Source organism: Crocodylus siamensis, chromosome 1 (genome assembly GCF_052110815.1).
Source record: "Crocodylus siamensis isolate JL-2025a chromosome 1, ASM5211081v1, whole genome shotgun sequence".
NCBI classification, from domain to species: Eukaryota; Metazoa; Chordata; order Crocodylia; family Crocodylidae; genus Crocodylus; species Crocodylus siamensis.
The window spans coordinates 254,077,691-254,149,779 of NC_143395.1; the positions used below are offsets into that span (position 1 = coordinate 254,077,691).

General features: G+C 42.4%; 1 protein-coding gene and 1 long non-coding RNA gene across 2 annotated transcripts; one reads left to right on the forward strand and one right to left on the reverse strand.

Annotated features, from left to right (window-relative positions):
- Positions 1-2,123: 2,123 nt before the first annotated feature.
- CLDN14 (claudin 14) lies at positions 2,124-2,834 on the reverse strand. The gene has a single exon (XM_090031631.1). It carries the CDS (start codon positions 2,832-2,834, stop codon positions 2,124-2,126), a length of 711 nt encoding a protein of 236 aa, XP_089887757.1.
- Positions 2,835-24,345: 21,511 nt separating this feature from the next.
- On the forward strand, positions 24,346-43,196 carry LOC149874365 (uncharacterized). The gene is made up of 3 exons (XR_016439930.1): positions 24,346-24,427; positions 30,301-30,368; positions 43,083-43,196. It is a non-coding gene; the product is annotated as an uncharacterized LOC149874365 (long non-coding RNA).
- Positions 43,197-72,089: the final 28,893 nt, after the last annotated feature.

A 72,089-nucleotide genomic window follows, 5' to 3' on the forward strand; every position in this document is an offset into this window, starting at 1 on the left:
CCATTATTTTATTGACATCAGGGCACTTCCAGATTTTTGCCAAGAGTTTCTAAACTGTTTTTACTACTGACACATTCATTTAGTTGGGAATTTGTTCAGTAAGAATACTACTACATTAGTTATCCCACTGCACAAACATCTTGGCAAGTAGAAATATTTATCAGTATGTAGCAAGCATACTATATAGTGATACAAGCCTGTTTCCTGGGCTTGGACTTAAGTTCTAGCATTTATGACTATCCAAAACCTTTGTTCAAGTTTGATATTGTACCACGTACTGTAGAATCAGTCCACTGAATTCTATATAAACGAGCACATTTTTTAGGCTACCTCTCATCTTAAATGACCATCCCTAAAAATACCCTAATGAACTAGGGCCTATTCTGTTCCACCTTTATTAAGAAAAACAATTGTGTAAAACAACCAGGTTTTGCTCATTTCCTGAGTGTCAGAGTTCCTCACTAAGATAGCTTTGCGGTCAGTTTTATCAATCAAATGTCTGACATTGCCCCAAACCCTACTTTTGTGGCTCCCGACAAAATTGTGTAAAAACTTAATTTTGGTTAAAAACATAATAATGAGGATAATAAATTGCATCAGTGCCAAAAGCTTCCATGTCATGTTTCAAGCCAAGTGTGAATAAAAATGGATGGGTGATCATCCTCTAGCAGAAAAGGTTCATAGTGAAAACAATGGAAATGTCAACAGAATTTGAGCTTTGCTGGTGCTGCCAGGTGACGTTGTAATTACATACAGGCTTTTTGCCAAACAAAGTGAACTAAACTTAGTTGACTTAGTCGTTGTTGGAAGTATTTTTTTTATTTTTTTATCGTTCAGTGGAGTTATCAGAAATCTGCTGTTTTTATTATTAGTGATGGTTTTATACCAAGATCCTCATGTTGTATTGGTTTTAATACAGCTAGGGCAGATATTTGTATTGTTTGAATATCTTGTGGAATAGCTGCATTCTACATGGATTTTTAAACTAAGGTTCTTTCAAACACTGGCTTCTCTTTTGACTTTGCTCAACAGTCAATGCTGCAATCCATGGTTTTAAAATTGTTTATAATTTCTTATATCTTCGAAATGAGTTTGATACACACCTTTCTGTCAAGAAAGATTCCTATTGACTTCAGTGAACTTTTGATCAGGTTCCAAGTATAATAAAACACCAGAGCTGCTTCTAATAAATTATACTTTTGATTATTCTGAATTTTCTAGGACAAGACAATAGAAGTAATTATTCTTCTCAGTGTAATAAATAGGATTATACTGTAGCAGAAAACTAGCCATCAGTCAGAACTTACTGGAAAATGGAACTCCCATGGTAAATCCTGATATTTTTCCCCATTCTGAATTGGAACAAAAAGTCACAATTTCTATTTTTTAAATGGTTCTGAAACGGGAATGTTTCATTTTCATAATGTCTCATTATTTTGTTTCCGTAATATCCTAATGTTTTCCTTTGTAAGGTAGAAGTATTTTTTAGATAAGGTTAATAGTCTAACACAATATAAAATAGTAAATACAAGATATTAAGTATAATAGATGCCTTTAATATTATTAAAATTAGTAGTTCACTACAATATACAAGTTCAAAAAACTGAAACAAAGGGATAAAGTCAAAATGAAACATTTTACCTTATCAAAATGAAATATTTTAACATTGCTTAAATGGAAGTGAGAAAGAAGAAAAAGAAGCAATTAATTGAAATTAACATGTTCCCATATTCAATTGAGATAGAATGGAATATCAAAAAATCTGCCCAGCTGTACTGTTAACCCCTTAATATTTGTGGAAATTTAAACGTAACTAAAAATGTTGCTTTTAATCAGATTTCTGGCCACATCCCAAACTGAAGTACTTTGACTTCACATAAGCAGATGTTTGCAGTCTTTGGAATATTACAAAATCCACCCCCGCCCCCTCCCACTCCCCCAACCATTCACTCCCCATTTGGAAGCAAACTATTTTATGTTCACATTCTTTCTTTGCATAAAAATAGAGCAATGGTAAACATTGCAACAAAACTCTCATAAATTAAATGTAGTCTTTTGTTTTGTTTTATGACATGCAGACAAATGATAAAGCAGCTCTGACCCACAAGCACGTCTTGGGGAACTCACACAAAGTCATTTAATCTGTAGCCACTATGTGAAGCTGATGTCAGGGAAGAAGCATGGTTTCCCTTGTAGGCAGTTGGTGGTCTATATAAGGGAACACCCCCTGTGGCACCTCGTGGTTGTGGCTGATAAGGGATGTTGTTCTCATTGTCTTGGCATGATGTACAAAGTAGAGCTCCACCAAGTATAGTCAAAGATGCAGAGACAAAGCCAAGGTAAAGAGCTTGCCCTATTTTATACTTCATTCCATGTGGAAGCATGGGGTTGTAGAAATCTGTGACTACATCATTGGTTGTCCAAGAAATGGATACCAAGCATATAAGACCAGCCAGTATAAAAAAGATTCCTCCACAGACTGCAATAGAGTTTTTGACAGAGGCCTCTTTGGCACACCGAGTGCACTTCATGCCAACAACAGACACCACACATCCCAGTGTGGAAAGAACACAAGAAACCACCATCATGGCACGGGCAGCTTGGAGGTCACGAGGTAGTGCAAGCTGAGATCGGTGGACCTGACACTGATAAATGCCAGTGCTATGCCAGATGCACTCCATCCACAGCCCCTTCATATATGCAACTGCCGTTATCATATTGGTGCCCACATGTGCTCTTCTCCACCAGTGAAGCAATATAGTAGCAATTAATGTTCCCATTAGACCAAACAGACTGAGGAAGAAGCCAAGTAACTGAACAGCCATGCTTGCCATGTTAATGTTTGTCCTGATTATTCCCTTTTAATATTGTACCTCCGCTTGAATTGTTTCTGAAAACATAGGCTGTTCTTGAGAGATATGCAGCCGTTTTACTTTGACACCTCCTGGTCTCCTAATAAAAGGTAATTGAGGGAAAAGAAGTTAAATATTATCCAAATGCATTATTGCTCTAACCAGTAAGGTGCATTCCAAGTACCGTTAGTGTAATAATTAGCATAGTTATTGCAGTTAAGGCTATTCTGTGGAAGTAGTGGGAAACTAAGCTTACCTCCTCACTTACATAAACAGGCTTCTCTAACCCACTGGGAAGAAAACTTAAAACAATTTATGAAATTGAAAAAGTATTTTAAATTTAAATATTCTTCTTCCCAATAGACTCCTCAGAAAAGCATGACTTCCTTTTTAAAGTAGAAAATTAGCAAGTGTTAACACTTGGAATGAATGAGATTTATAAAGTATGCATGTGAAAGCTACTTTACATGATGAAAACATTCCCAAAAGGTCATTGCAGGACTACAAAAACAATGAGTGTATTTGCTCAAACTAGGGAACAGGGAGAGTGATTTAAAACCTGTGGAAGAGGATAACAAGTATTGGATTAAAGTTACTTTCCCGCACTTGCCAGTATTTCTTGAGGTTGTATTTTAATAAAGCAACTCAAAGGGGAATCATTTTCATTAGCCTCTGTGGAGACAGAGTTTATGACTTTAAGTTGTGGGGTAGATGACAGCATGTGAAACCAGATGTGCATCCCACAGCTTCTGAGAAGTGACACCTTTACAGTTTCAGAAGACATAAATTCTAACTTAAGAACCTATGCAAGAAATAGAAGCTCTTCTTCTGTGTATATTTTAGTAATGTGCACTAATGGCTGCCTTGCAAGGTTTGCTACAGGTAACATATTATGTGTTTGGACAGAAAATAAATTAATACATAAAATGACTTGCATCAAAATCCAGTAAGGAAACCAGAAATAAATTTAGATTCCAATCCTGCAAAGCTTTATCCTTATGCTGAATTTGTACATGAAAGTAAGTATTTGCAGAATTGGGCCTTAACAGGTAAAGCATGCATTCAAAGCAAGAATCTAGAATAAAGTGACCAACAAGAGTAGTCAATGAAAGACATAATGCAAAAGGCCAAAAAGCAGTGCTGATGTACACTTGCAATCTTATTCATTAAACAGGATTGCTTGGATTGTGGAGCAGTGCTGAATTTTCTTCTTTACACATTCCCATAACATGTGACCAGACAACAAGAATCCAAAGCAATTTACAATCTTCATTCAACATTATGCAGAAAGGAGATTTAAAAAAAGGTGAGGAATTGCTGGGGATGGGTAAATAATGGTGGTTACAACAATGAAGATTGTGAAATGAACTCCTAATTACGTGCTAATTTTTTAAGTCTTCAGGTTCAGACAGAAGTGACAATTTTCACTTGATAAAAGCACTCTACAGCCATAACCAAACACAAATGTGCAGTTGCAGAATGTTTTAAAAGGGCCCAATACTGCAATGGTCTGAAAGGCATTCCAAAGCGAAGCACCTTCATTAAACTTCTGTCTATGCATGCTGGAGCCCTGCATCTGATGTGGTTTTTAGAATAGGAAGTGGGGGAAGAGAGCAGGGGGAGCTTGTTCTGGGGATTGCCCAGCTGGCATTGGTAGGTGTGGCAGGTGGATTGGAGGTTAAAGGCTCCAATCTACTCACCCCCACCCACACTCCAGCCTGGCTAGGAAACCCCAGAATGGATCTCCCTCCCCTGCCTTCATCCCCTCCCATCCTGAGACACAATAGGAGCTAAGAGAGGAGGGGCAGAGCTAAGGGAAGAGACTGCAGAGTCTTTCTCCCTTGATCAACTCCAAATTAGACCCCAATCCCTCATCCTCCCAACACAATAGCTAATGTCTGTTGGGTCAGAAGGATCAATTTAACTCATGGCACTCTCTATGAAGTGCCATGAGTTAGATCTGGGAGCCGCACTTCTGTCTGTGCTTTTAGTGTTTGTATTGATTACATCAATGGAAAGCTAGCTGACTGGTAGGGTTAGCAAAATTTCGACAAGTGTTTTGTTTTGAAGCTGTTTCGACGCATTTTGAGCTTCAAAACAGCTTCAAAATGAAATGAGGGCACTCGAAACATTTCAACAGTTTCAAAACATTTCAAGTTTCAAAGCAGCCCAGTGGTGGGAGGTTGGGGAGAGCCAGGGCTGCGCTCTGAGTGGTTCTGCCAGCCTCACGGAGCTCAGCTCGGCAGCAGGAGGTGTTGGAAGAGCCAGTGGCAGAGCCACTCTGAGCACAGTCCTGGCACCAAGCACAGCCCTGGCCAGTTGCTCCCACCCATTCCCACTGCCAGGCTCAGCTCCATGCAGCCGTGAAGCCTCCCACTACCAAGCTGTGCTCACCAGGGCTGCACTCCAAGCGGCTGTGCCACTGGCTCTCTCTCTGCCTCCTACCGCTGGGCTGAGCTCCATGGGGCTGGCAGAGCCACTTGGTGTGCAGCCCAGTGGCAGGAGGTGGGGAGAGCCAGGGCTGCACTGCAAGCGGCTCCGCCAACCCCACATGCCTTCCCAGCATTGCCAGGCTCCTCCTCGAGGTGCAGGCCCCCAGATCTGTGCACGGGATGACAGGAGGCTGCTGCTGCTGCCTGGGGCCAGCAGCAGCACCAGTCTTCCTGGCGCTGGGCGCAGGCTGTGCCCAGCACCAGTCCCAGGCCGCAGCAGCAGCTTCCTGTCATCCTGAGCACAAATCTGGGGCCCACACCTATGGAAGGAGTCCAGCACAGCCCCACAGCCCTCTTAGGGTTGTAGGCCTGCAGATCTGCGCACGGGATGACAGGAAGTTGCCACTGCTGGCAAGTGAGGAGATTTGCTTTTTGCAGTTTGGGATGCAGTTTCCCAGAAACCCCTGACCCTATCTCCTTGAAACCTGACAGGCTTCATACCCTCAGAAGGGGCTACCATCCCAGCAATTTTCATCCAAATCAGGCAAGAAATGACAGTTATAGGCATTTTCATGATTCCTCATTATAGCCTATGGGCGAAACGTCAAAACCTGTCAAAACAGCAAAACAGTTTTGACCAAATGAAATGAAACAGAACAGCGCCTCAAAAAGAAGCAAAATGATGAAATGAAACACTGTCCCTTCGAAACAGCGAAACAGAAGTCCAAATGACGTGGTGCTGTTCCACACAGCTCTGCTGACTAGTCTAGCCACATCAATGGTGAGTGATGTGGCAGCTATGAAGGGGCAAGGAGAATGCACGAGGCGAGTATTTTTGTGGGTGGTATCTTTTATTAGACTAACTGTATAGTTAGGAGGGACGTAGCTGAGTTTTTTTAGGTACCATTCCTCAGCTGTCCTCCTCAGCAGACGTCTGAAAAAGTACAGTGGTAATAATGTTGCCTTGGTAACTGAATAAATATGCAGAAACCAATGATCAGTTTTGTTTTACTTGGATTTAGGAAGAGATTTTGCTGTTTTTTACTTCTCTAAATGTTTATATGACCTTCTGACTCTTCTGTGACTATTTCTTAAGTGATGGAAAGCTATCTTATGTTGTTGCTGAGTAACCTCTGAGCTACATGTAGCAATAAAAAAATTGGCATTTGCTACCAGAAACTCCCCTCCTCATTAGTTCTCTTATCTATTGCTGTATTGTGTGGAGGGACTGTACCCCAGGTTCCTTCCTTTCTGTCGCCATTGCTATAATGTATTGTGATCCTAAAGGATAGAACCTAAAGCAAAGTTCAGCATGTAGCAAGTCTCAGGAGCAAAACAAAATGAAAATCTACAGTAACACAGAACTTTACATTTGTGTTACCCCAGATTGTTCAGCTCAGAAGAACTCCCAGAATGCCCTTTTCATCTGTGTATTTGATCTGGTTTGATTTTGGTTTGTACTCTGCAATAAATGTGATGAAAATAAAAGAGTTTGCCTCATTTCATTCCAATGTGACTTTTCTCTGGTGCATAACAATATCTAAGCACTTTATATACTAAGGAATTTATCCTCACAACTACTGTTCTTACCATTTTAGATGAGGAGCTGGGGTACTGAGAGAGCAATCGGCTTCCCACAGTCATTCAGAAAGTCCATGGTACAGCTGAAAACAGCACTGCCCTCCATTTTCTTAGACTAGGGCCATCATGGCTGGTCATCTTTGCAATCTCAGTTTTATGGATGGGGAAGTCTTTATCTTGACCTATTTGGATTTTCTTAATTTTCTTACCTGTTTCTTTCCTATAGGTAGGGAAATAGAGTGACTGGTTATGATCAATCTCATCAGTCAGTCCACACATATCTCTGTATCACACGATATATGAAAGTCTGCTGTAAGTTACTTCTGGATGTCTGCAGAAACGCTTTCAAGGTCAGGCGTTAGGTTCTGAGGTTAGTCCCAAAGAGAATAGAGTATAAAAGCTAAATGTGATTTACACCATTAGTTACAGGAAATGGACTTCCAGTTTAATGCAGGTCAAAATACTCTTCAGCTTGGCAGCAGCTATTTTTAGTAATCATTGTGGTGTTATTTTTAAACTTGAGCTATTAAAGGCTTTCTAATTTAGGAAACTGGTGTTAATTAGTCCCACTCACTCAACCTCATGTTTTCCATATTCCTTTCTTAGTTGGTGCCAGCTACCATTGGTGCTAAGTAATGCTCCACTACTGTAGAACAACCTTGCAATTGCACCTTAAAAATAACTGTAAATTAACACCGTTATCCCAAAGAACATCAATAGCCTTGTTAAAATACCTTGACTTAGAGCTTTATTCCTGATAGCTGCTCCTATGAACATGTCCAGGCCGGTGCAAACAGTAGGAGTGGATGAATGAATACTTCAGGAAATGGCTTGCAGCTATAGCCAGGGTAAATGTTAGAGCCCAGACAGAGTCATCTTTTCTACTCTTATCATATTTCTCATTGTCTTTCAAAAACACAAATGAGATATAGACTTAGTAGACCAGAGACACAACTGAAATCATACAGGCCGCTCATTTTAGTTGGCACTGCTGTTTTGTATTGTTTCACTGGGTGATATGGTTCCAAATCACCAAAAAAGGCCCTGTGCTATGGCTCTTAATGCATTTTAAATCCCTTTATTCCTTCCTTTCTCTGTGCATCCTTATCTATCTCTGATTTCATTTTGATCCATCAAATTCCTCTGAACAGCACTCCTGCTTAGTCTTCACAGCTCTGCTTCTCTGCAAAACAAAGGATTATAAAGTAATGTGAAAATCTGTGAAAAGCAACTGTGAACAACTTTACGTTTTCTTGCTGTGCCAACTCATGCCGGCTTTATTTTATGAGTGAGAAAGGTTGGAAAGCCAAATTTTCCGTATAAACTTTTATGTTGTTGAATTCCTGTGTTTGTAAAAGAACAGCTATATAAAACCAGCGCTCCCTACAGACAGGATAGTTCTTTGGCTTTGCTCTCCTCTGAGCCCTACCACAGCTATATTAATTTGGACCTGTCTCCAAATTAACCTCCAGATAATGTAGAAAACAATGTTACTAGTCTACTTACTAACAGAAGCTGAAACAACAAATGCATGTTTCAGTAATGTCTCTCTCATTGTTCCTCATTTTACTGTTTCTCTACCCATATCAATCGCATCCTAGCCATACCAATCTCATTATTTTATTTCTGTTCCTTTTACAACGGCTTTCTACAGACCTATAAAATGCCTGTTTCTTATGATAACTGTAGTTGCAGTGATTTCCGAGTCGTCTTCCTTTTCTTCAGCTGCTTACGATCAACTTTTGCCAATGCATTTTAATCCATTTATTCTGTCCTTTCCCTAAAAATCCTTTGCTATCTCCAATTTTATTTTAATCCATCAAATTCCTCTCAGTGGCTCTTTAAAATGCACACAATCTGAGAGTCTGAGTCCTAACCTGGGGAAAGTGTTTGTTGTTATGCCTGTCCAGTTGAAGGTGTGATGTATGATGCTTGCTGTTCCCATGTTGCAGAGTGTGTTTGGTTTTCCCCATGCTTCTGGGCTGTGCTGGTTGTCACATGCAGCCAGGAAGGAATTTTTTTCCTTTCCTGTTGCTATAGCTATCAGGAAGGTTTTTTGCCTTCCTTAAAAGAATGGGATGTTGGATATTTGCTCACTTGCAAAGTGCAATTATGTAATAGGGGTGACTATAGTTTTAGGAATAGGTTAGACAAGGACTTCAATAGGATGATCCTGCCTCAAGCCATGGGTTGGATCAGATGACCTCTGGGGGTCCCTTCCATTCCTACTTTTCTATGATTCTTATTCTAATAAATAAATCCATGTTCAAATCTAGCACTTGCAAAAGTAAAATGCTGAAAATTCTCATTGGCATAAAGACATAGTGCAAGCAAACAGAGTGCAAGTAGCATGCAGGTCAGTCAAAACCAATCCTACTCTACAACAATAACTTGTTTAATTCTGGCTTCTTTGAGCAATGCTGCTCCAGTTTTATGGTGGATTTTTTTATTGGTGCAAATCTCATTAGTTTCTAGGGTTAAGACCATGAAATTACTGCTTTTTATTTCTCCCTTCCTTGTATTGGAATGTGAACTCAGGATGTCACAGGTGTACTACCCATTGATCTATACATGATATGTCTACATGGTACAATGCAGCACTGTGCAAAGACAGCCCAAACCAGAGGCAGTATAATTGTATTAATACAAAGCTACACCCACACTTATAAGCCCTGCTTCTCAGCAGAGCTAACTTTGCACTGGATCTCTTTATTTCTTGTGTGTCACTATGAATCAATTTATTGTCCTCTTCACTGAAATCCAGCAAAGGCTAAGTATACAACATGTCTCCCCCTTTTTCCTTTGTGCTGTATATATATGCATGGTAAATAATTAATTGTTTATGTGATATGTAATGAAAACTGCTTTTGACTGCTGTGTCACCCCTTTTCTAGTTGTTCAATGGAGATCAAAGGTAATGCAAGTCAGGACTGGGATTTTGCACAGTCCTCTGTTATCTTCTTTTGTAGCTTGTAGCTCCCGAAGGAAAAGGAATTTTCCTCTGGTGTTGTGTTTTGGGGAATCTTTCTATGTATAATTTATGAATTCTAGTTGATTTAATTAAATTTCTGTATCATTTAATGCACCACTGTATGTGGAAACCACTATCTTCATTCAAACGCTGCATGCTATTCTTCCAGACCAGAGGAAATGGATGGTCGGTATCCCTTGATGATTTGCACATTCAAAAGAGAGCACCTTTGGACAGTGGTGAAAGCTAAGAGAATGAATTTTCTTTCATTTCTCTGTAGGAGACTGCAGTTTGAAGTAGTGGAATTTCCTGAAAAGGAAAACAGAGAGATGAGATGTTCGCATTGGATTTTAAAAAACTCAAAGCTTGAAAGACTTTAGGGGGAAACTTGGAAGAAGGATTCAGAAGAGAAGAGGCACAAGCTTTTTTAAGAGAGAAAGGATGTCTTTGACAGTGGGACCAGCCAAAATCAAAAGAAGCTGGCTAGAGTACAGCAAGACAGAAAGCAGACTCCTATTACTTGGAAGGGAGACCTTGCCTGAAGGAGTGCCTTGCCAACAAGAGGACCAGGAATCCTGCAAAAACACTGATCCAGTTTTACTAAACTACTGAGGAGTCTCTGGGAATTGCAGCCAGTTACAAAGCCTCAGCAGTTGGACCATGAAGGGATCAACTCCTAAAAAGGAGTTTTAGATAGAGGGTTTGCACTCTGAGAACGTGCCTAGAAACCCAGCGCCCGGGACAGCGCGTGGAAGTCTCAGGAAGCTTAAAAGTACACGAGGGCTCCAACAGCAGCTTGGTGAGTGCCCAGCCAAAGGCGCTAGAGCAGCTGAGTGACAAATGGACTGGAGAAGGGTGGTTACTGTGCCTTCTGCAGCCTGTCAGAGCTGCTGCATTCATCGGCTGGGAGGACCCTACCTTGCATCTTGTACAGATAGTTGCCCAGTTGCAAAGTGCAAACAGGAGGGTGTAAATCTCTACCATATTGACTTCTTGTTAACATTTCACCTCCACTTTATACTTTGTATATATGTAAATAGCTGCACAAGTTGTCAAATGGTGTATAATCAGGCCCATAGTGATGACTCTCGGAGGCCCTAGTTCAGCGAGAGGTAAATGCATGACTAAATCCCACAAAACATCAGTGAGAAACTACTCAGGTACTTGAAGTTAGGCAGCTGCGTAAGAACTGGCTGACACAGGGTTTTAGAGCCTAAGCATACAAAGTTTTTGTTGGCCACAGGTGTGAGAGACCAAGATTTTACACTTTGATTCCCTGTGTTTCAGCATGTCACAATTCCCCTTGATTCTTTTTTACAATATTTTGGGAGAAAAGGGAAAAGATTAGAAATTTACTTTCTTTTCTGTAAGAACAATTTACTGTGCGTGTATGTGTCTGAGCGGGAAATCACGGCTTATGGGGCACAGAGCAAAAACTGAACCTTTAAAAAGAAGAGATTAGGAAATCAATATGTATGTGGAAGGTCTGTCTTAGAGCCAGCCTTAGGGAAAATGGCCACCTGGGCCCCTGGGGCAGGGGAAGTTAGCAAAAGCTGGAGGAGGGAAGGGGAGCCTGGAGAGACTAGAGAACTGCTGCTGCAACTGGACCGAGGGAGGGAGCCATGGCAGGTAGAGCCCAGGGGCTGCAATTTAACCCTTCACAAGCTACTAGTTAAGCAGTCCTTCTCTAGTCCTTATATTGCCCCAGTATTGTTTCAGACATGTGTAGGAACCTTGTCAAAAATAATGGCCTGTTTTTCGTGAATTTGTCCTTTCGTGCATTGGTTTCAACCTCAAATATTCTTAGCTGTCACTTCTTTTGTTGCAATAGACTGGTTCTATATTATCTATAAACCACACTCTGCAAGTTTGACATGAAGGGCTCTTTGAAGTGCTGTTGGAGGGGTTTCATGCCCTTCCGCCACAAAAATATCTGCATTTAACATTTTTTCCAGAGGCATGTAATGGGAGACCTAGGCCTCACACTGGGGGTGCTTTGGCACTGCTGGTTGTACTGTGGGCCCAAAGCTCTGCAAGTAGACTCTTTTGCAGAGCAGGCCGGAGCCCAAAAAGCAGACTCTTCTGCATAGTGGGCAGAAGCCTGAGCATGGACTGTTATTTGCACTGGAGACAGCAAACCCTGTGAGCAGCATATAATCCTGCATGGCAAGCAAAAACTCTTGAGTGAGGACTGTTATTAATGTTGCGGGCAGCCGCCCCAAGACTGGATTACTAGTATCTGGATAGAAGCCCTGAGAAAGGACTCTTGTTGCAAAGTAAGCCAGAGGCCCCAAGAGGCTGCAGCTGGAGGACTCAGCCTTAGTGAAGCTGCAGCTGGAGTACTGCATCCAGTTTTGGGCCCCCCACTTCAGGAGGGATGTGGATAAGCTTGAGAGAGTCCAGAGGAGAGCCATGCATATGAGCAAAGGCCAAGAGAGCAAGCCTTATGAGGAGAGGCGGAAGGACATGGTACTCTTCAGCTGAGAGAAGAGAAGGCTCAGAGGGAACTTGGTGGCTGCCCATAAGTATATGAAGGGGGTACATCAGGACCTGGGAGAACAGCTGTTCACCAGAACTCCCCAAGGAATAACAAGGTCTAACAGCCACAAACTTCTAGAAGGCTAATTCAGACTCGATATAAGGAAAAACTTCTTTATGGTCTGAGTGTCCAAGGTCTGGTGGTGCAGGCACCTACTCTGGACTCATTCAAAAGGCATTTGGATGTTTATCTTGCTGGGATCATTCAATCCCTGCAGACTTTCTGCCAATGGCAGGGGGCTGGACTCAGTGATCTCACTAGGTCCCTTCCAGCCCCTAATGTTTATGAGAAGAGCATTAAGTTGTCTTGTGAAGTGGGAAGGTGAGGCACTATAATCAATGTTTTCTGGCCTGAGCTGAGGACGCATACCAATTACAACCAGCAAAGACATGAGGCTTCTGGACAGTCAGAGAGGTGGACAGGTGGTGGTGACCCCAAGGTGGCAGGTTGAGCCCCAGGGGACCAACTGCACAAGTGTCAGCATTCAGATGTTTTCTTTCCTTTGTCTTGCTACAACCCAGTTAAGAGCAATGATTGATAAACCTAGACAGATACATAGCAAAAAAAAATTGTGTCCTGAATTGCAAATAGAATGCGTTATTTTGGATATTGCCATATGGAGGCAGTGAAAGGGTGCACAAAAGACTACATTTTCAAAACTAGTTGCTTAGCCAATATTTTTCCAAAGTGACTACATAATTTGAGTGTCTGCTCAAGTTGGGACACAGTAAAGTGTTAGCTTTTTTCTATCTATTAACATCTACCCTCTGACACTTTTAAGGTTCCAGTATTCTTTATTTGGATACCCCAAAATTGAGAAAGTATTCGAGGTTTGTAAATCGAGGCCCTAACTATCCCCCATGAGGTGTACATACAGAAAGTATGATCTTGCACCAAACAGATTATGGCCTGTTTTTGCAGCTGCTTGGGTGACAGGTGCACAAATACTGCTTTACTCAGATAAACTGTAGATGTTGAACACTCAGCTTTTGGGGTACCTATACACATGCCGGATGTCTGCTCTGAAGCATGCTAATTAGCACGCTCCAGCAACCTTCGCATCATGTATATTCAGCATCCCTGCACTTGAAAATGGTGATGGGGACACATTAACTAAAGCTTAGTCAAACAAGCTTTAGTTAAAGTGCCCCTGCTGCCATTTTGAAGCATGAGACACTGGATACACATGATGCTGCAGATGTATTAATTAGACAGTACCCCCCCCCCCCCACCTCATATAAAGATGCCCTTGGTGACTGTGGTCCAGAATTAAATATCAATGGCATCCATAATGTAGTATAGTAACCTGAATAAGTAGAATATGAAATGCAGTACTTACAGCATTTAATTTATGAGTTGTGTTTCTTCTCCTAGTTTACATTAATACTATACTAATGGCTTTAAAAAACATAATAAATAGATACCAAACAGCGTTTAACTCACTGAAATTAACTGATTAAGTTTAAAAGGTCTTTGTACATATGGCAATATCAGATCAAGAATGGTATGGCTACATGAACAAGTTCCTACAAGTTAAGGCAGGGCATGATCTCACAGCATGTCATCTACTCTTCAGTAACTGTCCACGTGCACTCTCTTGCCCGTCAGTAAGTCTTTGAGGTAGTTTACCTCTCAAAGAAAGTGCACCAAGATACTTTGCATTTACCACAGAGTAAGAATATGCACACATCAGGTAGCCAGTGTGGAGTATGTGTAAGTTCCTACCCTTTCTTACCTCAGAGTAATTTGCTAACATAGCCTAAGTGTCACACTCTGGATATAACCTGGTTTAGATTGGGTAGTTGCAACTTTAAGTTGGTGCTCTTGTGTATGCAGTATTATATAGTCTTTAATTACATGATCACATAGTGTTTTTATAGGACCCCTGTCCCATTCAACGTACAAGATAAATGGTGCTTGTGGAATGAAGCAAAGCGGTGTGCAAAAACCCTGCCTCATTCATTACAGAAGCTGAAAGCTTGTGATGAATGAACCAGGGAACTAAAGGAAAAGAAAGACTGGTCTCTTGGTTAAGGTAGTTGAATGCAGCTCTGAAGAATTAGATTCCAGCCCTGTCTTTGTCAGAGTTCCTATGTGATGTTGGAAAAGTCGTACAAGCTCAAATTTTCACATGCAGCTAGTAGACTGATCTTCAATGGGTATCTGGGTGCCCAATTTGACACACCTGGGAAATAACGTGCAGAAATTTCAGGTGGTCACAGCCCTGGGTGGATGTAGGACTGATTGAAAAGCAGAGTGTAGATGGTGAGATGCATCATCACATATAAAACAACACATATTTTTTCCAGTTAAAAATAAACTGAAAGCTTTACTAATATGCTAGGGGCCTAGGGCCGTATTTTTCAGTTTAAGATTCAAGCAAAAACAAATATAACTTAATTGGAATGAGTTAAAATTAATTTGCAGGGCCATGTAATAGGAGCTTCATTACCAGGGGCAGCTAACAGGCAGCAGAACTGCAGAACAAAGAATAGCTTAATGGCTGGAACATCAAGACCATTACAAAGAAAAAAGGGTCATTAACACCTGTGGATTGAAGAGTTTAGAAGGGATCAGGCAAATTATAATGAGCCATGACATCAATTGACTCCCTCAGTGGTTCCTGACTAGAAATGCTGCTGTCATTGCCAGGCAGTTTGGGTGGAGCAGGAATCAAAGGGGTGTGCAAGTGGACCAGTGCACCCACCTCCCCCACACCTTGGATCCACCTCTGGTCACAATTATAGCTAAGGTAAATGGGAGCTGTGCTGTGAATGTATATACCATTATAAACTCTATTACGTACTCTGAAAAGAAACAGACCCTAGGCTTTGCAAAATGGACACCCAACATTTGTTGACATTTTGAAAATGTTGGTCTTAGCCTCTTGTGCCTCAGTTCTTGACTTTAACAGTAACATCCTCTGAACACAGCTTTCTTGGTTTAGCATATTAAACTAATACACAGCATATTAAACTAATACACAAGGCATACTCTATGATCTCCCTCAAATTCCTGAGTGAAGCTAGTTTGGTCTCTTCTCTGCTGTGACAAGCCATAGTTGGTCTAGGGCTGCCATTGTGCCTGGCTGTTGTGCAGGGAGGTTGAGCATCATCAGCAGGGATCCTGGTTTTCTCTGATAAAAAAAAAAATCCCCAGTTTTGGGGTTAAAAAAAGTGACCCAAAATCCACATTTTTCCATGATCAAAATGAAACAGCACTCCACACACAGACAGACAGACAGTATTATCCAGCACCCATGGGGTATGGGGGGTACTGGATAACCAAATATGCCACTTACCTGAGAGGCATCTTTGCCTGATCTGGCAAAGACATCCCTCCTGCCATGTCCAGTGCGTCCACATCTCAGATTAACCGTGCCACCCCTCCCCTGGTGTCAGTGTGCGGGGGGGCAGTGAGGGGAGGTTCCATGCAGGCTGCTTTCTCCGAGGCTGTAGCCCAAAGTGGGATTCAGCAAAACCGCAAGTCCCACTTCCAGTGTCGCTTTTGCTGCGTCAATTGGCATCAACCTGCATGTCAGTTAATAGACCCGGCCAGTTAACGAAGTGCCAGATAACACGGCTTTATATATATAATTTTTATATATATATATATATATATATCTCGGAAATCCATCATGTTTATTGTTCTTGGTTAGTGTTACCTTTTAGATGCAGACACTTTCAAAAACTTTCCTGTAAGATGCGCTTCATTACTTTGTTAGACAAGGTTCTTTGGGTGAATCTGATATATATATATATATATGGGAGGGGAGATATATATGGGTGTGTGTGTATGTATTTATTAGTTGTGTTTCAGTTTAATAATTGAAAAATGTGGATTCTGGGTTAGTTTTTTTAATCCCAAAATTGGGGATTTTTTTTATCAGAAAAAACCAGGATCCCTGATCATCAAGTTGTTTGAGTGTTAAATCCATTGAATGTAATGACAGTTACATAAAAATAAGAAAGAAGCAATGTAATAAGAGATCATTTTGATATTCCCTGGCCATGGTGAAATAGTCCCTATCACTTAAACTTAGGGCTGCTGTAGATACAAATATGCATCCAAAGAAGGAGAAGTAGGAATTTAAAACAAGCAGTTATTTGGTCCATGTTATAGTGTGGATGTGTATTCCAGTAAGATAGTAGCTGAACCCTACATAAGAATGCTTACATCCAAACTTGCACTGAACTGACTAGATCCCTTTCAGGGTGAGTTCATTAAAAGGACTGCAGCATTGGGCTGTGTCTACCATGCCAAGGGGTCATACTGGGGAGCTGCTTATGTTGGGGTGAGGCTAACTGGGTGACTAGCCTGCCTAATGCACTGTGCAGACCATGCTTAAGGGTAATGGACAGACAAGGTTCTTTGGGTAAATCCAATATCTTTTATTAGACCAACTCAAATAATTGGAAAAATTCTTCTTTGCAAGCTTTTGGGTACAATTATCCTTTGTCAGGCAGAGGAAATGCCTGCAGATGGTCTGTGCTCTTCTTGGATGGAGTAGTAAAGCAGCCAGAGGTCAGTAAGTATGCAAGAAAGCCAGTCAGTTAAAATGGGTAATGGAGGCATTTTAGCTAGAATGATACAGGCTCCTGAACCTTGTTCTCTCCTGATGTAAATCAATGTACTTCCACTTAACGAATAAAAAGAGTGACATCAGTTTACACCAGCTGAGGGTCTGGCTCCCATGTACTTGGAGCAGATGGTAAAGTCCTTTCCCCCATTTGAATGGGTGCAGTGAATCGCTGTCGCTTCCAAGCTGTTTCATTCTCAAACACAGACAGTTGTGCTTGAATATCGCCTCACTTTGCAGGAGCATTCCTTCCAGATTATTTTTGAGTGATTTTGTCAGTTTTATTCTTAAATGGCCAAAGCAATGGATTTCTTTACACTTCCTATAAGAGACATTCTGCAGTCTGATACATTTTTCAGGTAAGGAACACAACCTGTGAGCCAAGCTAAATGGCCAGAATCTTTCTCTTAGCTATATTTCCCTAAATCAACCTAAACAATGCACCTGTTTAATATTTATGCACTTCCAGTGCTTGCAGATGATTATCCAGTATGTCTGTCCAGCAGACATTTATCGGAAATCCATCATGTTTATTGTTCTTGGTTAGTGTTACCTTTTAGATGCAGACACTTTCAAAAACTTTCCTGTAAGATGTGCTTCATTACTTTGTTAGACAAGGTTCTTTGGGTGAATCTGATATCTTTTATTAGACCAACTTAAATAGCTGGAAAACAATTATTAAGCAAGCTTTCAGGTTCAAATACCCTTTTTCAGGCTAAGGAAGTTTCAGCAGTTGGTGTGTGCTCTTCCTGGATGGAATGAAAAGTAAAGAAGCCGGAGGCTGGGCTGGCATGCATGCAAGACAGGTAGTTAGTGAAAATGTAGATTGAGGAGTCAATGGGTGAGAGACAGGCTGGGGGTGGGGTGGGGAGAGAGAGAAGGGGGATGAATAGTGGAGAGATACCTGGGGAGTCAGATGTCAGGCAGGTTATAGTGTATCATAAATCCAATGTCTATATTTAGTTAATGATTTTTAGTATCCAGGAGGCTGATAAAGTGGAGTTCATAGGCTCGTCTCTGGGAAGTGTTTCGTAAGTTCCCTCTGAGGATCAGGACTGAGAGATTGGAGAGAGAGTGGTTTTCTTGTGAGAAATGTGCCCCCACAGGTAACTGGGTATTCTTGTCTTTGATAGATTTCCGGTGTGTGTTCATTCTGGTGCACAGTTGTTGTTTGCACACAACGTATTTTCCTACGTATTATCCATCCATCTGGTGCACTGGATGAGATGTATAACGTTTCTGGAGGTGCAGGTGTAAGATCCAGGAATGGTGATGGCTCTGTTGTGGGGTGTAGTAATTGTGGGGTGGTGGAGATGTGTTGGCAAGTTTTGCATTTCTTGTCATGGCATGGTCTGGATCCTTTTGGTGCATTCTGGGCTTGAGGAAGTTTGCTTCTGGTGATGAGGTTAGCGAGGTTTGATGCTTGTTTGAAGGCTAGGATGGGTGGCTCTGGGAAGATCTTTTTAAGAGCAGGGTCTCTTTCTAGTATGGGTTGCAATTGTTTGAGGATTTTCTGTCCAGGTTCAAGGGAGGGGTGATGTGTCATAACCAGCGGTGTGCAATTTGTGGAGGGTTTTCTTCTGTACTGCAGCAGTTCTTCCCGTGGTATCCACGTGGCTCTTTCAAATGTGCAATCTCTCTCTCTGGAGGAGTGTCCTTATTGAGTGAAAGCCTTTTTAAGATTGGTGAGGTGGTGATCCTGGGTGTTCTCTTCAGTGCAAATTCAGTGGTATCTGAGGGCTTGGCTGTATATCACAGCTTTTTGGGTGCGTTTAGGGTGATTGCTGGTTCTATGCAGGTATGTATGTTGGTCTGTGGGTTTCTTGTATAACGTGGTCTGTATTTTATCATTCTGGATACTGATCATCATGTCTAAGAAGGAGATGTTGGTGCTGGAGTATTCTAGAGAAGGTTGGATGGAGGGATGGTGATTGTTGAATTTCTGATGGAACTCAATCAGAGATTGTAGGTTTTCAGTCCAAATGATGATGTCATCAATATATCTTAAGTATAATAAGGGTTTGATGGTGCAGTTCTTGAGGAAGTCTTCTTCCAGGTGGCTCATAAAAAGGTTGGCATACTGTGGGGCCATTTTGGTGCCCATAGCTGTTCCCATCAGCTGAAGGAAGCGTTGATTATTAAAAGTGAAATTGTTGTGTGTGAGGATGAAGTGTGTAAGGTCAGTAATATCTTTGGGTCTGTATTCTGAGTTGTCATCTTGTTCCTGGAGATATGTAAGGCAGGCTTGGATGCTGTCATGGTGTGGGATGTTGGTATATAGGCTGGTAATGTCCATGGTGACTAGGAGGGTGTTGCTGGGAAGGTGGTCTATGTTTTTAAGTTTCCGTAAAAAGTCTGTAGTGTCTTGTACAAAACTTGCTCTGTGGGTGACGAGCAGTTTTAGGATTGATTCAACGAAACCTGATACTTCCTCAGTTAGGGTCCCATGGTTGGATAAGATAGGTCGCCAGGGTTCCCTTGTTTGTGGATTTTGGGGCGCATGTAAAAAGTTCCTGAGTTTGGTAGTGGGGGGATTAAGGTCTGCAGTTTTTCTTGTAGTTTTGATGAAAATGATTTGATGGTATTGTTGAGTGTCTTGGTGAAAAGAGAAGTAGGATCTTCTTGTAGTTCTTTGTAGTAGGTGGTGTCAGAGAGCTGTCTGTTGGCTTCCTTTATGTAGTCTTCACGTTTTAGGATGACTATGGCTCCTCCTTTATCTACTGGTTTTATTACTATTTGGTGGTTAGATCTTAGGGATTCTATGGCCTTTTTCTCTGGTAGAGAGAGGTTGTTATGGTGACATGTGTTGCTGATTATTTCATTGTTCATTTTTTCCCTGAAGCAGTCAATGTAGTGGTCAAGGTTAGGATTTTGTCCACTGTGAGGTGTCCAATTTGATGTTTTGCGGGGGGAGGGGGTTGGCATTGATCTTTTCTTGAATGTTGTCAAAGGATGAGTTGTTGTTGAGAGTGGGTTCAGTTTGGTCCTGGAAATATTCCTTGAGGTGGAGGCGCCGGAAGAATTCTTCTAGCTCTCCACATTGAAGTATTATATTAGGGTATTTGTTAAGCATTTAAATGAAAATTATTGGACAGACATTGTATGGTGTTACACATCTGTATCCTCTTTGCTCTTCTGTACCTTTCTGGTACCTACGTGATTGTTCCACTAATGTCCCTAAAACCCAATCTTAAATCTGTTAGCAAGACTGCGTGAAAGGATATTTGTACTCAAAGAAACTTTGAGAGACCTGGAGTATAGAACATATGGTTCTATGCAACCTGGGGTAACATATGAACTGTAAAAGAATAAGGAACATGGTAAGAGAATACAAAAGCTATCAACTTTTATATTTACTGTTCTTTTCTTATAGGCCTGATCTGAAGCCTCCTGAAATCAATGGAAAATCTCCCAGTGTCTTCAATGCACACTGATTTTATCAGGCCTTATGTTGCTCAAGCCATGGGTAACTTTAGATAAAATACCGACACTCTAAATCTAATCTAAAAAGCTTAGCAGTATTGAATTCGAAGTGTCGTCATTCCTTTGACCTGAGCATGCATGGTACTTTTCACTAGCATACATAGGTCTTATTTATTTTGACAGCTATATCTCTGGTTCAGTATTAAATTCTCCCCACATCCTTGACACTTTCATTTATCTTTCAGTATAAAGATCAAATAAATAACATCATCAGCCACAAACTCATTTGTCTTTCTTATAACTCTCCCAGAGCACTGTAATTATTTAACTACTTAAAACTTTCACACTCTTACAACTCTCATAAAATAGTTATTTAATTCTTGATAGCTTCTCCCCAGCTGTGATGATTTAATCTAGCTTGGGTTTTTCAAAAGTCAGCCAGGAAAATCCCACTGAGCAATACAGCTCATTTATAAGGATCAGCATTTCTACAATACCAAGTCTGCACTGCACTCTACATCTGTCTTATCTAAACACTACCATCACACCGTATTTAGGTTTTCACGGTAAGTGAAACCATGACATGTAGATTTGAGAAAGCTGTACATCTGGCCTGAAAACATCACTCTGTATTTTAAACATTTTGCAGAACAGCTCTGTATTATTAATTCAGGTAGAGGCCATTTGTTTTCGAGGTTTAGCTGGCTTGCCACCAAAGGAAGCACTGTGGTTTCTTTACCACAGAAGTTCTTATTTCTCAAAAACTTGAGAGCACATTCACTAACCAAATAAAAATACAAGCTTTCATAAACACCATCCAAGGCTTTTGATAATTTCAGTTTTATTATATAATGTGCAAGTCACTTCTTTGCACAGGGATGAATTTCACCCATAAATGATAATACAGTTAAAAAAACACAACCCAAAAACAAAACAATACTGCAATATTAATATTGCATAATCAAGCCCTTTGAATTCAAAAGCTATGGAGTTCCAATAATTATGAGGTCTTATATAGATATTAAATATCATATATATTTTATGTTACATGTTAATGATCAACAAGAATACTTTAAAACATTTAACAACAAAAACAGGAATAGAAAATACTCCTACTACATATGGTTACCATTGCTGAGCTAATGTTGAAGAATCATTCACTTTTTAATTTCCTGACTTTTATGAGTGCTTGATTTTGCAACCTTAACATTGTTTTAGAATGAGCATTAGGTGAAATTTTCTAAAGAATCTAATTGAACTTGGTGCTTTTCAAAATGTCCTTTTGCCTGGTGGTGTTAGCCTGAAAGTCTCAGGCAGGAGCAAAGCCATAAGGCCCCTGTTGCAATCAAGTGTGTTTCTATACTCTGGTGCCCTGACTTTTCTGTTGTCACAGGGCATTCATTCTAAGGTGCAGGTGTACATCTGTTATGCATTATGGCCCTGATCCAGGAAAGCACTTGACATCAATGGGACACCTCATGTGCTTAAAGTGAAGCACTTGCTTAAGTGCTTTCCCGGATTGGGGAATATCTTTAGAGATATTTAATCTTAAAAGGAAATAGGATTTATTCTCCCATTGTTGCATATGGGATTTAAACAGGTGATTAATTAAAACTAATAGCTGCTAGTGTGCAAATCCCCTGCCCATGAATGGGAAACGAGACCTCTTTGTCTACAAGGAGTTATAAAGTGGCATGAGAAGAGTGAGAAGCTGTGTCCTGTCAAGGAAGAATACAGATCTCTCTAAACTGTTTGTAGCAAGCCTGGTGCGTAACTCTTGTTACTGGGTCCACAACTAGCTATTTTGCAGGAGGTGAGAAGACAATGACTAGGTTATTAGCTAACCTTCTTAGGTAAAATTACCTGTGTGGAGGGGTAATGCAAGTCCTATGCAACAGTTAAGCCCCATAAACAGCAGTTAGTGATGCCAAAGCTTTATGGTAGCTCTCTAAACTGAACTTGGTTTGAAATGAACGTGAAATCTGAAATTGAGTGTGTGAGCCATCCAGTGCCCTCAGTTCACGCTCGTAGATATGATAAGCGCCAGTAAGGAGTGACCTTTCATAAAGTTCAATGTAGTTACTTTTCAGAGCCAGGCTTCCCGTTCTCTTCAGAATCATGACAGTCATGGCAAAAAGCTATAGAGTACTTTATGCCTGCATATTCAAAACTGGGTTTGTTTGTTAAAGGTAAATGATATGCAACCCCTCTCTCAAGGCAAATGTGTTAACTGCAGTATACCACTTATATGAACATAACTGAGACACTTGCTATGGAAAGCTAATAACACTTTAAGGGTTTTTGCATTAAATAAAGGGAAAGCATTTGTGCTATAAAGAGCACAAGCCCTTGTAAAAGCAAAGGTCTTCCAAAGGGCTTAGTATAGTACGTGAGAAAATTATTCACACTGTTACTAGCTCAGCCTTCAAAATATATATACAATGACAGGGGTATTTATTTAATTTGGAAAGTATTGGGTGACACAGGTTCGTTTCCTTTGAATGTGTCTCCCCAAACCATATGCCAATGTCTTTTCATGAGCTGATGAATGTATCCAGTTGAGGTGCTGAAAGGAACAGGAGACACTTTTACCGTGTTCCACAGAATGGGAAATATGGTTTCATACGTTTATTTTTCATTCATTTAAGTGCAGTCCGGTTGACTGCCGCAGATGCCTTTGTAAATATCTGCAAAGGAGGAACCTTTCGGGAACTACAGGCTACTGATATACTGTGCCCAGCAGCCAGAGCCAATAGCAATATACCCAGTGTTCTGTATCCCTGTTTTCATTTCTTTCTTGTTCCATTTTTTTTCAAGTAGGGAGGTAAGAAGTGCCAATGCTCAGTTTGAGTGCATTACAGCTTTACAGAGCGTGTACAGCTTTACAGAGAGCGTATGCCCTGCCTGAAGCTGTCTGACACCTAAAAGGAAACGCATAATACTTATTTTTTTTGCCTCTGGCATCATGACCCCTTTCCTCTTTTCCCCAAAGAGTCCCTTTCTCTCTTGCCGTGCTTGGTGAAGCAGCCGTGCGAATTCGTAAGTGACTTTCTGTTTGTTCTCGGTGAAAGAACAATCAAAACAAACTGCTGCGTGGAAAACTTTTCATGTCCTAGTTGCTGTTGGCCTGACTAATGAGAAGCCTGAGGCATTGGCAGCTCCTTAAAGTGGGAACAGTAAAAGCACTTGATGCCCATAAGATGGAACATGAAGGTCAGCTGGAATGAGGAATATTTTGTTTCATTTTGCCAACTGGGAAATTTGAATATTTTTAATTTCTTCCTTTATTTTTTAATGATGCATTTAAAAATAACAAATCAAGAAGCTGTTTCTTAGCAGTATGCTCAAGGGGAAAATGTATTTTCTTGTGATAAAAGCAAGCAGGGAATTACCGGTATTTAGCTCTCACAGCAGTGATCTTCCTTACCACTGGCTATTGGGTGACTCACTTGGACTTGACCATTGTTACATTTGGTTCCTCGGTATTAATGATAAGTTGGCAGTCGGCTTTTTTATACTGAAATCAGATCTTTCAAGAACTTTCCTGCTGCTCATTACATGGGCGGAAAAAGCCACATGTTGGTTTTACCCCAGTTTTGCTGAATGGGGCTAAAGCCGGGATTGCCACAGCAATTATAACCCACTGGTGCTTCCCTGATGCAGTGGTTCACAACTGATGAAAGCTCCAGACCTACTGGCTCCAAGGAGTTACTTTTACTGTATCAACTTTTCACATATAATAAAAAAGTAGAGCAACATGAGAAACTGAACTTATCTTTGCACCCACAGGTTTCAGAGAGCGAAAGACTTCTAAACCAAGTGATGTGATTAGGAGAAATAAGGAAATGAAATCACTTAATGGGAATGTGTAGCCCATAGAAGGAATCAATAAATGGTTCCCAGGAGTTATCAAGGGCTGTTTAATGTTTTTGGATCTAAACTGTCTAATCCCCTACTCTTTCAGTTTTATTTGTCCTCTATTCTATCACACTGCTGGAATATCACACATCCTGTGAAGATCACAACAGCTGCGCAGTCCCAGGATTCAAGGTACAGTAAAAGGATCAAGTTTTCTGTATGTTATGTATCAGATTCTCCATGAGAATTCTCCTGCTCTCCAGGACTAGCTTACATCCTTATTAAGGACATGGATAGCAGTCTGTTTTCACAAAGTCGAAAATTATCTTCCTTTTTCTGGGGATTAATCTGAGCTATGGAATACTCATCCTATGGAAATGGTCAGTAGGAGTTGTTCCTCTGGATGTTGATTGATAAAACAGGGCAGTGCATCTTGAGGCATGACTGGTGAATCAATAAAAAAAGAAAGTTACGGTAAAAGATTGGGACACAGTAAAAGATGACAGACCTAATCCTGCTCTCAGTTACTTCTGCTTTAACTGTACTGTAACTGACGGCAAAAATTATCCCTAGATGTTTTACCACTTGCTGCTTGCAGATTTTTTTTTAACAGACAAATTGGACAAACAACTGATGTTGAAACTCTTAAACGCTTTAGCATCTGATTCAGCACTCACTGAAGTCAGTGAGAGCTTTTCCCCTCAGCTGGATCAGGCCTTTAGTTTTGAACAAGGCAAAACGTTATTCGCTCATCACCATTCATATTAGTAGCCCATTAAAAGACATACTAGCTAAGGCTGAATTTTGTAGTTCTCAACTGGTAAAAAGCAAGAGCTCTTGTTTCAGTAAGAATTACTAAACTTGGTCCAGAGTTTAACTGTAATTTAAGTACATTTTAAATAACAGAATTTTTTGCTCTTTCTCCAACAATTTCTTCCTCTTGACACTTTGGTGTTTTCCTGCAATAGCAGACCCAGGCAAGAGGGTGCAATCACTATAGTTATTTATCATAATGCAGCTAAACCCCAACATCAGTTTATGAGCAAAAGCCCTGCTCAGTTTCACAAAGGTTTTGTCAGACTAAGGCTGGAGGGAAAACTGAGAAAGGTCTTCAGGACCTGCAGTCAGAACTCTTGGTGGAGGCGATATCTTTTATTAGACCAACGAGGTAGTTGTCAAAAAAAGTTCTTTATTTGCAAGCTTTTGGCCTCATGCACCTTTCCTCAGGCAAAGGAGAATGCAAAGATTGTAAAATTGCTCCAAGGTAAAAAATGAAACGTCATATTGCACAGAAGAATTGAAGGATGTTATAAGTTCCCCTGGATGGAAAGGTTCATTTTATGCAAATGAGGCTCAAATAAAAGTTGGAGCAGTCTATTTACCTCAAAGTTGGCAAACCATCTTCAGGACCTGCCACATTCTTACTATCATTACGTGGGTAAGTTATAGCATAGACAAAGGTTTGCCAGACACTAAACAAAACTGCTTTGGTCCAGTTTTTATCAGTCTAAATCTTGATTTTAGAGCAATAATCCTTTGTTTAGTCTTTCCAATACAGCCCTGATATTTTTTGAGATGTGATCAAACCCTAGATCTGAATACATTATGCCTTTGGGGAAGTTTAGATCTAGGCTTGGTTCCAGATTCATATTTTGCAACTCGAGTCCATGCCTGCATGCATTACAGCCTCTTTGCAATAATTAATATAATTATTGGACTATAAAACATATCCTTACAAACCATGTCCTGATGAACATGGTTGTGGCTACTATGGCAATTCAAAACCAGACAGTGCAGTCATGAATGAGTTTTGACAGAGTTGGATTAGGGGTTGAACTAGAAGACCTCCTGAGGTCCTTTCCAACCCTAATGTTCTATGATTTTTCTATGATAGGGTGCTAACATATATGTTTAATGAATTTGGATAGGGGCAATTTCTACTTTTCTTCCATGCATGCTGCATTTTTCATCTGAGGGTACTGAAGGCACTGGCTAATATCATAGCACAGCCACTGGCAAGAATATTTGAGCACTCGTGGTGCACAGGACAGGTCCCGGAGCACTGGAAAAGGGCCAATGTAGTCCCTATTTTCAAGAAGGGGAGGAAAGAGGATCCAGGCAACTATAGACCAGTCAGTCTCACCTCCATCCTTGGCAAAGTCTTTGAAAAGATTATTAAGGCTCAAATATGTGAGAGCCCAGCAGGAAAAATTATACCGAGGGGAAACCAGCGCGGGTTCATATCAGGTAGATCATGCCTGAGTAATCTAGTTTCTTTTTATGACCAGGTTACAAAACACCTCGACGCAGGAGTAGGGGTTGACATTGTTTACTTAGACTTCAGGAAGGCCTTCGATACGGTATCCCACCCCATACTGGTAAACAAGAAACTGTGACTTGGATGATTACACAGTCCGGTGGGTGGCAAATTGGCTAGAGGGTAGTACCCAGAGAGTAGTGGTGGATGGGTTGGTATCGACTTGGAAGGGCGTGGGTAGTGGGGTCCCGCAGGGCTCGGTCCTTGGACTGATACTCTTCAATGTCTTCATCAGTGACTTGGATGAGGGAGTGAAGTGTAATCTGTCCAGGTTTGCGGATGATACAAAACTGTGGGGAGAAGCTGACACACCAAAGGGCAGGGAACAACTACAGGCAGACCTGGACAGGTTGGACAAATGGGCAGAAAACAATAGAATGCCATTTAACAAGGAGAAATGCAAAGTGCTGCACCTAGGGAGGAACAATGTCCAGCACACCTACTGCCTAGGAAATGGCCAGCTCGGCAGCACAGAATTGGAAAGGGATCTTGGAGTCCTACTGGACTCCAAGATGAACATGAGTCGTCAGCAGATGCATGACAAACAGAACCAAGGAGGCGATACTTCCCCTCTATCGGGTGCTGGTCAGACCACAGTTGGAGTACTGCATCCAGTTTTGGGCACCACACTTCAAGAGGGATGTGGATAACCTGCAGAGGGTCCAGAGAAGGGCCACTCGTATGGTTATGGGCTTGCAGACCAAGGCCTACGAGGAGAGACTGGGGCACCTGGACCTCTTCAGCCTCTGCAAGAGAAGGTTGAGAAGTGACCTTGTGGCTGCCCATAAATTCATCATGGGGGTGCAGAAGGGAATTGGTGGGGCTCTACTCACCAAGGTGCCCCTGGGGGTCACAAGAAATCATGGCCATAAGCTAGCAGAGAGCATATTTAGATTGGACATTAGGAGGAACTTCTTCACAGTTAGAGTGGCCAAAATCTAGAATGGGTTCCCAAGGGAGGTGGTGCTCTCCCCTACCCTGGGGGTCTTCAAAAGAAGGCTGGATAGGCATCTGGCTGGAGTCATCTGAACTCAGCACTCTTTTCTGTCTATGCAGGGGGTCGGACTGAATGATCTATTGAGGTCCCTTCCAACCCTAACATCTATGAATCTATGAAATGGAAGTGAATGATTTTACATGAGCTGAGAATCTGGCCCAATAATTTAATAAACAAATTTTCATGAAATAAATGTATATTTCATTTTCAATTGTTTTTTTATTAGATATAAAAAACACATAGCAAGGAACTACTGGTGGCTAATCCTACAGTAAAAAGTCAGTGAAGCCAAAATATGCCACTTCTTTGCAGAATAAAAATTACTCCCTGATATTAGTCACCTAGTCACTTGCCTACCCACCAGTGTCTGTGGGTCTTCAAATGTGCTTTTAGCTCTTGGTAATTTTTGCATGAACCAGATATCATAAGGCCAAATTCTGCCACTCCTGCTCATGTTGGGTGCATCCCCACAAGTGCACATGTGCGGTTTGCAGCACCTCAAAGCTGTTTGAGGTGCTGCAAACTGCACGTGGTGCATGTGCACCCATGCACTGCTCTGCTAATCTGCACCAGGAGATCCTGGTGTCAAGAAAAATTGCCACTTAAAAAAAAGAAGCACAGAGCATGTGGCAGCAGCGTGCGCCGCCAGAAATTGGAGCCTGGCCAAGCAGAGCCATGCTCTCACTTCTGACCAGGCTCCAAATGGCCAGCTTGGCACTGCTGCTGCCCCAGGACCCCAGGTAAGGTTGCTGGGTCCAGCACAGGTGCTGGCCCCAGACTCCCTTACCCTACCTGGGTCCCTTTGCCACATGCCAGAATGCTAATGCAGGGGCATGCCCAGGGACAAATAGGACCTATTTGTCCCATGGGAAACATGTGCCCCTGCACATGCATGCTCCTGTTGCATAGTACTTTATTCCATAATAACATCACTTACCATAGTGGGGCTATTGGGTGTGTCTACTTGATATCACTGTAGTGATGAGCTACAGTGGGCATGAACCATGATGCTGCCACTACTGCACCGTAGCTCATTGCTACTGCACAGTAGGGTTGGAAACAACCCATGTGGTGCTGGAACTGAGCAGTACTAGCAGTTACTGCACAGTTGGGTGGACGTGTAGATGCACCTACTGTGAAGTAAAGAACTAATCCTACAGTGACAGAATCTGATCCTAAGTTTGTTGGCCTCTGAATCAATTTCAGATAGTTGACACAATAGCTTTATATATTGCTTTAAAACATTGCATGGCTGAATTTATTGCCAGACTTTGTTTTTGAAAAGTCTTGTGTTATTTCTATTAGATTATACTTGCAAAGAAAAAAAAAAGGAAAAAAGAAAAAAACTACACATTCTTAGATAGTATATTGCAACTTCTGAAACAAAAAGTAAATTACATATTCAGGCTTCTGGAATTATGGTACTTCCACTGAGAAAAGAAACCTGAAATCTGACCGGCCACATCTGTATATGTTGCCATTCAATTATTACTGTTTTTATTACACTGCATATTATTTTGTCTTACACCCATTGGTCCAAGGGGAGGAGTAGCTTACTGGCAATTAGTGGCACTGGAAAAAAGTTAACCCAATAAAATGAAAAATGATCCTCAAATAATTACAGCTGAATGGCTTATTTCCGAATACACCTTGAAAGCAATCTGTATTCCAAGCTCCTGTTATTCTATTACACTATTTTTGCAAAGATAAATACAAGGTTAGAGAGTAAAGTTAACCCCAGAGAAAGACTCTTAGTGCCTGGATGTTCCTTTTGGAAAAAACATGCTGAGAGAAAACCCAAAATGGAAATAGTTTGAGTAGCTTTTCGCTTCCAGAGAAGTCCTCCTTACATGGGAGGCAGTAGAGGAAAGCACTTCTGTGAGAGATGGAAACAGCACAGTTGTTGCTCCTAGCTGTCATTGTTATGTATGTTGCAAGCCTGTAAGAATCATATTGAGATACAATATCAGATTCTCAACCAGTGCAAATCAGCGATTTAGACCAGTTAAAAATCTTATCTAACCAAAACTGAATCTGAATGTGGGCCTGAAAAGTTGAACAAAATGTAAACAAGGGCTTGGTTTTGCAAAGTACTAGGTACCTCTTGTGAGTTGTTGCCTGCCAAATAATGTCGATGAAAGCTGAGAGCATTTTGCATCTTGCAAGATACAAATCCCAAGGGAGAAACGCACACTTATGAACTCTCCCTTCTTTTCCCCTCACAACCGATAAAAAATAATGAAAAATATGCCAAGAGTAAACAGACCAGCAAGATTTGATTGGCTGAATCTCAGCTTTGCCTTTCTAGACTGGCTTACCACAATGCGTACGCTGCAGCGTAACAAACCAGAATGCCAGTTGTAAAGCTGTATGTTTCTATCAGCTGTGAGAGAGCAAGCTCTCAACTTCTACTAACACATTTTTCCTACTTTTCTTTGCCTCTTCCTGTTAAGAATTCTGAGAGCTAGCTCTGTCAAAGCACAGGACTTAAGTCAACATTTTGATTTTGAAATGCAGAGCATAATAGCTCTGTGAGTGGCAAGGCAATTTGTAGCTCACTTCCAAGTCCTGAGACAAGTGGCAATAGGTCAGTAAACGCTTTTACCACTGTTTGTTATGGAATATAAACTCTTTAATCTTACTTCTTTTAAATGATATTGTCAGGTAAAAAGGAATAGGTTTTGATGTCTGGTGTACAGAAAGAGCACAATAATGCAATACTATCTGACATGTCTGTGTTTTATTCCCCAGGGCTGAAAAACGATAATCTCTACCTCAGGCTGGGCATACCTGATGATCAGACAAAATTCTGAGTAAAGGTATGTTTCTTCAGTACGCAAATGAAACTGATGCAAATGAATAATAGGAGCGATTTTGTAAGTTTTATTTCAGACAGGAGAACATGGATAGTAATATTAATAATGCTTATTTCTTATATACAGGAGACCCTTGCCATTCAGATTTGCAAATCATGGTTTCAGATATTCGCGGTGTGCCACACCACCCCACACTGTCTTCCCAGGCAGTGTGGTGACACTGTTACTGTGCTCTGATGATACTTTTACATTCAGTACATTGCAGTATTTCAGCATTAATCCATACCCTTAATCATGGCACCTAAAAGAAAAGCAAATGATAGTGCACCAAGTACAGCAAGGATCCAGCCTGTTTATCCTAGCTTATTATCAGTACAGCACAGTATTTGTGGATTTCCCCATTCGCGGGGATCTCTAGAATGTATCCTCCATGAATGGCGAGAGTCTCCTGTACTAGGGGTGTGAGCCAGATGAATTGTGCATGACTGATTCAAAGGCTGAATCAGGCCTACAGATTGTCCTTTCCTCCCGCCTCACGTCTAAATCCAGAGCACGTGATGCTGCTGCCAGAACCTACACTCCACATGGCCAGTCTGAGATCCATGACACACACAGCACCCACCCTGGCCAGTCCAGGATCCACACATTAAGCAGCACCCCCCACCTATGCTAGTCCAAGTCTGCACCTCACATGGTAGCCCCTCCTGTGTGCCACCCTGAATGCCTCCTGCCACCCCCACCCCGCAGACCTAGGGTTGTAGTGTGGATCCCAGACCAGCCAGAGCAGGCATCAAGTGCAGCATGTGTCCTAGACCCTGCACAAAGGGCCAGCCTGGCACATGCTTTGTGGTGGGTGGGTCATCTCTTACCCAGGAGCAGCACTGGGCCACATGAAAGGGCTTGGTGGGTTGGATCTGACCTGTGTTACCCCTGTTATACCCAGTATATATATATTCAATACACCCATAACTCTCGAAGCAATTTACAAAGAAAGTAGAGGGTATTATTCTCAATTTACAAATGAAGCAATTGACGCACAGAAGAGTGAAGACAGTTTGTTCAGTCTCACACCAGGTTGGTAGTAGAGCTTTAATAGGATCCCTGATTTCTCCAAACAGAACACGCTATCAGGGGCTCATTCTCATTGCTTGATCTCAGTTCTACTAAGCCATAATGATGAAAATCTCAGAAAAGGGGGCAGAGTGCAATTAGCCAATCAGGTCAGGCCCCATGAAGTGGTCTCAAATATAGACAGATTTCTGCTAAAGCAAACAGGCGATATAGTCAATCCAATATTTTAAAGAAAGTCTTTGTAATACGATAGTAGCTGCCTATTGTAACATGCTAGCTGGGAAGCTTTCAAAAAGGGAAATATGGGAATTGACCATGAGGGTAAGTGTTGCTATTGCAAGATAATGTCAAGGTATATAAGAGTGCATACCACTTTTGCAAACTGGGCAGACAGAGGAAAAACCATCTAGAAATCAATGACAAAAAACACCTTTATATCACATCCAGTACTTGGGCTTTCTATCCAGAGGTCAGAGTCAAAATAGCTAAGCTAATAGTAACATTAAAAATTTCAACTCACACTTTCTCAATCCTGCTTGGGAACATGAAAGCATAATAATGAGCCTATCCTCCAGTGTCAATTCCATTTGACCTGGGTTGTGAACAAAGCAGATCTTTTGCATTTAGACAGCAATACCATCCAAACATCTCTCCCTAGCAGAGAATGAGCTTGCTTAGACCACCAAGCAAGATGCCAGTAGTTGTGTATCAACTTTCTGATAAAGGTCCATCCCATGGTTAGAATGATCTGACCAAGAAGCCTGACAAAACACTTTGAACGATAGCAGTAACAGAAGGGAAAGTAGCAGAGGCCAAATTTCAAATCCCTTAATAATGACTCTCAATCATTTAATTACTTTATCCCTGAACACCCAGAATCATAAAAGGATGGTTTCAGAGAAATCAGCAAAGTCTTGATACAAGTAACCATCTGGGACCAAATCTATGAAAAGCTGCTTAAGTGTGTAGTATTACCAAGAATCTGACCTCTGGCCTACAGGAGCTCATTCCTGACCTGGAAGGCCTCAGCAACCAAAAGAAGAACAAATGTGAACATACCCAGGATATTATTAATGCTCAAGTGAACCTAACTCTGAAGAGGAAATGCTTTCCTTCAGTGAGGAGAAATTTGAGACAGGGTGATTACAATGAATCCATACCAAAAGATAACTATTGATGCTTGCTTGCTCAAATTGGCAAGCATCCTTTGCTAAGTGAGACTTTAATAATGCCTCTTCATAATGACACCACAACTGCATTACTTTGGGTTGGTCCAGGGTTGGAAGCAAAAGGGATACATATGAGGAAACCCATAAAACTGCAGCTATCCACAGCGGAAAGTACATTACACCCTACCAGGAGGACAATCTACCAGGAGTCCAAGGTTGTCACTTTAAAAAGAGACAGTAGCCTTGGTACTTGAAACAATCAGTCTTTTATATGAAAAAGGTAGTAAGCTGAACACAGTGCTCAGCTAAAATAGCTACTGGACAGTTAACTTCTTCCATATGAAGGTTTTCATTCAGAGAATCCTGATGAGCTTAGCCCTACTGCCTTTTCTGCTTGGCAAGCCAATAGAGGAGATAGTGAAACCTTGTGCCATTGGTATCCCAGAATACCACCATCAGTATTACGGCAGGATTCCTCTCTGCATCTTTTCCAGTCACCAATAACAAGCCCTGAAGAAAGTTAAAAAGCAGGTAAAAAGCAGCATGGGGATGGTAAATATAAGGAAGGAGATGTGACTGCCTGTAACAGGAGGATAGAAACAAGCTGAGAAAGGGACAGGAGCTACAATCACACCTCTGTTGAAAGAATCTGCAGGATCCTGTAGCCAAGGTACGATGTAGTCTTGGGGTCCTAATTTTGCTCTTGCTGCTTCTGGAAACCAAAACAGCAACAGTGACTAGGAACGCCTTATTTCATCTGCAGCTAGCCAGGAAATTGTGCCCTTTCCATTTGGATGTGGAACTTGGCTCAGTGACTCCACGCTTTCATCACCTCTAGGCTCAACCATTTTGCAATGCACTCTTGCTGGAGTTAACCACAAGCAGCACTCAAAAGTTGTAGCTGGTTCACAAAGTAGAGGCTTGTTTTGTAGGAGGGACATGCCAAGGAAAGCACTTCACACCAGAGCTCTGCACTCCCCCTGGACTCCTAGTCTAAATATGAATTGGCTTGTCCTTAAACTTTAAAGTCCTGAAAAGGCACAGGCCTAAAATATCACACAGGGCATCTTCCTCTCCTGTACCCTGACTGTGATCAGCAGGGACACTAGCATTTAATTAATTTAGCAGCCCCATTGCCTTTCAAAGTCAATGGGCTGAAAAATTCTTATGTTACATAGAATTATTTGAATATATCTATCTATATAGATATAGATATCTATATATCTATCTATAGATACACACACACACACATACACACTATATAGATATCTATATCGATCAATTGATCAATAGATAGATAGATATTACTCTGGTTAGTCTATAAGGTGCAAATCTACCCTGTCTGCTGCTAAATGAAATCCTCAGGGCTGGGAGGGAAATGCCCTCAATAGAAGACTCCAGGGATGTGCTTTGCTTGAGAGCAATAGGCTTGGAGTCCCAGGCACTTGTTAAGGTCTAGTCACACATTACAAGCAACATATGCTAACTCTAAGGAATGTTAGGCAATGTTAAAGTTAGCATGTGCTGTGAGCAATTGCATGTCAATGCTAAGTACAGACAGTTCAGCCTGAAGCTGAATCAAGTCAGTCTTCACGGGTTAATCTAAGCTGCGTAGACTGAACTGATAAGCATGTGAACAGACATTCACTTTGATTCTGGAAATACAACCACATGCTGTAGTGGTTCAGGCCAGAAGCCAGGGGCACTAGAGCACACTCCCCTGCTTGGTTGGAAAAGACAGCTTGGGCCAAAGCTAGCCCACCCTCCCTTCAAGGGGAGAGCAGGGGTTGTGGGGGAGATGCAAAGCACCCTGGGATGCTGTCGGATTGTGAGTTAACTTGAATCTGGAGGGGATTTGGGAGAGAAGTTCAATAAATGGATTTAAGCTACATCAGTTAAGTCTAATACTATATCCATCCAGGTTTATCGTAAACTGGTTTTAGCTATTTTGAAAGCAGTTCATGTGCACTGAACTTCTGTTGTGTTACAGATTTGAACCAGTTTCCAATCATGCCAGTTTATGTGCAATTTCTGTTGCTAGCCTAAGGGCTAATATTCTTTCTAACATGCACAACTCTTATTTGTCACTAGAGGGCTAGCAAGCAGGGGTGTGGCTAGGAGCTGCCAAGCCTGCTCCATGCCTGCCCAGCTCACCAGTTGCAATATAGGCTCTTCTGCTCAAAGATCAGACCCCTCCTGGATCCAATCCATGCTGCTGCCCCTGACATATCTGAATCAAGTCTGCACCACCCTCACCAGGACCTGCAGTTACCTGGCAGGTCAGTCCCCAGCCCTTTCCCCTCTCTCCCCTCTGACCCTTCCAAGCCTTTCCTCCCATTCCCACCTACCTGCAGCTGCCTGACTGTCCCTGGCTGTCAGTCTAGGGCAGTAGAGTTGTGGAAAACAGCTAGACCACATGGCAGGGGGAGGGGGGAAGCAGGGAAGAAGGAGAGACTTGGAGCATGAGATACTGCATACTGCAGGAGATTCTGCATGCCTGAAAATTGCTGGTATTAGCCTTGTGGAGCAGACTGATGTTACTGCAACATGGAGCTGCCTAACATCAGCTGGAGATAACCTCTGCCTGAAGAGTATCATCTCTGAGACACTCAGAGGGTACTTTCCTCATTTTTTCCTGACTGAATGTGTGGACACTCCAATCTTAAGGGCATTCAGCACATTCGAAAGATGATGTGTAGCTACAGCCTTACATACATGGTGTCAGAAACCAGCCTACAACCAGCTGTCCTACTCAAGGGCTGATGAGGTTGAAATCCCTGCTGCTTTGCGGCGCTGTAGACTAGAGAAGGAGCACCACCACCTTGTCAGAGGGGACTCAGTGGATCACTGTGTCAGATTTGGTTTCTCTGCTTCAGATTTGGAAGCGGCACAGAGCACATCTTTCTAGTGTGCCAGAGGCATAGAGACAGGGGTGGATTCAGGGGGGAGTGAGATGGTGCATTTGCACCCCCACTTTGCTTCCTGAGCCATGCAAAGTTGAAAACCAACTGCTTGCCAGTGGCAGCAGCATTTCTAATCAGGCAGCTCTGACTTCACTTGACTTCGTGGCTCATTATAATCTACCCAATTCCTTTTAAACTCTTCCTTCCATAGGTGTTAATGAGCCCCTTTCCTGTTTAATGTTCTTGATTTTCTATTAATCAAGCTAGTTCGTCTTCTGCAATTTTACAGTCTGTTATCTGCTCCTGGTAATACAGCTCTTCTTTCACAGCCCTGCAGATTATTTTTAACTCTATTGAAAAACATTGACTCAGGTGTGGAAACCTTAACTTGGGTGAACGTTAACTTAAGTGTGGAAATAACTTTCAGTGAAGCATTAGATGTACTATCAGGATGCTCAAGAAGGTTAGATTTTGTTTTAGGAATCTGAAGAATGAGATTTACGTTGAACTCTAATGACTACAAGAGTAATGAAACATACTTTGATTATTTTTTACCTAGTTTGTTGTGTTTTGTAATCATATATGGTATAGCAAATTAATTCACATTCCAATAAAGTTACATTTGTTTTCACTTCAATCTTAACTCAGTATTATAGATCTGAGTCCCTAACTTATTAGTAAAGCTTCTAGTTTCTTTTTACCTGGAAAAAATATGCGTTGTATTACGTGTGATAAGATACCACTCCATCTACACCCTCATTTTCAAAATCCTAGATCTGCCCATGGGAAGAGACCTGCCTGTCTGATTGTTTCTTCCACAACCTCCTCGTTCCCTGTAAACGCGTTGTGACAGAATATTATGACCCTTAAGTGACTTAGGAGGCATCTGTCTCCTCTATAGCAGCCTATCACACAGACTTTATCTTGGATAATTTACAGGTTGCCTCTTGATAGAGCTTTGTGGGCAGATGGAGGATCCCTTCTCCATGCCCTGAAGCACAACCTGCCCACTTGCTCCTGCTGCATGGGCACTAAATCCCAGATATGAGAGCACACAGTTTTGTGAGAGCAGCACTCAACATGTGCCCTGTGCACTGTTCATGTGGTTATTGGCATGAGCTCAGCACCTGTCTGAAATGGCTACATTGCCCCTTCTCAGGATATAGCACACATGGTGCAGGAGTGAATGGGCAGGGGATGCCCCTATGCACGGCATTGAAACAACATAAACGTGCCCTTAAAGACCACATACAGTATCAAATTCCTATATAATACTTGACCTTTTGACTAAGATAAAGTTTAATTAACAGAAAATTCTGTTTTTCCAATCCCTAAATTCAGTTTGTTTTTGTTTCCTGGGGATACAGTTATACCAAACAGTGAGATTTGCAGATGCTCTGTCTAGGCATTGCTTCTGTGTCTGGGTGTCTTTCTGTTCAGCCTCCACAGTGAGTTCATGACTCTGAACTAATGCAGTGCAGACACATCTGCAGTTTTATTGGTACAGTCATTGTCACTGCGAAATAACCTGTTGAAATCCCACATTTGGCCTTACGCTCCACTAGATGGCATTGCTCTGTTTGGCTATTTGGATGTAATGCAATAACTGTGAGAGACCACATCTGCTCATTGATTTGAGGAAACAGTAAAGACAGTTAAATTTGTGTGGGGAAAATCAGAAAACCAAATGGCAAAAATGGGGGCATGCATGGTACCCTAGGCACATGAAATGCGGTAGAAGAGATGCACAGTAGTAGTGCTACCAGGATGAACTGCCTCTGTCATTGTGGCTGATGGTCACCATTAACCCATTCCAGCCTCTCAGTCCCTCTCATCCCAGCTCTTCTAGTATAGCTTTGCATGCCATAAGACGGAGAAAGAAAAGAAAGAAGATGAATAGGAAAGGAGAGGAAAAGAGGAGGATGGGGAACACAGAGAGCCCCTGATGGGAGAATGGGTATACTGAACCCCTGTTGTGGGGAGAAAAGGAGATACTGGGATGAGGGTGGAAATGGAGGTCAAGGAAATCAGAAAGCATAAGAAGGGACAAATAGACATGCACAGTTGCTTTCATTTGGGCAGTTACTGGAAGGTGGGACTCTCTGATTAGTTCAGGGAATGGAAACATCTAGGCAGAGAGACTTGGGGATCCTGGGGGGAGGGGAGCAAGCACTGGGGAGAGAACAGGAGTAAGTACACACAGTGATTCCCTGGAGTGGGACAAAATGCAAATGCCTGACATGAAGAAGAAAGGGAAATGGGCAGCACATGAGGGAGAGGCAGGAAATGGGGTGCTAGGTGCTCCTGTAATAATGGGTGATGGGAGGAGGGTGACACAGAGGAATTTTGTGTGCGAATGAAGAAAGCAAAGAATCCCTGAGCTGCACATTGTACTCTACTCACAGAAGCAACAGTGTTTAGCCCCCTGGTTCTGTAACATGATCATCCTCCTATGCACATGCACACCTCTTTCTGACTTTTTCTATATGGGTCTCTCCCCCCTGCCCCAACGCAGCACCATTAATTTGGTAATGATTGTCTTGAAAATCAACAGAGCCAGCAATATCATGGTTGTCAGGGATCAAGCTGAACATGAAGGAGGAAGTCAAAGGCATTTGTTAGACACTTCAAAACCAACAGGAAATGTTTCCAGGGTCCCTATCAGAAAGACAGATTTTATACATCACTCACCTGTATAAACAGACACAAAGGATTTCCCACCCAGAAAAATGAAAGGAAAAAAAATCCTTCCCAACTGTAGTTACTAATCCCTCTTAGATAAGGTTGGTATAGTCAAGAAAGGAGAAAATTCCCTTCCTCCTATCCATCTTGTTAATTAAGTTCTCATTTTTCACTATACCTTTCCAGCTGTGAAATGCTTACCAGCAACCTCTTAAAGACCACATAAACAGTTTACATGTTTTTTTGTGGGCCAAATGCTCTTATATTTGGGTGCACAATTGTGGGCTCTACCTACATGACTAGTGGAAGTAGTATTTGGCCTTTGAAGGTAAATGGCATACTTCATTTCATTCATGTCCATTTTGAGCACTGCATACTGTTGTTATTCATAACTATTGTCTTGCAAGCCAACAAACCCAGAATCTCGCAGGCCTTCTTGCAGTCCATTTAAAACATTTATTTTAAAAAATCAACTAACGGTGGACTCAGTTCCTGCCACCCTTACTCATGCCTTACTACACAAGAAGCCTAAGGAAACTAGCATAGTAGGGACAGAAGGTAGGGCAGGGGAGCATCGACCTACTTTGTTGGGTGCTAGCAGAGGTGTAAGGAGCATTTTCAGCACCCTGGGCACAGCAAGCAGGGAGGAGAGGGATGGGATTATGCTAACCATTGGGCAGTGCTGGGGCAGGGGGGAGAGGGGTGGAGTGGAGACCCACCTGATCAGGCAGGGGGGAGAGGCCCACACCTGCCCCCAAGATGCACTGTTGAGTGTAAGGCTGTGCCTGCCCAGTTCCTATGCTAGTTACCCCAACCTAATTATCCTAGTTATGCTGCTGGATGCTAGCAACGCTCAGATCTGATGAAGCAGGTTGTTCCCTATGAAAGCTCACCTCTCTGAACCAGTCAGTCTCTAAGATGCAACACCTCTCCTTGACTTCAGACTAACACAGCTAACCACCGCTGCGCAATATCAGTCACAGTCCTCCACCAATCATTCACAGATGTTGGGGCTTTTTAGGTCAGTTTTCTACTCAAAGAGAGATGAGTGCTGCAGAGTCTGGGTATTTTTTTAAACAGCTTATTTTATTTTCTGTATATAAACCCTGCTCCTTGATGAGAGGTGGTTACAAACAGCACACAGGAAATTCCTTGGTCCAGGAGATTCAACCCATCCCAGTGCCTGGGCCTGGTTCCTAGGGAGCAGCTCTGCCCCGAGGACTGACAAACGTTCACATTCTCTTGCTGCTTGACAGAGCTCTCTCAAAAAGACATCTGCATGACGAGACTAACAGTATTTCTCCCAAGACTGCACAGTAATTTGCCCACTAAGAAAAGGGAATCGTGTTAGTGTATGTAACAGTGCCATCTAGCGACACCTGCCATAACAACATTATTCACTGAGAGTAAGTGTGACAGAATCTAACCCCAAATCTGAAAGGAGGTTAGAATCCCATTTTGGCAAAATGAGCTCTTATTTTAAGAGTGATGATCAGAAAATAATGCATTTGTGACCAATGTGCTCTTACGAATAAAACAAAACTATCAAAATAAAAATCAGGGCTGCTACAGGCATAATTCACCATTTTATGGTGGATAACATCAGCATCTGGCAGAGGTACAACTGTAACAGACAATGGGATTTGTACATGTCAAGCGGGATTCCAAAGGCAGTAAGCTTTGACTTAGCGTTGTTCCTGTTGAAGTCACTGGGAAATTTACTACTAACTTCAGCAGGAACAAAGTTAGGCTTATGCTGAGTGATTATGGAAAATTCCACCTGCCATTCCTAAGGACTGTATTGATTCCATCTCAGATCATGTGAAGGGAGTACAGGATCATTTAGTGCAATAGATGGGTCTAAACATTTAACTGAGAGATAATGTATTGGTGTTTGTTGCTCAGGAACATCTAATATAGTTCTGGAGGTTTGTATGACTAATAGAAGCTTGCTTTTTATTGTGCACAGCAAATAAGTTCTTGCATTCAGACCTTCATGTGGAGCTCACAGCAGGTTGGATTATACTATGTCTACGAAGTAAAGTAATGCTATTAAGAAAATGTTTTCAAGAACGTGTAAAACTTGTAGCCTGAATTTGAACTAATGTCACCAAACACTCTTAAGTGGATCCTCCTATATATCGAGGGCTTTTACAAATCACCTGCCTCCTTATCAAGAAGAAGTAAAAAATGCTGAGCACGTACTTCAGTTTGCTTTCCAACGGGAAGGGATTTAAGGATCTGTCTTTTCTTTTACACAAATTAGTTATCTAGATCTCTTATCTTTAGGCAAACTCAGAATGTGACCAATGAGAGCTGAAAAAATATTAAGCCATGAAGACGATGTTGACATAGTCTGTAAACCTATAAAAAAGTGTAGAAATGTAGAGTTAAGACTAAAACGCTGTCCTTACTTCACCTCACCTCCCCTCCCCCCTGCCCTGCAATCTGACATATGTTTTTGTGGCAGCAAATACTACATGCACAAAAAGAGAGTATTAGCTGGAAGCTCCACTCTCATTTGGGTTTCCTAGGGTTTGAATGTGTTATATTTGCAGAGTTGCTTTTTTTCTGACAATAACAATGAAAGAAATAAAAGAAATACCATGGGGGGGCAAAATAGGTGTGATATTTTTGTAGAGCACATGAGTAATTTTAACCGTGAGTCATTTTTTTAGACTACTTGTTTGAGTAAAGTTACTCATGTGCATAAACATTTGAAAGCTTTTGTCGCTAGGCCCAGATCCTGTAAAAATTTGCATATACACTGAAACAAACATTTTTCTGTTTCTTCCACAAGTAGGACTACATGTGCCATTTGCAAATCTGAAATCAAACACAGAAAATCTCAAAATTTGTGGTGAGTCCTTTAGAGTGGCCAGTTTCTAACTATGTACAGCCTTGCAGCTGGCTATTCGTAGTATGAAATGTTTTGGGATGGAAAAGCATTACTACAAAAAACACACACCAGGGCTAGGGATAGAAGTTACACATTAACTGTTTTAAACCTGTAACAGAATAGAAGTTCAGTGCACATAAACCAGTTTCCAAATGGCTGAAATTGGTTTAAAATAAACCTGGTTGAAGGTGTTACCAGACTAAAATGGTTTAAGAAACTTATGTCCCGGAGCCCTACTTGATTCAGGTTAAATCAGAGTCCCTCAGCATTTTGCAGCCCTGGGCTAGGCTGTCTGCTCCAGAGAGCAGGGCTGGCCCCGCTTCTGTGGAGCAGTGAGGGCTGGCTCACTGGTTAGCTCAATGGCCCCACCAGGCAAACCCCTACTAAGGCCTGGGAGGGTGGTTAAACTTCCCTTCCCCCAAGTAGGGAGCTTCCCTGCCCTGCTTACTTAGTGCTGGCTGCAACTGTAGACTACAAATCCCAGAGGCAGCTGGAAGCAGGAAGAGAAAATGATGAGCAACCCTGCAGAGCCCTGCTACTGAGAGTCTGGACTGCAAATCCCAGCAACCTTGGAGGCAGCAGGAAGAGGAAATAAACACAAAGCCCATGCTGGCTATGTGCTAGAGAGCTGTGTTGTAGTGTTCCCTGGCTTCTGGCTTGAGCTACTGCAAGTATGTGGCTGCATTTCCTGAATCCAAAGTGAATGTCTGTTCATTAGCTTATGGGTTCAATCTTTGCAGCATAGGCTAATCTGCAAGGGCTGAATCAATTCAGCCTTAGGCTTTTTGGCTGTTTGTACTTAGCCCAGAGCAGCAGTTCAAATGTTAGTTGTTTCTTTCAGAAGTGCTGTAAGACATTCCTATTTGTGCAGGTGTTTAGCAAACAAAGCCAGGTTGAGATATGGTTTGAGGAGTGGTCCCTGTTTTATGTTGACATTCCTGTTGCCTTTTAAGTTGTTTTGTTCTCTTGTCACTCTCCTGTTTTTATAAGTTGTTCTTCTCTCTTGCTGGAAATCTCCCTGAGCCTTCATTGGGAAGGATGGCATATAAATCAAATAAATAAATGTGTTTTGTTATGATAAGTGGTATATACCTCACACCTCTCCAGGGCTGGAAAGATGTAATAGTCTTGCTTAGAACCAGGCAGGAGGATGAGCCCCACCTGTAGGAACTGCCAGACTAGCCGGAAGGTACCACCGGTGGCTAATTAAGAAAGGAAAGAAAGCAGGGATTAACCAGGCCTCCTCATCTTTGCATCTTGTGCTGTGTGGGAAGAAACTGGGTACTTTGGATGTTTCATAGTTAGTAGGGTCAGAAGGGACCTGAGCAGATCATCAAGTCCAACCCCCTGTCATGGCAGGAAAAAGTACTGGGGTCAAATGACCCCAGCAAGGTGATTGTCAAGCCTTGTCTTAAAGACCCCCAGGGTAGGAGCCAGCACCACTTTTCTTGGAAGCTGGTTCCGGATCCTAGCCACCCTGACTGTGAAGTAGCACCGCCTGATGTCTAGTCTGAATCTACCCTCTGCTAGCTTGTGACCATTATTTCTAGTCACTCTTGGTAGTGCTTGGGGGAACAGTGACTCCCCCAGTGCCTGCTGGTCCCCTCTGACTAGTTTGTAACAGGCCACAAGATCCCCCCTCAGCCTTCTCTTGTGGAGGCTGAACAGGGTCAGGTCCCTCAGCCTCTCCTCATAGGGCCTGCCCTGCTGCCCCCTGATCATGTTAGTGGCCGTCCTCTGGACCCTCTCCATGTTGTCCACATCCCCCCTGAAGCGCGGCGCCCAGAACTGGACGCAGTACTCTAGCTGCGGCCTGACCGGTGCCGCATAGAGGGGGAGTATGCAGCACAGAGGGGGAGCCTGGTCTGTGATGTAAGGAATGGTTGGCCATGCTTTCACTATCTAAACGAACAAGGCTTTTAGAGCAACAGGAATGGAAATTGGTGCCTGTAACCAGCAGTTATCTCTAAGGAAAAACCTTTCCTCCTTTTAGGCCCACATCCTGCAAATCACTCTGTGAGGTGCAGAGACCCACCCCATCAGGAATCCTACCATTTTAATGATGTCACAGACTTGGAATGCAAGAAAAAGCTTCGGTCACAATGGGTAAATAAAAACTATGTTTTTTTAATTGTGATTTTAAAATGTATTTGAAGCCTGCCTCCACTCATCGATTATTGCAATGATTCTCAGCTAGGGTGCCTTGAGATCCTTCTGGGGTTTCATGGGGTGTCTCACAGTGTTAGCACAGTTTGGTATTCAAATGTGATTCACAAGGTAAACTCAGAGATTTCAAATAGAAATCCATAGACCAAAATCCACTCTGCCCTATTGTAGTCTTTCTGACTTTTTTGCAACAGAAGTATTGCTCTATTTTTCTGTAGTTAAAAACTGAGTGAAAACTAAGAGCTGACATTTTCTGAGGGGTACCTTGAGTCTAAAAAAGGTGGAGAATTATAGGTCTATTAGTATGTGGTAGAGGTCATGTATAAGCCATATCTCAATGGAGTGATCTAATGCTATAAGATATGGCTGTAGCCTTGTTGATATTATACACCATTTAAAGGAAACAGTATTGTATATGGCTAGAGACTATGATACTTTTGTGCACTGCACTTTTTAAAACCCCCGAAACTCCATCTGTGTGCAAATTTTTGACACCTATTGTGTCTGACCTAGAGGAGAGTTGCTCTGTGATGTCTCCTGAAGGTATCTCTCATGTTGTCTTGCCTTCCTTAATGTAATCACCATTATATTAGAGAGAATACCTGCTCTGTTCCATGAATCTGAAATACAATGGCAGTGTTAAAGTGTACTTTACTCGCCCACCCAACCCCCAGCATCAGCAAGCTTCCATTTTCATTTCTCATGTGAGACTGTTCACTCCCTGAATATGCAGTATATACTGCTGTTTTCTCAAATGTTGACTTTCTCAAATAAGCATCCCACTCATGTGACTAGAATCTCATCTGGACAGAAAAGGTGGAAATCTCCAGCTGGGGAGAGTTTGTAAATAACCTCTCTGCATTCCCTTAACCCATGGTTTGTTGCTGCATGTGTAGAGGGAATGAGCTAAGTCATTACATACTATGGAGAAGGCATTTTGAATAGACTCCAATTACAAAGAGCTGGGGAAGTTAGATGGGGTTTGGGTTGGGGTATGAGCACATTGTTTCAAGGACACGGGCATCTGCACAAGGAGCTAGGATGAACACTTGTCCCTGTTTCAGCTTGCTGGCTGGCATAGCAACTGTAGGAAAACCAAACTACCATGTTGAATCCTCTTGTGAGTTAGGAAAGTGACTTCAACTCCAACCTGTGCAAGTCAGGTCACTTTAGCATTGTTCAGTAAAGGACAAACTTCATTATAATAGTGAAATAACAACAGAAAAAAGTACATGGGGAAGTCCAGGGTCATAGAAGTGTGTCTGTAGCACTTGCTTCTGCAATCCCCGGGGTATGCGCAGACATTACATTTAGATTGACCTAGCTGGGTAAGTTGATTTAAGTGCTGATCTGTGCAGATGTTCAGGGATGTTAAATTGGGCAAAAAATGGTGGGCCTGATCTAAACTGGTTCACCTGAGGAGGTGAACTAAATTAGACTGGGAACAGGTTAGCTAAATCTACCAAACATATGCACACATTTGGACAGCAGCCCTGGAGCTGGGAATCATAGAATCATAGAAAATTAGGATTGGACAGGACACAAGGAGATTATCTAGTCCAACCCTCTGCTCAAAGCATCCCTAAATGGATCATCCCAACTAAATCTGTCTACCCAGGTCTTAAAACCCTCCAAGGATGGAGAGTCCACAACCTTTCTGGGTAACCTGTTCCAGTGTTTTACTACCCTCCTAGTGAGAAAATTCTTCCTAATATCTAACCTAGACTTCCCTTGCTGCAACTTGACATGGTTGCTCCTTGTTCTGCCATTTCTTGCTGGGGTGTAGACTCCATAGGGCAGGGGGTGATTCTGTCACCCCTACTAACTTTACACCTAGGGTTGGTACCCTGCTTCCCACCCCAAGTTACTTTACTGGATCAGGGCTCACTGATCTTAGCTGCAGGGAAGCTGTGCAGATCCTGTAGTGTTTTATAAACTAAGTGAAATGTGCTATTGTCGCCTTCTAAAATCCTGTAAGATTTACTTTCCTGACCTTATGATCAAATCCCCACCCTAAATTAAAACTGGAGTCTCGTGGTGATGACTTTTTTATGAAATTCCAAGTACTAAATTTGTCAAGTTATGGCTAAGGGAAACACATCGAGCATACACCCATTAAATGTCTGTGTGCTGGGAAGTAACTTAAGATGTCTGTTTGTTTGTCCAGTAGCTTGCAACCTCTGTAGAAAGCAACCACTGTTAGAGGCCCTGATTGTACATGCTTCTGAAATGTCAGTGCAGAAGCTCATGTAGCATTTCCTAATGATAATCCCCATTGGGTGCAAGTGCTAAAGGTAATACCCCCACACACTCGATTAATGCTGACATATTCTGAGCAATAGAGAGAAGTGGTACACCCACATGGTCAAGGATGCCCCATGCTGGAAGTGACTTGCCACCGTAAACTTGCATAATTCTGCTGGAATTAATGGAGCTCTGCTGCTTTATACTACAGAAAGAGGGTTAGATGTATTACTGTACCAGTGGGACTGTGACACAAGCACTGTATGCTAAACTTAAACTATTGGATATGGTCCTTAGATGAGATGACAGCAGATTGTTATTGGCCATAATAACAATGGGCAAAGTGGCAGAACACCCAGAAGGCAAGGGCAAAGGGCTACTGATGTAACACTTTCCTTAAATCAGAGCAGTCCAACTTCTAAGTGGCCAGGGGCTACACAGCTCACCTTGCAAGCAACGCCCCACTACACTGCAAATTGGAAGTGCCCCCTTTCCCTCTGCTCTTCATGTGAGCATCCTGACTTCACCCTCAGCTCCCTGACCACAGGTATCGCCAGCCCTGTGGGCTCTGCTGTCCTGTCCAGCCCCACTCCCAGGGGCAGGGGCATGAAGTGACACCCAGAGGCAGAAGAGAAGCCTGCAGTTTCCAGGTACTACTGCAGTCAGAATTATGTGGGAAAAGTAGGGGGAACCATACATCTTGGTTTGGCCAGGGTGGTCCTAGCCAGCCAGTAACAATTAAAATGGGGTGCAGAATGGCAGGAGCTGTGAAATAAGAAGACCTAAGAAATGGCAAAATTGCCCCAAAATAGGTTAGCTTAATTACTGAAATGACCATTAACACTGATTGTTACTTCACATGTGATTTTTAACACTTGTGAAGGAAAGAACAATGGGTCTTAAATGGGCTATTGACTCCCTGCAGCTGCCTGGGGGTAGGACCCAGTGTCCTGGATTTCACATTGTCCCATCTTGACACCCGAGGGAAAAATGATGGCTAGGTGGTGCACAAGGGCTGTACATTGACCCTTTGCAGGCTGCATGTGACCTGTGGGCTGCCAGTTGGACAGCCCTGACTTAAATAAAGCCTTGGGTCCCAAATGAGGAGCTATTCCAAAAAGCTTAATTTTTACATGGAAGGGAAAGTGTCAGAAAGTGGAGCTAATCCAACTGTTCACTGGGGAGAGCTGGCAGCAATAAGATGAGAGCACCAAGTCAAGTAGATTATATTATTAACAATCTAGGGGGAGTAGTTAATTGTACAGTAATACAGGTGCAGGAGGTAGGCGATGAAGACAATGCCTGGAGCTGAGCAAGAGTATTTGTCTAAGGTGCATTGCCAATATCCTGCCAAGAGACTTGCACAGCTTCATTTCCTTCTTTGCCTGAGACAGCAGGCTTTGTAGGTTAGGAGTTTGTTACAGCAAGAAGGATGTTGGACTGAGGAGTCTTATCATTTGTGCTCCAAGACAAAGATGCTTTCTCATTATCCTCACTGTGGAAGGAGGCAGTCCCACTAGGCAAGAAAATGTATATGAAGAGTGAGTGCTGGAAGTGTTTCCCTTCTTCCTGAGAATGAACGCTATCTAAATGTTCAGGATATTTAACCTGAAGAGCAGAGTTGAGAGCTCTTGTAAGAAAGACCAATACCTCTTGGGTTTCTGTTCTAGAAAATATTTTGAAAATATCTATCCTTCGGGATAAGGTTGGTTTGAAAGCTTTTGTTAAGTGTTTTTATGAGCTCCAGGGACAAGTAATCTTTGACAGGAATGATTCAAGAATATCTACAGAAGAGTAAACTCCACATGCAAGTAGAACTAGCACCACTTTCTTCTCAATAATGCAGCAGTTTTAATGTGGAATGAGATCTTTTCTCCCTGGCTCTTTCCTCTTGTATGTCCAAAGCCTAAGGGTGGAATCAGCAGTCTCCAGGTTTTTCCTTCTCTTCACATTTATTCATAACCTGCCAAGGACCTCTGGATCTATGTATGCACAGCAGGTAGAGGTTGTGGCTGGAGCAGAACGTACATACTGTATTTACTTAAATACAACATGCATCTTTTCTCTAGGAATTAGCTACTGATAATTGGGGTGTGCGTCTTCAAGGAAATGCTGGGCGCAGAAGGCCGCCTTCTACAGGAGCCAGGATACCAAGCCCTTCTTCAAGCCTGGTAGGCAGCCAGTGGCATCTGCCAAGCCAGCTGGAGTAAAGAAGCTGGGCAGTTCAGCTCCATCAGGTTGAGGCCCTCAGCTGACATGGCAGGCACTGCTAGATCCAGGAGGGATGCAGTGGTGCAGTCTCATCCTGCTTTGATTCCTGCTGCACAAAGTTTAAAATCAACTACATGGCAGGGCAGCAGCAGTCAGACAGCAGTGAGGGAGACACTTGACTTCATGGGAATCCACCTGAATCCTTCTAAACTCTTCATTCCATAGGTGTTAATGACCCTTTTAATGGTCTTGATGTTCAACCAAGGGCATTATCCTTTCTTCTGCAATTCTTCTGTCAATGAGGAACTAAGCTGCTCCTGGTAGCAAGTTCCTTGCAGATTGTTTTAAACTCTAGCTAAAAACATTAACTCAGGTGTGGAAACCTTAACAAAGGTGAACATTAACTTAGGTGTGGAAATAACTTGCAGTGAAGCACTGTCAGAATGCTCAAGGCGGCCAGATTTTGTTTGAGGAGTCTGAAGAAAGATGTACATTTAATTCTACTGACTACAGGCTAAAGAAACAACATATTTTGATTATTTTGGCCTAGTTTGTTGTGCTTTATGCATCATATATGGTAAAGCAAATTCATTCACGTTCCAATAAAGTTATACCTGTTTTCACTTCAATCTTAAACTCAATACGATAGATCTGGGCCCCTAACTTGTAAGTAAAGCTTCTAGTTTCCTTCTAACTATTTTTCTGGAGAAAAATATACATGGTGTTATATGTGATAAGGCACCACACTATCTGCACCTCCCTTTTCAAAACCATAGATCTATCTAGTCTGTTAGCTCTACCCCAAACTGTCTGGTCCCTTTTCCCTGTGGGTGCTCAGCTGACTCCACACGTTCTGCTGCCTAGGATCAGGCCCTCAGCTGACCTGGCAGTCACTGCTGGCTGCTCACCCAGCTCAGGTTGAGAAGGGAAGGAAAGAGAAGGCCAGGCCAGGCCAGGCCAGCCCTATCCTACAGAAAGGTAAGTGGTTAACAGAGCAGATGAAGGCATGTGCTCTGACGTGCCCCTCCCCTGCATTGCAGTGGTCTATATTTTCCTTGCAAAAATACCATACTGACTGGTATTTTTAAGAAAAGATCTTTTTCTACTTTTTCCACCTTTCAGAAACAAAGTGTGTGCTATTTAGGGGTGTGTGGTATGTGAGAAAAGACGGTAATTTTTCCTCTCTTTATCCCATGGAGATAATAGATCATGGGTATGTATGAGCTCTTCTGCATAGCCCCTTCATCTACCCTGGACCTCTTCCCTGGGAGGAAGGCCACAAAATAAAGTGGCAGTACAGAGCATCTTCATGGGCACCCCTGGACTCCCCTAGTGTGGGAAATATTCTACTGGACAAAAGTGCTTAGCAAGGCAAAACCATCAACCTTTAATAAAATTGGATCATCTCCATGGGGATGTAATTATAGCTAGAATCATAACATCTTTTCTGTCTCTCCCCACCAGTCTTTCCTATGGAAGAGTGCAGGATGGTCTGTATGGGCTGCACAGGGACTATTGTTGCTATGTTATGACTGAAACCAGTCCAAGTTGAATTTGAACTAACAGAGATGATAGACTCTGGATCTAAACACAAAACCCTTCCCTCTTCCCACTACCTGCCAGAAGTCCTCAGTCTGATTGTTGGCTAACTGCCTCATATCTCTGTGTCTCTGTTTCCCTGTTTGTAAAAAAGGGGACAGTGCTTCCCCTCCCTCCAAAGTATTTTGTGATCTGTGAGGCTAGGTACAGACATCACACACAAACCAGCATAAGTGACCAAAAACAGAACAGCAGTTCATAAGAAAAGAGAAGTTTGGGGCACATAGACTGGTTTAAAAATGGTGGATCCTGGTCTAAGATAGACCTGAGAGGTGTGCAGAAGCAACCCCTGCCTTCTGGCCAGTGTAGACATCTGCATGCTCCTTCCCCATTCACTCCAGATCTAATCTATGCAGCTTAGAGAAACATGCGTAGGTTTGCTTGATTTTGTCTTGGGCTTTTTGAATGTCTGTACCTAGCCTGGGTGAACAGGTTAGGCATTCAATTAGATTTTTAAGAGTGAATCAGATTGCGCTTTCGACACTTTTGGAACATTTTAAACAAGCTGCACATTTTCATGAAGCAAAGTTACCAAGTAACTGCAGGATACTAACAGCAACATATTTCAGAAGAGGAATCATGCAGCCAAAGGTCACTATTTCACTAATGTTTAAACATTGTGTTTTGAAAAGCAAATGCATGCCCTTGGCTGCAAGCAGAATATGAAATGAAGTTTTAGTGAAACATTTCCAGACACCTTTTGTCTCACTGTACCTTGGAGATTTCAAGAAGTACTTGATAGCAGCCACTAGATGCCAGTGTGATCTGCTGGTTCAAGTCCTCTCTCTGCGTTTCGGTCTGTGGACCATTTTATAAAAGATCCTTGTGTTCTTGCCTACCTCCCTTACAACCAATGTCCCCCTCCGCGTTCAGGAATTTCAGGGACAGCACTCTTGCAGATGGGTTTCGGAGTCAAATATTGAATAAGTGCCAAGCACCCAGGGCTGGATTGGGTCACTGCATTGCTGTGAGCTCTGTCACTGAAAACTGAAAGGAATTTCACAAGCTGCAGCTACCAAAGTTCCTTTTGGGGTCATTGATTGAAACCTGAAAATGGGTGTGCAGATACTCAGTGGTGCCCCTTCTGTGTGGCCATTTTTTTTTTTTGTCCCTTCCTCTTCCCCCTTCAGTATGTTCTGACCTCTAAAAACATGGAGCATTCAGGTGCATCACAAACCTTGAAGATTTTCTTACTTGGGCGATCAGTGTGTTGTGTTTAAACACACCCTCTCATGCAGTTTGTTAATAACTTACCCAGTCTCCTTTGCTATGAGAGAGTTTTAAAGTATCTCACACTCTAGTGCTGGCGGCATGAGCGAAGTTAAGATCCAAGTGCTTCTACTCTGGCTCATGTCCTGCTGTTTGAGTGCCATGTTTTTGATGTTCAGATCTTCTTTTTTGCATACCCCCAAAAGTCAGGGATATCTTTGGCTTAGGCCGTTCTAAAGAAAGGAGCCAACCGCAAAATTTAGATCCAGGGTTCAGAATCTGCACATCCTTCCCCTCCACCCCCAACACACGCACAAGAAGGGTTTTCTGCTCCAGTGTCTCCGCCTAGCTCGGTGGCAGTGTTCTGCTGTGTCTGTTCACTCCTAATTCGTCAAAAATCCCACTGGCGCTATATGGTCAATCCTTGGCAGACTGCTGAAAACATTTTCATCCTACTCTTCCAGGGAATCGGATCATATCTTGTTAAAAGCCTGAGCAGCTTACTCAAAACGTACTCATCTGGAACAAATGGTGGTAGGCACTGAGAAAATGCTGAGGAAGGCTTTTTTTCCCCCCTTTTCCAAATGCTCTGGGTGAATCTCTAAAAATGTAGTGAAAATTCTACAAAATTGGGCTTTAAACAAATTCATCAGGTGTGTAATTTTTTTTTCTTTTTACCTTCCTTTCTTTTTATGTGTGTACTCTGGGAATTGTGAATGTTTAAGTGGAAGCCTGTTACTGTTCACTAAAGCAGGTTAGGAAATGCAAATTAGAGGCAAAATGCAACAGGGAAACCAACAACAACTTTTAACTTTTTTTGTTAATATGAGCCAGGTCTCCACCCTTCTGAACTCATGACTACATAAAAACAGTATTTAAACAAATGTCTTAGCAAAGTGTTCTTATTGGACTGTGGAAGAGTCTCCTAAAAGGTAATGCTGGAAGTCCCAGTGCTTGACTCATTGAATAGTGGGGTGCACAAACTACTAGCAAGTACACTGTAGGGAACAATTCTGGATTGGCAGCATATAGACTAGATAACCTAACTGGACTCTTTCATCTCTTATTTCTATTAATTCAAAATTGAAACTCCATTTTAGTGTGGACCAGAGAAATAAGATCAACCACTTCCACAGACCTACAATTTATTGCCCATTATAGTTTATAGGGCATTGGGGAAGAGTAATTCCTTAAACTATCTCCTTCTGTAATGCCTATAAACCCTCATTTCTTCTCATAAAAATAGTGGTTTTGTTTTTTTGCCTTATGAAACACTCAAGCCATGTCCATTACTAGCCACAGTAACTTCACAGACTTACAGCAGTTAAGTCTAGTTTCCCATCAGTATTGCCATCCCAAATCTTTCTGTGACTTTGTTTAGGCCTGAAATTTATTTCTGAATTAGAAATTCTTGAAGGATAGAGAAATTGTCTTTGCTTGTCTGCAAGTGGACAGTATAGTATGTTTATGGTCACAATGAATAATAAAAATTGAGGGAGAGTAGCAGAACAGCGATTAGCAGTCTTCTCCCTCACGTGAGAACTCTTTACGTGAGCCAAGAACAATTTTCATCTATTTTGACCTGTTACCAGGTTTAGCATGATGGACACAACTAAATTTCAGCCCCAAGCACAAATGACTCTTCATGAATTGACCACGGATTGAAATTGTTCTGGCAGCAGTGATGGTTTTCAACCTGTGAAAGCCGACTATACTTCTGCCAACATTGAGATCAGAGTGATTTTTTTTTCCCCTTTTCTTTTATTCATGACCATGTAAAATTCTACATATCATCCACTACCTCAATGAAGACCAAGTGAAGTTGTTGGAAGATAAGGACACATGAATTAGCAGAGCGTGAAGTTCAAAATACAGAGACCTCTGTATCTGATTCACAGAATCTTCCAGTTGTACATACGTGAATATTCAAACTCCTTCATTTTGAATCTTTTGCTGGAGATCTTTTTAAAAGAGGCTTCACTGTGAAACTTCTGTTGAAAGGCAGCGATATGCACATTACTTTCTTTGTGAATCTAGGTACAGAGTAAGAATGCTGAAAGTATATGTGAGAGTCAAACTTTGTTTTGGACTCCAGTAATGCTGAGACACAGGAAAATAATAATGACACTCATATTTGAGTGTGACTACTACTAATACTGGAAATCAGTTTCCACATGTAGGGTTCAGGAAATGTGCCAAGGCAAGTTGCTGTCTACATTCCCTCCTACTGTCAGCCAAGGTGCTGCAATGATTTTCTGTTGCTTGTTCTGGTTTCCTTTGTAGAGGAATGCCAAGCTTGCCGTGGGCCATATCCTCTCAGGACATTAAGTCCAGCCTAGAAGACTGTGTGGGCCACTTAATGCAGTCCTTGTAGTGGAGTTTGGGATGACCAACCTTCCTACTGCCTTTTTCAAATTCGCTGTACAGAACTCTCTTACGCAGTCGATTGTTGTCCATATGTATGATGTGGCTGACCCAGGTCATTTGCCTCCATGCTAACATGGCTTCCATACTTGGCATGGCTGCCAGTCATAGTACTTCATTGACGGTGATTTTGTCAGAGTATTTACTTCCCATTATGCTGCAAAGGTAGCATTGTTGCAGGCCGTTAAGTTTTTTTGAGATGGCAATGATAAAGGGAGCAGGTCTCTAACGAGTATGGGAGACAAGGAAGTACAACAGTTCTGTAAACTTGGCATTCTGTAGACACATTGAAGCCCTGTCTTGTCCATAGGCTTTTTTGTAGGCAACCAAAAGCTGAGGCAGCTGACTTTAAGCCAGGAGTGGGCAGTTATTTCAGGAGGAGGGCCACTTACTGAATTTTGGCAAGCCATCGAGAGCTGCATGACAGGCAGCCAGGGGCAGATAAATATTTATTTTCTACATTTTTTAGGGGCCCTGTAGCCAGATAGAATGGCCTGGCAGGCTGCATTTGGCCTGTGGGCCACATTTTGCTCACCCCTGCTTTAAGCTGTGGTGAAAATTGTTTGTCAATGCTGGTGACATCAGTAATTGTGCTACCTAGGTAGCAAGAGGATTTGACATTTGTTTAATTGGCTTTGTTTAATTAGTTTTATTTCTGGTGGTGATGGAGGCGAGAGGATTTTGCCAGGAGGTGGTTGGTACAGGACTTTGGTTTTCCTTACATTAATACAGAGGCCAAAAAAGGAATGCAGCCTGGGTAAAGGAATTCAGTAAATGTTGCAGGTCATTCTCAGAAAGGGTGACAAACGCTGAGTCATCAGCATGAGGTATACTCTTTACTTCATTTTGTTGGGATTTACTTTTGGCCTTGAATCAGCAGAGGTTTAGAAATCTGCCATCAAATTGCACCGTTAGGGTAACACCAGTAATGGCAGTATGGGTGGCAACTTCTAGCACTCCAGTCAAGAACAGAGTAAATAATGCAGGGGCCAGCACATGGCCCTGTTTAACTCCCTGGACTACAGAAAAGGCATCAGATAAGTCAGAAACTGATGCATGGGCCTGCATGTTGTCATGGAAGCAATTGAGCCTAATTAATTTGTCTGGGCAGCTGAACTTTGCAAGAAGGCACCAAAGCGCAAAGCAACCAACAAAATCAAACACCTTACTAAAGTTGACAAATGCCATGTATAGGGGCATTTGTTGTTCAGCAGCTTTCTTGTGCAACTGGCATAGGGTAAATATGTCAGCAGTGCTGTGTGATGGGCAAAACCACTCTGGGATTCAGGGAGTACATATATCTACAATAACCTAGAGCCTTTTCAGCAACAGCTTACCAAGGGTCTTACAAGTGATGAGAGGAGTTAAATGCCATGATGATTGCACTACTCATATCTGTCTCCTTTGCACTTGTAGATTGTTAATCTGAAATCTTGGGGTAAAGTCTTGTTTTCTCAGCAGAAAGTAAATAGGTCTAGTAAAGCTTTGTGAAGTGTAAGATCACTGGATTTAAGCACTTCAGCTGGGATTTCGTCAGCTCCTGCTGCCTTTCCATTTTCCATTTCCATAAGTGCATTCATTAGTCTCCTCCAGAGTTGGTGGATCTTCAAATTCATATCAAACCGGTCTTTGCTTGATTGAGTCTACTATTTGATCATTTACACTCAACTCACAATAGAGAAGGACCACAAAATGTTCTTTCCATCTTTCTAATATCATACTGTGCTCAATCAGGAGGGTGGTGCTGTCAGTTGACAGGATTGAACAAGTATTAGCTCCTCGTGATCCATAAACAGACTTTAACACCTGAAAAAACCTCGGGTGTTACTAGTATCAGCGAGAGCTTGAAGTTCTGCTGCTTTTTTTCTCCAAGTGTCCTCCATCCCCTGCAACTTTATTTGCACTTCACATTTTGATTTCTTGAAGGCTTCTGCAGCTGTGAGAGAGGAGGGATTGTTCAGTTTAACCTGATGCATGGTCTGATAGGCCAAGGAGTGCTTGAATATTTCTTGAATATTTCCATTAAATCAGTCCATATTTAATTGATTTGGGACACCAAGAGCTTCTTTAGTTTTTGGATGCACTGCAGTTTGAAAGCTGCCCCATTTTTCATTGACAGTTCCACTTGCTCTTGCATTGACACAGTTTGATATTGCAACATGAGTGGAAGTTGCTAACTGGGTTCTCCCCTCTTCCATGCAACGTTTCAAAACATTAACACAACTTTTTGATTTTGGAGTAACCTTCTGTCTAGGAGTATGTATCCTGATGTTTAGTTTAGTACAAATAAACTGGTAATCCATAGAGCATTTTGTGCCTCACATAGCCCTGGCAATATAAACATCCCTCAGGTCACTGCAACAAGTGATGACATAGTCTAGAAGGTGCCATCTTTTTGACCGAGGGTGCTGCCAAGAGTAGAACAATTTTTCTGGCATGTTGAAATGGCGTTCATAACAGCAACGTCAAACTCTGTACAGTGTTAGGAATAATTCTCCATTTGTATTTAGAGACCCATGTCCAAAGTTTTGGTCTGCCTTGTAACCTGGCTAGTTGAAAGTATATTCTTCTTCTGTAAGCACATGGCTGTCATGTAGTCTAGTCTCGGATAATGGAGTGATAACTATTTGATACCTGTGTAGTTTTTTCACTACTAAGACAGTTCTGTGAACTCGATTTTTTTTTTTTCCTTTTTGAGTCAAGTAGTGTATGTGAAGGGAAGAAAACAGAGAAGGATGAAAGCTCCAGGAACATTGTACAAGAAGTACTTACTGTAGATACAGAAGGAAGCCCAGCTGGAGCATGGTACTGTGCTTGGAGAAAAAGAGTACACTTTCTACTGGTCAGGTTACAAGGCAGACCAAAACACCAGCCTACACAGGGCAGGACTCACAATAGCGAAATGCATCACTAAAAAACTACCACAGCAACCTGTGTCAATATCTGAGTGCCAAATGACATTGCTGATACCGCTGTCCCACAACAACTTTATGGGAATAATAAGTACCTATGCTCCAACACTACTTGCTCCTGAAGAAATGAAGACTCAGTTCTACAGCCAGCTGGGTGACACAGTGTGTCACAGCATTTTCGCAGTGTGTGCTCCCTCTGGATTACTAGAAGGAGCACGGGGATGGCTATTTCCAACCCCAGAGAGGGGCAGCCAGGGGAAGACTGCAACCGGCAGAGACGCCTGAGGCTTCCCCAGCCAGCAGCATCCCGCAGCCAACTGCAGGAGGAGAAAGTGAGCCCACTGGCCAGAGTGGTCGGAGGACCATCAGTAGAACCCTGGACACACCGTGCCAGGGGACCGGTTGAGGACAGTCAGGCAGAGACCACAGCAGCAGAGACAGAGGCTAGAAGCTGGCAGGGCAAAGTGGAGAGAGAGAGCAGCCACCGTGAGCGGGACTGTGAGTCTTCAGGGTCATTGCCCCTTTTTGATTTTGCTCTCCTGATTTTCTGTGGCTTTCTTTTTGGGTGGTGGTAGGGAGATTCATGAACTCATGACCCCTCTTACTGTGCCAAGAAGGCGGCAGGAAGGAAAGCCCCCTGCTGGCCAGAACCTGTGGATTCTGACCCAGTGGAGCTAAGGTAGAATAGGAACCCCAGAGAAATAGATTTAAGTTGATTGACTCCTGAACCGGGGATGAATTGGTTTCAGTTGATTGCCTGATGGACTCATAATAGACTGATCTAATTTGATGGACCCAGGATGAATAGGTTACATTTTTTGATTGTCTGATGGATCCTAAATTGATGGGCCTAACCTGACTGACCCAAGGACCTGGGATGCATTGATTTCATTTTGGTTGTTGGTGGGATGCTTAAAACACTGATCTAATTGGTCAACCCAGGGACCTGGAATGGATTGATCACATTTGGTCTGAGGGATCCTTAATGAACTAATCCAGAGAGTAACTTCCAAAGACATATTTGGTCAGCACAAAATCCAGGCCTAGACATGCATCATCCTGGATGTGGTAAAGGTGGGATGTAAGGAAGGAGAAGCCCCATGAAGAAAGCCCTCCCAGGGGGCCCAATGGAATCATTACCCATCCAACAGCCAGCTCCCAATAACTGAAAGAAATATAAATCCAGGCATGGTGGGTGAGAGGAACAGCTGAGATTGGTAGTGATAATATGGTGCAGTGTTCCCCAAGAGTGCACTCAGGTAAGACCCCCAGGCAGGTAGGAGCCTCAGCCTTCTAATATGCACTCCTCACAGTATACGAATGTTTCAGCATCTGATTGTCAGTTTTCGTCCATTTTTGTGATTGTTTCTCTCACTTAAAAAGGAGATCCTGCTGACTGGGGGAAACCAGTCAGGAGTTGGTGAGAAGTGAACCTTTTTTACCTAACTTCTATAGGGGCCTCCTTGGGTTGAGGCAGGCAGGTCTCCCGAAATAGGGCCACCTGGTTGCCTAAGTAGGACTTCACGTTCCCATCACCTAGTGTGAGTCATGCAACAGTCACACCTAGGTTGCTCATGTAGAGATCTTCCAGCTTCTCAGGCCTGTTGGCACAGCCTAGGAAACTCTCACCATAAGTCTTTTGGTGAAGGGTTAGTGGATGATGATAGTGAAATACTGGAAGAGAGGAAACTGTTTGTACTAGTAGATTATCTATGCAAAATAGTTCAATGTGCAACCTGCAGTGCATAGTAGTAGAATGCATGGTCTGGGATACCGCAACCTTTACCCAGCGGAGAACCGAGGCTTGACAGCTGGAGGGTGCTTTGTCTGCTCCGCAGTGCCTACTAACTCAGCTATGTTGCTTCTTGCCATTGTCCAAAGACAAAAAGGATCCTCCACCAGATGTCTGGAGCTCAGTTGCCATTGATCCATAATAGGATTCTTCCACTTATTTGAACCCCAAACCATTTGCCCTTGTGCTGAAAAACTAGGTGTGCACCTAGGTTCACTAGCCCCAGATCCGGATGCTGGATGTTTAGCCCAGATGAGGATTTACGGGAAAGGCAGGAGTGGCTAGGGTAGGGTAACCCCACCTAGAGCCTCATCCCAGAGTCACAGGAAAACAAGAAACATTTAAAACAAAGTGAACAGTTATGAGGAGCCTCTCAACGATTCAGAATGGGTTCTGTTCTACATGGAAATAAGGTGGGGAAAAGGGCTATTTTTCTGAATGTGTCCTTGGTATGTACCCTACTTCATCAGTCTTGAGCAAAACACATGCATCAGTAGAGTGAAGGGATAAGAGTGGTTACGCACGGAAACAGTGGTTCTTAAAAAAAACACTTGAAAATAACAATGTAAGATCATGGTGGAAACATCTGTACAGTATGCTGAAGATCACGAGTAATGAAGATGTGAGTAATGGAGCAAAGCCTACCTCAGCTTGATAAAACCATCTCTCATGCTCAGCTACCCATCCAAGTGTCTATCTCTTCCTTGCTATCTGTATCTCCTTATTTTTCTATAGAAAGCAGCTCGAATTTGGGAGAGGGAGGGTGTTGTTTATGCCCATCAGTCTGGTCCATTTATTTGAAAATAAGTTCAAATGAAACTTCATACTGTTGTAGTCACTGACTTATTGAAGCTTCGTGGCCAACCTCCTTTATGAACTCCCTGTCTTGTCCCTCATGTTTATGGTGTGAGTCCTATTTTGCTCATTGCTGTAATCCGACGCTTTTACCCATGACTTTGAAGAATGTTTGAAAGCTTCTGCTTCAGGGCTCTTCACTAGAGACTTCACTATGCTTAGCTTCCAGGTGTGTGAAATTGGATGTAGAAATGTTAAATTTGACAGAGTTCAACTAGTTTACAGCTACATAAAGTCCATATTACATATGTTATACCAGACACTTGGCCAATTGTGAAGAAACATTGCATCAGTAGACCTATCTAAATGGCCTTGCCTATTGTCTCTGGGTGACAATTCCATCCTCCTCCATTTCTTTCTTTCAGCTCCAAGTATATTTACAAGTAAAAAAAGCCCTTCTCTATAAGCTGCATTTGAATAAGTCGCTTATAAACCTCAAGGAACTGAAGTAAAAGGTTTTTATGATATAGAAAAAGGGTTATGTGCATAATTCTCAAATGAATAAACCCATTTACCTGCTGCATGGTAATGTAATAAAATAATCTCTCCTTATGCCATAATACTGGTTCCTCAGTTTATTTGTGATTTGCTATAAATAACAAAAACTTGAATATTTGGAAATGTAAATTTTTCAGCTTAAGGGAGGTAACTTTAGGTAGGTTTTTCCTCTCCTCTTTCCTTTTCAGTAGTCAAGGCAGGGAGAGGTAAGGGAGAGCCATGAATCATGCTGAAAACAAAAACTTTCAATAAACATTTGCACAAGATGAGTGAATGAAAATCTGTTCCTTTTCTCAGACCTGAAGAGCAAAAACTGCTTTGGAACTTCTTGCAAACTTTTTTCCCCTTGTTTTTTGAATCTGAGGGAAATACTGTCCTTGTAACACTGTCCTTGCCTCCCTCACCATGTGTAAAGGGTTCCCCGTGGTTTAGAGGTCTGAAGCAGAGGCCAAGTGAGTGAAGCAAAACAGCTTCTGGGCCACAGTAGTGTTAATTCCTGCAGAGTGTCCTGCTGTGCAGCCTGAGAGCTACCCAAGGGAGCATCTCACTGCTGGTGTAGGGAGGAGGAGCAGAGACTGGTAGTGGGTACCCTTCCATTCAGAGAATCTTTGGGACTTGGGTATTTTCTTGTCAATGAATTCAGTGAGCTAACGTGTTTGGGAGAGTCTTCTGACGCCAATTCTTTGAACCTCAAAATCCCATAGGATGTTCCTTAGAAAAATGCAGGAAAGCAAATGCCAGAGTTCTCTGCCTCTTCTTGCCTGTTATCAGGGACTCTTGTGGGAAATGGCCTATGATTTGTTTCTATGTTGGGACTGGGGCAGGAGCTCTCAGTCTCAGTTTGTTTCCTAGTGACATGTCTGTGCAGACATCTCCTTCTTACCTTTGTGTTGCTGCAGAAGCACTGTGGTTTCTGCAAGTTGGGTGACTTTGCTACTCAGTTTCAAGCCTATATCCTTTATTGAACAGTCCATCTTCTGAGTTGCATGCAGCCATCAAGGATTTTCCCCTGAAATGGCTGCTGTAGAAGTGGGTAACTATTCCAAGACTGAAACAACTTTCATTAGAGCAATGCGTTGGAGGTGAGAGCCAGATTTCACCAAATCTGTCATTTTTAACAAAAAAATTCAGTTCCCTTCCTGATAGGAGCGGAACATCAAAGCATTAAAATTGGTTTTGATCAGAATCTCTGAAATGCTGGCTTTTCTGTAAAGCCCAACTTCTTCCAAAACCACTAGGACTTCAAAGAAAATGGAGGAAAAGTGCGTGGCAGCCCAGACTGAAGACAATGGTAGGTTGTATCCTAAAACCTGTAACCGCTTTCTGGACAACATGATTCTAAAAGATAGATTGTATGTTATTATTAATTTGGGAACTAATCCAAGTCCCATTAAAATGAATGCCTCATGGCATCAGTGTTTCCACTGAAGTTGCCTGAAACCAAATGTTAGAGGGGGAAAGCAGTAGGCAGAGAAGTTAAATGTTTAAAGATAAATGCTTGTTGTTTCACAGATTTATAAAAGAGAACCTTGATAAAGTATAAATATCTGATTTTAATAGTACTTTTGAGTCTACTTACTATCTCCAGCAGCAGCCTGATGAGCTGGTAGTCCCTATTCAATATCTGACAAATGACATAATGTCCAAGGGGTGTGTGGGGCGAGGGAAGGGCAGTGATGGTCTCGACTTCCATAGAATATGTAGTGCCTGAGACCTATGAAACCAGTCTGGTTATAGCTGTTACACATACAGGAGTCCCAGGTAAAAATATCCACATCCTTTACATTATTTTTAATGAATACTTAATTATAAAATGTATTGATTATATTTATCAGCAGAGCAATTTTTAACAAAGCAGAATGTCACCCCCTCCCCCTGCATACCAGCCCTCAAGATATGACAGTATAATGAATGGCATAATTTCTGAAGTTGGTGGTTACCGATGAGTTCTCAGCTGTAAGTCTCAGGCATGATACCTGCCACTAGTGTCTTTTGGTTCCTGAGGACAAGTCAAAGAAAAATGGAGAAAGACTATGATCAATAAAAAAGGAAGTGGAGTAACTCCTGCATCACTCACCTGTTAATTCATGCTGAAGACTTTGCGTGAGCCTAGATGTACTGACCTCTGCATACATGGAAAAGTCCTACGAAGAAGCTGGCAACCAAGATGCCTGCATGTATAAGATGTGGGCTTTCTTTTATTGAATCCTGCAGGCAGTGTAACTAATAATCCTCACATTACACTCTGAAAAAGTCTGTATTTGTTGTGATCTCAATCTCAGTCTGTAAATTCCACTTCCAAACTGTGCGCCATGCAAGCATGTGTGCAAGATGGCTTCCCACATTGACCCCAAGCCTGTGCTATAGGAGGCATCTAGTGTAACCGCATGTGAACTCTAATATCATGATATTTACATTTTTGTAATAACTGTCAGAGTCTGGACCCATGCGGTTATACAAAATGTTGGCATAGCTGGAATCTTCCTCAGCCATTTGGGCTCCTCCTTTTACAATGACCATATTATAAACACTAAATCATATCATTATATATAAAATTAGATGTCGGACACAAAGCCTATATTTAAATCAAGCTGGCGTGAGGCACGGTGGTGTAAATAGAACAGACTCTAAATCAAGTTACGTACCATGACTTGGCTCAAATTCTCTCCCATGTCCTCTATCATTAAGTTTGATATGCACTGAAATCTCACCAGGACAAGTTGGGATTTCCAATTTATTTTTGCACAAAACAGACTGGGAATTAAGTGGGAGTGTCTTGACAAGCTAGTGATCATGTTCTGCTAACTCCAGAGGTTCTTGGGACAGCAGGCTTCAACCTTTCAGTTGAATTTATTAATGAAATTTTAGAAATTTTAGAACTTGAATCTCTATAGCAGATGACCTGTAATTATAGCCCGCTTGTATACAGGAGACTTGAACAAAGTAATCTGATAAAGTAATTCTGTGATAAACCCTAATGTGGGCATTTTGAGGTATCTAGCCTTGGAGACATGATGCTTTTTTTTTTTTAATCTTTGGACTACACATTGTAAATGGTATAGAGCGGTGATCCTCGACCAGGAAACTGCAGCACTTGAGGGTGCCTTGAGATCCTTTCAAGGGCATTGCAGGGTTCCAGGCCATGTGGGCACTGATGGGTTGGATTTGATGATCTGGGGGTCGGACTCAATGATCTATTGAGGTCCCTTCCAACCCTAACATCTATGAATCTATGATTTATAAGATAAACTCAGAGATTTCAAAAGGAATTTATAGCATCAAAAGCATGCAGACATGTTGGGGTCTTTCTGAGTTCTTTGCAACAAAAGAATTACTGTATTATTTGTCTGGAGTCAAAAACCAAGGGTAAAGTAGGAGTTGGCATCTTCCAGAGGGTGCCTCCAGTCTTTTATGGGGTGCCCGAGTCTGAAAACAGTGAGAACCACTAGAGTATTGCTTCTTGAGCTGCTTTTGTTCTTAGAGCTCGGGGCAGCTCGTCAGAGACACAAACTGTGGGCTCTAACACAGATTTTCCTTCTATTTGCTCTTGTTTCATCTATAACAAACATCATTAGAGGTGTAATAGATGTTCACTTTTTATGTCTGGAGAAACGTGACAGGACTTTAAAAATCAACTAGCATTTAGATCATTTGCTTTATTTGGTAATTTGCTCTGATTTGATATTGGGGAGGATGCAAGATATTTTTCTTCTTCCAAACAAGGCTATCCCATTGAAATGGGTCACACATGAATACAACAATGCTTTAATTTTTAAAAGGTCTAAAGTGTTATGTTCTTGCAAGATTTTGGTGGAGGGAAACTTTATCAGCATCTTTAAGGCCCTCTTAGAGATAGAAGAAAAGATTGGGGTGGGGAGAGATGCACAGACCTAGAGAACAAGAGGCACAGTGGGGCAGCTCTGGACCCCGGGCAGCCAAATGACACCCAAGACTGTGCCAGCTATGGTCACAGCTGTTTTTGTGCACCCCCACAGAGACAGCACACATGGCTGCTATCTTGGTCTCCTTATCACCCCACTCTCTCCCGCACCTTAGTTATGCTACTGAAAGAGTAAACAATGTCAGCTTGTATTAAACTACCTAAATCAGGCATTTGGAAATATCTGGACAGGTCCTTCATATCTTTGGCATTGAGTGAATGTTATTTTTTCCTAGGTCTCAGCTTAATTTGGTCAGGATGCAAACAAATAACCACAGTTTGTTTTTCTTCTCTCTCTCTCACGCTGCCCTTCCGCCCCCATTTTGTAGGAAATGTTGGATCTAGTTATGAGTCTAATCCAAATGCAAAGTAAAATTCCAAAGTTCTCAGCGACCTTGAACAGTCATTGAGATGAGCATCCTTATGAGATGTTGCCAACCACAAACGCTGAAAAATCATGAGTCAGACCTCAATACTGAGAGATATCATGCAATTAAAATCATATTTACGTTTCAGTTTCTGAGACGGATCACATTTTCAAGCTTGTCTCTACAACCACGAGGGCTCTATTTTTAAAAAATGAAAGTTGAGATTCCCCTGTAAGCCCCTGTAAAAAAGTATGCTTTGTGAAAAATACCAAATATCTCAAGATCCTGGAGGTGCCAGCTTTTGTGATTTTGGAGGGGGGGGTTGTTTTGTTTTTTTAAATGCTAGCTTAAACTTGTCATTTAGAAGACACCATCTTGAACTCCTGTGCTAAGTATAGACAGCCAAAAAGCCCAAAGCTTAATTGATTCAATATTTTCATGTTAGTCTAAACTGCATAAATTGAACCAATAAGCAAGTGAATAGACATTCATTTTTTATTCCAGAAATGCAGGCAAATGACTGCAGTGGCCCAGACCAGAAGCCAGAGGGTGCTAGAGTAGGCCCCTCTGCTTGGCTGGAGCAGACAGCCAATGCTAGGCCACCCACCACGCAAGGCAGGGGTTGCAGGGGAAGTGAAAAGCATCCTGATATGCTGGAGGGCTGTGAGTTAACTTGAATCTGGAGGGGATCTGAGATAGAAGTTCAATAAACCAATTTAACCTAAATCAGGTAAGATTGATACTACATCCATCCAGGTTTATCTTAAACCAGTTCTGGCCATTTTGAAAGCAGTTTATGTGCACTGAGCTTCTGTTGTGTAACTGATTTGAGCAGGTTTCTAATCACTTATACCAATTTATGTGTAATGGCTGTCCCTAGTCTTGTACACATGAAGTTCCCTGGTTGATTGGGTAAAAACATGGTTAGGGTTCAATCTCCCATTTTTTTCCATCTTGAATCCCACTTTGTGTTCACCTAGCCTCATCCTGTCTAGTGTCTGAATAATGGAGATAAATACCAGGGAGAAATGAAGAAAAGAGTTTGTCTAATATGCTGTCTCTGTAATGTGTGTGCATAGTATTATGGATGTCTCTAGGGATAATTCCCCTTCTCTGCTCTGGCTGGTAGTCTCATGGTAGGTATCATGTGTAATGGAAAGGAATGACCCTGCATAGCACACTAAGTATTGGCAGGACCTGGAGTGGACCCTCTAGGCCTCCTATCTCAAGCACCACATGTTCCACCATGGCATTGAGAGTGGAGCTGTAAGCTTTTGAGCCCTTGAGCAATATAAAAGGCTGGTTTATTCCCAGTCAAATGGGACTGGAAGTTATTTATGAAGGCAAATAAGGTTCAATACTTCAAAGTAGAAGCCTTGATTCTTTCTATCCTACACCCCCTCTGCTCACATGCACTTCTTCTAATTATTCAGGGTGAAAAGGGAGCTCCCTGTGGTAGAGCATGGCCATATCTGTCTGAAGACCCATCAGACTGCATGCGGTCATTCTGCTAACAAGGTGTTTAGTTATGCAGACTCTTAGGTTGCCTATACTTGTGCTCATTGGTGTTGTAACTAGGCTATGTCAAAGCAGGTTAAGTCTGTTCCACATTTTAATTAGAGTGCTGCAGCATTGCTGCAGCATCATAAAGCCCCCGTGCATTTCAAAATGGCTGTGGGTTCATTTACTAAACCTCATTGAATTGGGATTAGATAAAACATCCCACCACCATTTTTAAATGCATGGGGGCTTAATGCATGTGATGCTGCAGTGTTTAAATTAAAGTTGCTGCCTGGGAACAGCTCTAATTAGAACTCCTTCTCCCACTTCCAAGCATGTGTATAGGCAACCCTAGATCTGCTTTCTGCTCCTTGCCCACAGTATCTTGGGGGATAGCCTTTAATATCTGATAGAATTCCATTAGCCTCCTGCCCATCTTGCTGTTTTTCATCTTAGTTTTTACATACATGCAACATATTACATCTGGACTGCTCAGGATTAAGTTCTATATGTGAAGCTCTCACCTTTGATATTTGACTGCTTGTTCCTTAAAATATACCAACCAAAGTCAATAATCCTGTAGTCTAACTCAACTTGCTAGATGGTCTAGTAACTCAACTTTTTCATATGCAAATAGTGAGCCAATTCCTATTGAATATGGCGCATCTTAAATTATTGATTCCTGAAATTTATCTGCCATAAACCAGGATGAGGAGGACCTTATTTGTAATGTTTCAGCAATTCATCTCTAATATGATCAACCAAAATCCATCATCAAAATCCAAGTGAGCAATACAAGTTGGTTTGAGCCCTAGAATAAGTTTAGAGGCCAAGTCACTCCTTATGCTCAGGCCTCTGGTTGTTGTGAAGAACAGGGACTAATAGGTGTAAATGGCTACAACATCAGGTCTTGGTCTGGGCATAACATTTTCAATATACTTTTAAAGCTGCTGAATCTTTATTTCAGTTGTAGTCTGCTAAATAAATTAATTGGAGATAGCAAGAAACATTTCTTGAAAAACAACCAAGGAAACTTTAAAAATGATTATCAAGTAACTGGTAATAATTGCATAGAGGTTGGTTGTTCTTCACAGATGTGATAATTTCATAGATCTAGACCACCCTGTCAGCATGTCAGCTTTAAAATATTACTCTTGGAATAATGAAAAATTGCCAACTTCTCACCATGCTTTTTGATTTATGGTTAGTTCCTCAGAGATTGATTAGTTTATTTTGTTTTGTTACCTGGAATGAATGATGGATATTTAAAAAAAAAAATACTTAATGTTAGATCCATGGTAAATGAGATAATTTTTAAGTGACTTGTTTAGTTGTTTCCAGAATAATTGGACATTATTACCTTCCCACCATGCATGAACTATAGGTCTCTGGAGAGGCTAAATAGCTTCATATGATGTTTCATTAATATTTCTATGTAGTTCATCTGCACTGTTCATACAGGAGCTTATACCAGATGGTTAACCAGCCTTGTAATGACATTTCACATTTCCCGTCTATTACTCACCAACGGAAAATAATATGATTTGAATTCGGTTAGGCATAATGTATGACTGATTCATTCTTGTACCTGTATTAAAAGAGTTGGGGGCATATTAAGTACAAAAGAGATTTTCCTTTAAATAAAACCAGAATTTGTCTCTCTGAGGCTGTGACAAGGAAATTTTTTAATAATCTAAAAAAAGAAAATCTTGGCAAACAAAATGGGCTTATAGCTACCCAAATGCTGGAAATGCCTTTTAATGTTATATGTTCAATTGTGGGCTTTTGTGAGATGGTTGGGCAGACTGGACAATTCGATGGCTTCCCAAAAAACAATTTTTTAATTTTTTTTTAAATTGTTGTAATTTAAAACCACTTTGTCACCTGCACCACCTTGATGGTGATGATGGGGGACCCTGAGTAGCTAAGTTTTATTTTTGAGCTCAAGACTCTCTCTGTTTCAAAGCACCTTCCCCTCCTCTTTCTCGATTTCACTACAGCTTCCATATTGCTGCCATTGCCAACAAGGCAGTTTAATCCAGAACCTTCTGATCTGAGCCCTTTTTCAGAAGTGTAATGTAGATAAGCAGTGCAGTTACTATACTAGGAAGAGACAACTTCTCTTGAAGGAGAGGCTGGGTCACCCTTTGAATTCTCCTCACCAATACCACCATCCTATGCTAGGACAACAAGTAATCCAGACTCAAAGGGCTCCTATACACATGTGTGGAGCCTGCTCCAGCGCACTGGAAATCCAGTACATCAAAGCAGACTCGATTAATTGAGTCTGCTGGATCACAGTAATTGATGTGCTCTGGCAGCCTTCTGCATCACATGTATCAGCATCGCCACACATCTCCGCACAGTGGCAATGCATAAGGGGTGCACATGCACCCCCTGAGAGCACTGGTGCACCACCCCCTGACAGGCCATACTTCCTACTTAGGTGATGGGCAGGGGAGGCAGGTGGGAGCACCAGTGCCCCCCTGGAAGTGCCGGCTAGGGAGTGGGAGCACCGGATGTAGCACCATGGCTGCTTCCAAGAGCACTGAGGCTGCTTTCCGGTTGGTGAGTTTTTCTGCAGGGGGAGCTCCCCCTGGACAGTGAGTTATGCCATGGGCCCCCCTCCCCCCACCAGTCAGCGAGATTGTCCCTGGTCGCTGACTGGTTGCTGGGGGGGCACATACCCCCCCGACTAAGGTGATACTAGTCGCCCGTGTCTCCACACTGAAAAAATGGTGCTAGTGTGCTTTGAAATGAAACACATTCAATGAGCTTTAGTTCAAAGAATCCAGCCCCCATTTTATGCAGTGCAGCAATGCTGATGCATGTGATGCGAGGGCACTTTTAATTAGTGCAGCTCAGTAATTAAAGTGCCGGTACTGCATCCCACAGCATGTGTAAAAATCCCCCAAATCTTTCTCTCAATGCTTGTTGTTTAGTGCCTTTCAACAATTCAGTTGAGCAGCAGCTTTGCAATGTGCTGTTTTAAAATAGTGCTGGTCCAGGGACTTCTTTTACTCTGGACATTTTCATGGTAGCCACATTTCTTTGGCATGTAGAAGCCAGTGGGAAATGGCCACTTACTGAATTGCATTAATTTTATTTCTCCTCTGTGCTGCTGAGAGCTGAATATTTGGGGCTGGGTATCAACACGGAATTACTGTATGTGTACTATTTCTGTTCTTCCTACATTCTGAAGCCAAATACCTCTGTCTCCCTCCTTTTCTCTCTCTCTTCCATCTCCAGTTTCAGCTTGTTTTTCATAATTGGGTCATTTCCTTTGGTTGGTTGTACCTTTAGCAATACTTGTCGTGTATATTCTGTATTAGTTTAGCTTCCTGCTACTCATGCCCTGTACCTTTTCCTCAAGAGTAAAAAGAAACCTACTTTCAACTGCATCTATATTCCCCATACCAGTCATTTGCAAAGTGAAACAAGATAACACCATGACATCAAATGTCCTTTGACCCTCCAATAGCTGTTCACTGTAGCAGTTATTACTGTTTATTTCAGTATGGCTCCTCATATGCAGCATCCACTAAGTCCAAGTCACTGTCTCATCCCCAGTACTTCCCCTTTCTTTTTATTCACTTCAAATAGAAAACTTGTGAATATTCTGGAATTCAATTCCTGGGGATCCCTATATGTTTGCAGTGTCGCTGTTGATACAGAAATCCCACTTCTGTTAAAATATTCTTTTCTTTGTCTGTAATCAGTCATTAAGTAGCCCAGGGGTGGGCAGTTATCTGGGCTGGAAGACCACTTAAAGAGTTTTGGTGAGCTGTTGGGGGCTGGAGGCAGAGTGCCACTTGATCCTATCTGGCCCACCAATGGCCACTGGGAGCCTGAGGAGGGAGGGTTACGCCTTGCACTGCTCCTCTCTCCTACAGCCAAGGATGGACACAGACTTCTCCCCCTCCCACCTGGCTTCCTGTCGGTGCTGCATAGTTTTAGCACCATGGCCACCAGCAGCTGGGCCCACGTGGGAAGGGATGCAATTCAGCATGCCAAGTGGCAATCCCTCCCACCTGCCCACCCCACACAATGAGCTGCTGCTGTTGTACCACACTGGGAAAGTCAGGGGCAACTTCCTCAGGCCAAGACCCCCTATGGCTAGCACAGACCAGTGATACCACAGCAGCATCAGCTCACCGTAATGGGCAGGTGGGACAGCTATTCAGCACGCTGTATTGCACCCTGTCCCACATGGGCCTGACTGCCAGTGGCTAAAGTGTCAGGACTGGGCAGCATCAACAGGAAGCCAGGTGGGAGTGGCAGGGAGGTGGATGACAGGGGGAGAGGCAGAGGAGTCTGTGCTCTGCATAGTCTGGCCCAGCCCCTGCAGGGCACAGCCTTCCCTCCTCAGGCTCTTGGTGACAACACGTGGGCAAGATAGGATCAGTTGGCAGGCCAGATATGGCCCGCAGGCTGTATTTTGCCCACTCCTGGACTAGCTTCTTGGGGCAACCTTGGTTTGAATCTATATGATCTGCCTAAACAGGCCTCTATTAAGGAGCCCTTCTGGTGAATTTGTAAGCTGGGGAATCCTTGTTTAACAATCAGTAGGTGGTGGGTGTACAATGACTGCTATCCCTGACCACGTCCCTCTCTTATCTTGTTGTATCCACATGTTGCCTTTTGCTGTATGCTCAGTATATTAATTGTTTAGGGGATGTCTATCTTTTCACTATATGTACATGTATTACTTAGTAATATGGAGCCGTAATCCCCAAGTAGATTCCAAGGTGCTACTGGAATACATTAAGACCACTGTGAATTGGCTATAGAGGAAAGCGAAGAAGAGAGGCAATTGTAAGTGGACTTTTGCCATGCTATTTTGATGGCAGGGCCTAAAGCTGAAAAGACACCATTTTCCTTCTGTAATACAAGTTCATCTGTGTTTATAAAAGCAGCTATTTTGGCTGGAAATAAATGCATCCCTCTCACTAGTAATATAAATAATTTGAGTAGAAGAGAACGGGCAAGCCACATTAATCATTTGTGTAAAATACTTTATTTAAAAAATGAGGTTTTTTTAATTTAAAAAAGATTCAGTACAATCCTGTTCAAGTACAGTAGTTTTCATGATATAGTGGACATATATAAGTATTTATTTCTTTCCTCATACTTGGGCTATAAAAAGCTCTTATATTAATATTAGACATTCACAAAGTTTTGACTTGACTTACTTTGAGGCCATAATTCTTAAAACTCTTGTGCACATGCTTAACTTCAGGTATGTTATTTGTCTCCCTTAATTCAGTAAGGCAATTTACGTGCCTGAAGTTAACTGTATGTATAAGATCCTGGCCTAAGCCTACATTTCCTAATAAATGTAAAGAATGCTAATAACTTATATCTGGGCCACGCAAAATGTCTGCAAGAAAAAAATATCCCATATCATAGCAAACTCTCCTTGCTTCCAGTTATTTTTACAAACTAAATTTCACTTAGCACCAAATAGTTGTTTTTAAGGAGAAATTATTTCAAATTTGTTAAAAGAAAATAGTTTTGACTTGACTAAGTCATGAGGGTTTGAAACTCAGTGTTTACACATTTTTATCAATGTTCCAAATGAAACAAGGCTACATAGCAAATATCTGTGATTGACTGAACTTTGTGGTGAACAGGGGGAAGGCTTTCAGAGGCAGAGAAAAGCAGCTAGTTACCACTGAAAGTGAACGGGAGTTAGGCACCTTCTTCCCTATGGGTATTTCTTGAAATAACTGGTGACTGCCCAGTAACGAGCTCCCTAATATTGTGATTAGAGGTGTACCAATACATTGGTCCCATATTGGATTGGCACTGATATGAGGAAAATTGAGTCTCGGTAATCAGTTTTTTTATCTAATGTGGACAATAAATGCCATGTGCACAGCTGCAGCATACACACAGCCAAGAGCACAGCCATGCAGTATGGAGAGCAGCCAGGTCTGGCTGGTAAGTCCGTCATGGGGGAAGGTGCAAGGGGAGAGAGAAGGGGCTTGTGGGAGCAGGTTGAGGCTCCCACAATGAGAGAGGGAGTGGGGCTGGTGCTGGGGCAGGTGCTTCCCAGCCAGGGCAGGGCACAGGATAGAGCCACAGCTCATCTGGGGGATGGGGGGGAAAGGCAGCTCGTGCCACTGCACGCAGCCTGGGAGAGCATGGGGGACATGTGCCCCCAAATCTGTGCATGGAGTAAGGGAGGGTTGCCACTATGGGCTGTGGCTGGGGTTGTGCCGGGCTCTTCTTGGCAGGGGGGCTGGGCCGGGCTGCACTCTGGGCCAGCAGTGGTGGCACTGAGTGCGGAGGTTGGGGGGGATGCAGCGACCCCAAAATGTTCTGTAGCCCTCCCAGCACCACTGCTGCCTGCCCTGAGCACAGCCCAGCCAAGCTCCCGGCCAGTAAAAGCCTGGCACAGCCCTGGCCCCAGCCTGCAGCAGCAGCCTGCCCTGACCCACGTGCAGATCCAGGAGGCGCATGCTCCTTGCCCTGTTCCCTCCCAGGGTGCATGCAGGAGTGTGAGCTGCCACCCCCACTCCCTGCTTCTCCTGAACAAGCCACGGCTCTGTCATATGCCCTGCCCCTGCCTCGCCCCACTCCCTCCCTCACCACGAGAGCCTCAATCCGCCCCCTCTTCCCTCCCTCCACTCCTTCCCCCACAACAGACTTACCAGTCAGATGCTGCTCTCCAGGCTGCTGGGCTGCATATCAGAATCTGATCAGTATCAGCCAATGTGGCTCTTTAAAAATCAGCCATCAGTATTGGCTCCAAAAATCTCTGTTGGTGCACCCCTAATTGTAATTGTTAAAAAAGCTCAGAAACTAGAAGGGAGAACTGAAAACCTCTCAGTTTCTCATTGGAAAACTCAAAACCAGTTCCATTCCTGTGGAAGAATTGTTTGTTTGTTTAAAAAATGGGTACCTCAATGTGCTTCTGAATTCAATAAAAAAGTATTTGGGTTTTTCTTCCAGTTAAAGAAAATTCCAGCCAGCTCTACTATAAAGTATTTTTCATGGTATGAGAGACAAGACTGAAATTATGTCTTTCCCTTTGGAGCTCAGGAACAGGAGTTGTTAGTTATTGCCAGGGGCAGATCCAGGATTTCTCAAAGAGAGGTTCTGGGTGCAGTACCCCATGTTGTAGGGATGCCGACACCTCCTTGCTCTCAGCTGCCTCCCCCATGCTTGCTGAGGCATTCCTCTCTGTCCCGGGGGATAGGGGAAGTTGCAGAGGTACCTGCCACAGCTGGGCTGAACAGCAGTAGCAGGGTGGGTGGGTGGGTGGAGGGTTCCCCCT

What these genes read in the sequence shown, in the direction of transcription:
- CLDN14 (XM_090031631.1), bottom strand. Translation starts at nt 2,834, where the DNA reads ATGGCAAGCATGGCTGTTCAGTTACTTGGCTTCTTCCTCAGTCTGTTT.